Source organism: Phoenix dactylifera, chromosome 1, assembly GCF_051530095.1.
Source record: "Phoenix dactylifera cultivar Ajwa chromosome 1, Ajwa_hap1_PhDact_Kaust_v1.1, whole genome shotgun sequence".
Lineage (NCBI taxonomy): Eukaryota > Viridiplantae > Streptophyta > Magnoliopsida > Arecales > Arecaceae > Phoenix > Phoenix dactylifera.
Genome location: NC_143190.1, coordinates 52,296,562 through 52,368,650, shown reverse-complemented (window position 1 = coordinate 52,368,650; position 72,089 = coordinate 52,296,562). Strand labels below are relative to the sequence as shown.

General features: G+C 39.1%; 3 protein-coding genes and 1 long non-coding RNA gene across 7 annotated transcripts; 2 read left to right on the top strand and 2 right to left on the bottom strand.

Annotated features, from left to right (window-relative positions):
• Positions 1–2,433: 2,433 nt before the first annotated feature.
• Positions 2,434–3,333, bottom strand: LOC149768742 (uncharacterized). The gene has a single exon (XM_089926604.1). The coding sequence runs from the start codon at positions 3,331–3,333 to the stop codon at positions 2,434–2,436; it is 900 nt and encodes a 299-aa protein (XP_089782730.1).
• A 7,040-nt stretch (positions 3,334–10,373) lies between these two features.
• On the top strand, positions 10,374–11,486 carry LOC149768741 (uncharacterized). The gene is made up of 2 exons (XR_016396471.1): positions 10,374–11,260; positions 11,367–11,486. It is a non-coding gene; the product is annotated as an uncharacterized LOC149768741 (long non-coding RNA).
• Positions 11,487–14,900: 3,414 nt separating this feature from the next.
• LOC103707377 (NOL1/NOP2/sun family protein) lies at positions 14,901–46,123 on the top strand. 4 transcript variants are annotated; one of them, XM_088706051.2, is made up of 14 exons: positions 14,901–15,114; positions 15,206–15,342; positions 17,353–17,767; positions 20,330–20,477; positions 21,494–21,631; positions 26,107–26,169; positions 29,228–29,349; positions 31,600–31,840; positions 35,779–35,990; positions 36,717–36,817; positions 40,354–40,435; positions 40,719–40,783; positions 42,129–42,250; positions 43,674–44,107. In XM_088706051.2, the coding sequence occupies exons 1-13, from the start codon at positions 15,034–15,036 to the stop codon at positions 42,241–42,243; spliced, it is 1,920 nt and encodes a 639-aa protein (XP_088562177.2). In that variant the 5' UTR covers positions 14,901–15,033; the 3' UTR covers positions 42,244–42,250; positions 43,674–44,107. The 4 variants fall into 4 exon arrangements, with proteins under 4 accessions (XP_088562177.2, XP_088562165.2, XP_088562167.2 ...); XM_088706039.2 differs by lacking the exon at positions 43,674–44,107 and adding an exon at positions 45,985–46,123 and having other exon boundaries at positions 14,903–15,114; XM_088706041.2 differs by lacking the exon at positions 26,107–26,169 and having other exon boundaries at positions 14,903–15,114.
• A 1,612-nt stretch (positions 46,124–47,735) lies between these two features.
• LOC103707378 (basic leucine zipper 34-like) lies at positions 47,736–51,082 on the bottom strand. Its single transcript, XM_008791836.5, has 4 exons — positions 50,110–51,082; positions 49,918–50,008; positions 49,613–49,739; positions 47,736–48,351 (listed from the first exon to the last, which is right to left on the bottom strand). The coding sequence occupies exons 1-4, from the start codon at positions 50,652–50,654 to the stop codon at positions 48,224–48,226; spliced, it is 891 nt and encodes a 296-aa protein (XP_008790058.3). The 5' UTR covers positions 50,655–51,082; the 3' UTR covers positions 47,736–48,223.
• Positions 51,083–72,089: the final 21,007 nt, after the last annotated feature.

Genomic DNA, 72,089 nt, shown 5'->3' with positions numbered 1-72,089 from the left:
AGGGAGAAGGTGAGTCTGCCCTTCCGGAAGCCTCGCTTCAGGGCTGAGAGAGCCACCTCCTGGCTCAAATTCCGGACCTCCAGTGTTGCCTTGTTGAAGCGGGTGAGATAATCCCGCAGGCTCTCTCCCTCGTTCTGCCGGACATCGAAGAGGGAGTCGGAGACCAGTCTTCGCCGGCTACTGACGGCGAAATGGCTGATGAAGAGACGGGTGAACTGGTGGAAGGACTGGATGGAATTAGCCTCCAGGCCGGTGAACCACGCCCTTGCCGGGCCGCGGAGGGTCGCCGGGAAGGCCTTGCAGAGGAGAGGATCCGATGCTCCATGGAGGAGCATAAGAGTCCTGAAACTCTCCACGTGGTCCCGTGGGTCCGCCGCCCCGTCGTAGGGTTCGATCGCCGGCATTTTGAACCCCGGCGGGTTTAGGGTTCGCAGGATCCTTGAGGCAAGCGCCGGCTGGGAGGAGATTTCCAAGTCGGCGAAGGGATCTTTGGAGTGGCCCTTCAGGACCTGGAGCTGTCTGTGGAGATCGTCCACCCGCCGGTCTAGGGAGCGCGACCGGTGGGTGGGAGACAAGGAGCGGCGCGAGGGGGACCGACTGGAGTGCGGGCCCCTCGAGGACTGGGGTGTCTGAGAACGCGCCCGGGTCCGCCTCTCGTACCCCGCGCGGCTCCGATGAGAAGGTCCTGGCAGAATGGACCGCACTCGAGAATCCTCCCCGCGCCGGCGCTCCTCTCCATGGGAGAGGAAGGAGCGCGGGTTGTGAGGAAGAGGCGAGTGCTCGGGGAGCAGCGGCTCCTGAGCTCGCTGCGGCACCCGAGAGATCACACCCTGCAGATTCTGCACTGCCTCCGCGAGGGTGCGAACCTGCTGGGCTAGCTGGTCGAACTGAGCAGGTTCGACCGTCTGAATGGGAGGAGAAGCGGTGGAATGCTGCTGAGAGTGTGTTGGGGACGCAGCAGCCTCCCGGCCAGAGGCGCGAGAGGCTCCGCGACCGGAAGCATTGGAAGCTCCGCGACCACCTCGCCGTGCCATTACGATCGTTCTGAGATTCGGCCCTTCCTCTAGCGCCAACTGTTGCTGGTGGTCCAAACCGAGAACGATTGACACGACGGTGTGAACGGGGTTCCGCCTGAGTTGTCTTGGTTGGTGCTGGTTGCGCTCCACCTTCCGCCAAGGAACCTGCAAACAAGCCTTGCACCACCACCAGGGTGGTGATGGCCCTCCGACGGTCAAGTCAGAGGAGATTGGAGGAGGAGAGATGATAATCACAAGTGGGAGAGAGTGCTCTGGGAGGTATTGCTTACCCCCCCCTTCTCCCCCCAGCCGCATATATGCCTGGCTGGGAGGTCTCTCAGGGGGGTTTGTCGTCGTGGGGCACGATAGAATGGCCACTGACATGGCCGTTACGGGGCGTCGTGGAGCAGCGCCGGGTACGGTCATGGCAGGGCGTAGTGGAGCTCCGCTTTGTACGGTCGATACAGGAGATCGTGGGCAGCATCGGGTACAGCCGTTGCAGGGAGTAGTGGAGCAGGAGGCCGCGGCGTGCCTCTGGAGAATAGCCTGTCGTTATCAAAAGATCTCCGATTCGGGGTCGGAATGCTGGATCATAGGGCAGCCGACCCGGGGTCGGGCTGCGGAGCCGAGGAGGTCCGACTCGGGGTCGGAGTGCTGGATCATAGGGCAGCCGACCCGGGGTCGGGCTGCGGAGCCGAGGAGGTCCGACTCGGGGTCGGAGTGCTGGATCATAGGGCAGCTGTAGCTTTCCTGGATACGCGTGCCGATCACGTGGGGCATGGCGGCTCAATTCCCCCATAACAAAATCAATTGCAAATTCAATCTCTCTCTCTGGTGGCAAACCAGGAAGATCTTCTGAAAAAACATCAGGGTGTTCATTCATTACTGGAATATCCTCTAATTTGGTCTCCTTTCAGGTATCCATTACACAGACTAAATAAGTCTTATACTCCTTTTCTAATGCCTTCCTAGCTTTCAAGGCAGAAATTAATGTTATGATGAATTACATTACACGGGTGCATCGCTTTGAAAGAAGAACCCTGGTTCTTCAGGTATCTAGAATATCACTCTTTTACTGTAGCAGTCAATATGAGTGTGGTACTGAGACCTCCAAGCTATTTCCAAAATGATGTCAAAATCTTGCATATCAAGTTATATAAGATTTGTCACTAACTCTCCTACCCCTATTTGAATTATGCAATTCTTGCACTAATGTCAACAATTACTGTTTTCTATAGGGGTGTAGGAACACACAGTGATTCTTCTAGTTCCTCAAGTATGCAGTGTAGTTATCTAGATAAACTAACTGAAATAAAGGAATGCATAGTGCCAGAATCGAACAAAATAGAGGGATCAATCAAGCTGACTGGTAATATACCTGTTACCACCCGGTCATTGGCACTAGCATATTGGTAGGTCAGTGTAAAACTCGAGCATTACTTCTTGGCCTCTGGTCACCAGGTACAGGAGGTCTGAGCTCATTCCTCCTCTTGTATGGGCAATCACGTGCCAGGTGTCCAGTCCGCCCACAACTATAACATGCCCTCGCTCTCCTCATATAGGGCCCACTATGGGATCTGCTAGAGTAAGTGCGGGCTCTGGGATCTGCTATGGTGATATTGATGATTCCACTATGGGATCTGCTAGAGTAATTGCGGACCCTGGGCTTCTCTTGAATTGGAGTGCCCCTGAGATCCCATGGCCTGCCACTCTGACTTCTATCTGATCTGGATCTCATCAGGTCAGCCCTTTCTCTATCAGATCTTTTCAATTCAGCCTCTACTCTCAAGGCTCTGTCCAAAATATCCATATAGCTGGTAATTAACTGTGAAGATGTCCGGGGTCTGATCTCATGTCTAAGCCCTTGTTCGAACCGGTTGGCTCTACTCATATCATCCTCCATGAACTGGGGGCAGAATCGACCCAGCTCATCGAACCTATTGACGTAATCCGAAACAGTCATATGCTCGGACTGAGTCAGCGATAAAAACTCATTCTGCTTCATTTGCCTAACTGAGTCCGAAAAGTACTTAGCATAAAATATTCTCTTAAAATCTCCCCAGGCTGTTCCGTTGACCTCATATGCTGTCTCCATAGCAGTCCACCAAGAGTCAGCACTCCCCCTTAGCATGGAGATAGCTAGTTTGACTTTTACCTCCTCGGGAAATTGAAGTAACTCATACATCTTCTCCACTTCCCGGATCCAGGCCTCAGCTATCATGGGATCGGACCCACCATTAAACATCGGTGGATTCAGCCTACGGAACCTCTCGTAATAGGATTCTATCGGCTGTACAGGTTGGGCAGCTAACTGCATCTGCTGCTATTGCTCAAGCAGTTGTGCTATTAACTGGTACACTCCTGCTAAATCTGCCTGGGTTGCTATGGAGTGTGGAGTAGTTTGTGAAATTGATTGGCTATTAGTGTCCGGAGAAGGTGCCCTTATTTCTCTTTCATCCTCCATGTTGCTTACGGCTACCTAGCAGTCAAGAATTTATGATGAGTTTACATAAATTATCTCTTAACATAGTAAAATAGCAAAAACCATCAAAGAGATCACATAGTCATATCATAATTAATCTGAGAATCTACAATATTCACCTTCTCTTATTAACACAAATCTTCATTATTGAAAAATCTAGTCTCCCATCACAGTTAATATTTTTGACCAATTTAAATTGATTCGATCCACTATACTTTCGCTACACAACTCTGATCCATATCCTCCGAATTTATTAATTGACTTTCTGTCAAAATATAAATCTTGATTGTAAACTGAATGATATACAATTTTGTCTCAAGTAGAGCCAAAAAGAACTCTTAAGTCTCATCCCCAAATATATATACAGAATCGTATATGACTCATAAAATAACATATAGAAAAACCCTATGCTCCATAGTATAATCCTATACTTAATCCTGACTCACCCTATTGCTCTGACAGGACTCTTCTTAACCTTTGCTCTGATACCATTTCTTGTCACGACCCCCGCCCCGTTCCCGGCGGGCCGCCGCGACGGTCCTAGGGTGCGGGTAGGCATAAGGCCACCAGCCACCGCGTAGAACCCTACTACCTATCAATTATCAATAGATCTTGAAAAATTTGGCATGATACATGCACAAAATGATCACTTTTCCTATAGTGACATGTCAGGATTATCTCAATACATACAACACACTACCTGTCAGAGCAGCAATCACATAATCTGTCACATAATAAACCTGGACAATATATAGCAATACATTATCACAGGCACACAACTGATCTGCATACATATATATATACCTGCTTCCCAATCCATCTATGGTCAAACCCATATCCACAACAGGATCTATGACTGTAACTATGCACTATATACAATAGAAGGTTTATAATACACCAAAAGGTATAAACCTCTATCTACATTATACTATACTATACTATGGAGCGGCACAGCTAGCAGGCAATCTCTAACACTGCTCTTCTCTATACAATACCTGCCCTGCAATCAAAAACACCAAACTGGGGAGTGAGTATATAAATACTCAGTGAGTCGAGTAGAGAGTACTATGCACATGAGACAAGATATAATCATGGCTCGAGGTGAAATCTCAAGATCAATAACAAGATGAACATGAACTCAACATAAAGAATATGGAGTAAATCATCAATATCACCACAATCACAATCAACTCATCTGAAGCATATATGGAATAATCGAGTAAACATATATACTACTCATGAATATGCTCAACAGATCATAATGCTGGAACATACAAATCAGGTGTCAATATGCTGAATCGTCAACAAGACAGCTATTGGGAGGTGGGTTTTACGCCCTAGGCGAACCAACAACAACTCCCTACTGTCACATGCATATGCAGGATAAGACACCATACCAATAATATAAATGCTAGATAGCTATCGGGAGGTGGGTTTTACGCCCCAGGCGAACCAGCAACAACTCTCCACTATCACATGCATATGCAGAATAAGACACCATACTGATAATATAAATGCAAGCCAGTATCCAGAACAGAAATCCATCTCACATCTATATATTAAACGGCACCTCGCGGGAATTCTACATCCGCGGAAAGCCATACTGCACCTCGCGGGGTCTTACTATGCCCGGCGGCAAGCAGAATATAAGTCGTAGGACTGGCCAATCCTACGCCTAGGGCCGTGTCCCCCCTAGGAAGGGACTGGGCTCCGCCCACCCAGAAGGCTACTATGTGCACAAAGGCCGATGTTCAACCCCATCGACTATAGGTGTCTTGCAGATACTGCCAAGCCATGCATGAATGCCATAATGCACCCTCCCAATACTCTACTAAAAGGAGCATAATTAAGACTACCACTCACTCGACTCCGACCCAATCATAAACTAACATCAGGGTTGGGAGTGAGGGGTCAAGGGTGTGCAATGCAACTCAATATACCACTGAAATGGGCTCTACAAATCTTTGAAATAGAGAAAATGAAATCAATTTACAAAAGAAGTCATTTCACAATTCAGATCCAATTTAACTACTCATAAAGGAGTATAATCAAGGCTACCACTTACAAGTCTTTGAAATATAGGAAATGAAATCAATTTACAAAAGAAATCATTTCACAATTCAGATCCAATTTAACTACTCATAAAAGAGTATAATCAAGGCTACCACTCACAAGTCTTTGAAATGGAGAAAATGAAATCAATTTACAAAAGAAATCATTTCACAATTCAGATCCAATTTAACTACTCATAAAAGAGTATAATCAAGGCTACCACTCATAAGTCTTTGAAATAGAGGAAATGAAATCAATTTACAAAAGAAATCATTTCACAATTCGGAATCAATTTGATTACTCATCAACCCCTTGTAATTCCTCTCAATGTTCCCTCAAATGCATGTACAGAATAATCAAGCATAGAGAATCAAGATTATAGAGGAATCTACTACAACAATTAATCAATAAGCTCAGGTGTAATCAAGTCACACTTGGCAACATTCATGAAAATGAATAAGGAATGTGCTCATGGTGCAAAGTACAAACTTCCACTCACCTGCCAATCCGGCACGGCCTCGATACGCCTCTAGAATTTTACAGTAGGCAGCAGGGGACTTCTTCCTCTTGTTCCCTAGCTTCTTGCCCAACTGTGACATGCATTTACAATACATTTAGTTTTGTATCAAGGGCTATAATCTACGTGCCAATTATAATATAGAAAACTTTAATTGATTCAACTCCCCCATTCCCTAAATCTTTTCTTTTCTTTCTCTTTTTCTTTTTCTATTAATTAACTCATCATTTATGTGTATTAGAGACTCCCTTGCACGAGTACAAGGTCCCTTTTAGCTTGATCTAGGCTTAATACCCTATTATAGCATGAAATCCCCTATTTTCCACCCGGATGAACAGTAATCCGGACCGACAGCCGGTTACTTCATCCCGGGTTTGATCCACTTTCAGGACTCCAAATTTGATGAAATTTTTACCTAACATTCTACACTCATAGAGTATTCTAAAAGATAACATGCATTTCTATCGGAGGTCGTTTGACCCCCTAAATAATTCGCCGAAGTTGGGACTTCGACATAGTTTTTCCGTAGTGCCGGAAAAATTTGTCAAAATCCGATTCTTCTTCTTTTAACCGCCTCTACAACCCTTATCCGACCCCCTCTAGACTATATTCACCCTTTGTATAGCCTAATGTCATCAAAAGACTAGATAGGAATGGATATTTACCTTTTTCTTTTTGAAAATCGAGGTCCTTGCGTAGAGGGGAAGGAGATCTATGTTTTTTCCTTTAGCTGGAAGTGCAACCGAGATTCCTTTCTCTTTCTTTTTCTTCTTCTTCTTCCTCTTCCTTTCTTCCTTTCCTCTCCTCTTCTTCTTTTTTCTTCCTCTCTGTCGCCTGAGAACCCCTCCCTTTCTTCTCTTGGTTTCATTCCAAAAGCCACAGTAAGCCCCCCTTTAAATCACATCAAAGCACTATTCACCCTTTGTTTAATATTATTAAATTTCCATTTTGCCCTTGCCACTTCGATATATCTGCAATTATACCATTATCTTTTGATTCCTTCCCATTTTGCCCCTAACACTTCAACGCATCTACTATTATGCCATTAACTTTTGATTCCTTCCAATTTTACCCCTTATATCAATTTTAAAGGACTATTCTATCCCTTTTTTATATATATATAAAAAAAAATTGGGGTTATTACATCCTCCCCCCTTATATAAAATTCGTCCTCGAATTTAAAAGGGTAAATTATCTGATTACTCAAAGAGGTGAGGGTATTTGCTCTTCATACTTTGCTCCGACTCCAAAGTGCATTCTTCAATATTGTGCCGGTGCCATTGGACCTTTACCATACATATTTCCTTATTTCTTAGCTTCTTGATCTGAGTATCAAGGATAGCTACAGGAAGCTCTTCATAAGAAAGGTCTCTCTCTACTGTAACTTCCTGCACTGACAGCACATGGGATGGATTTGGCACATATTTCCGGAGCATAGATACATGAAATACTGAATGCACATGACTGAGGTTTGGAGGCAGTGCTAATCTGTAAGATACAGTGCCAACCTTGTCTAATATCTCAAAGGGGCCAATGTATCTAGGACTAAGCTTGCCTCTCTTTCCAAACCTCATTATTCCTTTTATAGGAGAGATCTTTAGGAACACATGATTTCCCGTGCCAAACTGCACATCTCTCCTTCTGACATCTGCGTAGCTCTTCTGCCTACTAAACACTGTCCTCAACCTTTCTTGTATCACTAACACCTTTTCTGATCAGTGCATCTACCACAACATTAGCTTTTCTCGGATGTGAGTAGAGCAGCAATACTACCAGAAGTTTTTCAACTCGGTGTATCTACCTCAACATTAGCTTTTTCCGGAGAGTAGTGTATAGACAAGGCATGATTTTTATCAATTCCAATCATCTTTCCTGTCTCATATTGAGTAGCTTCTAGGTAAGAAGGTATTTTAAACTCTTATGATCAGTATACACCTTACAAGATTCATTAATACAGGGCCGAAGATATTTGTTCTGTATTGTTACCTTGTCCAATCCTTGATAACCAATGCATAACCTCAAACTTCCATCTTCCTTCTTTACAAACAATACTAGAGTTCCCTAAGATGACACACTAAGTCGAATGAAGCCTTTATCAAGCGATTTTTTGCAACTTTCCCTTTAATTCTTTTATTTCAGTTGGAGCCATTCTATAGGGGGTTTTTGAAGATTGGTATGGTATTGGGAATCAAATCAATTGCAAATTCAATCTCTCTCTCTGGTGGCAAACCAGGAAGATCTTCTGAAAAAACATCAGGGTGTTCATTCATTACTGGAATATCCTCTAATTTGGTCTCCTTTCAGGTATCCATTACACAGACTAAATAAGTCTTATACTCTTTTTCTAATGCCTTCCTAGCTTTCAAGGCAGAAATTAATGTTATGATGAATTACATTACACGGGTGCATCGCTTTGAAAGAAGAACCCTGGTTCTTCAGGTATCTAGAATATCACTCTTTTACTGTAGCAGTCAATATGAGTGTGGTACTGAGACCTCCAAGCTATTCCCAAAATGATGTCAAAATCTTGCATATCAAGTTATATAAGATTTGTCACTAACTCTCCTACCCCTATTTGAATTATGCAATTCTTGCACTAATGTCAACAATTACTGTTTTCTATAGGGGTGTAGGAACACACAGTGATTCTTCTAGTTCCTCAAGTATGCAGTGTAGTTATCTAGATAAACTAACTGAAATAAAGGAATGCATAGTGCCAGAATCGAACAAAATAGAGGGATCAATCAAGCTGACTGGTAATATACCTGTTACCACCCGGTCATTGGCACTAGCATCTTGGTAGGTCAGTGTAAAACTCGAGCATTACTTCTTGGCCTCTGGTCACCAGGTACAGGAGGTCTGAGCTCATTCCTCCTCTTGTATGGGCAATCACGTGCCAGGTGTCCAGTCCGCCCACAACTATAACATGCCCTCGCTCTCCTCATATAGGGCCCACTATGGGATCTGCTAGAGTAAGTGCGGGCTCTGGGATCTGCTATGGTGATATTGATGATTCCACTATGGGATCTGCTAGAGTAATTGCGGACCCTGGGCTTCTCTTGAATTGGAGTGCCCCCGAGATCCCATGGCCTGCCACTCTGACTTCTATCTGATCTGGATCTCATCAGGTCAGCCCTTTCTCTATCAGATCTTTTCAATTCAGCCTCTACTCTCAAGGCTCTGTCCAAAATATCCATATAGCTGGTAATTAACTGTGAAGATGTCCGGGGTCTGATCTCATGTCTAAGCCCTTGTTCGAACCGGTTGGCTCTACTCATATCATCCTTCATGAACTGGGGGCAGAATCGACCCAGCTCATCGAACCTATTGACGTAATCCGAAACAGTCATATGCTCGGACTGAGTCAGCGTTAAAAACTCATTCTGCTTCATTTGCCTAACTGAGTCCGAAAAGTACTTAGCATAAAATATTCTCTTAAAATCTCCCCAGGCTGTTCCGTTGACCTCATATGCTGTCTCCATAGCAGTCCACCAAGAGTCAGCACTCCCCCTTAGCATGGAGATAGCTAGTTTGACTTTTACCTCCTCGGGAAATTGAAGTAACTCATACATCTTCTCCAGTTCCCGGATCCAGGCCTCAGCTATCATGGGATCGGACCCACCATTAAACATCGGTGGATTCAGCCTACGGAACCTCTCGTAATAGGATTCTATCGGCTGTACAGGTTGGGCAGCTAACTGCATCTGCTGCTGTTGCTCAAGCAGTTGTGCTATTAACTGGTACACTCCTGCTAAATCTGCCTGGGTTGCTATGGAGTGTGGAGTAGTTTGTGAAATTGATTGGCTATCAGGGTCCGGAGAAGGTGCCCTTATTTCTCTTTCATCCTCCATGTTGCTTACGGCTACCTAGCAGTCAAGAATTTATGATGAGTTTACATAAATTATCTCTTAACATAGTAAAATAGCAAAAACCATCAAAGAGATCACATAGTCATATCATAATTAATCTGAGAATCTACAATATTCACCTTCTCTTATTAACACAAATCTTCATTATTGAAAAATCTAGTCTCCCATCACAGTTAATATTTTTGACCAATTTAAATTGATTCGATCCACTATACTTTCGCTACACAACTCTGATCCATATCCTCCGAATTTATTAATTGACTTTCTGTCAAAATATAAATCTTGATTGTAAACTGAATGATATACAATTTTGTCTCAAGTAGAGCCAAAAAGAACTCTTAAGTCTCATCCCCAAATATATTTTACAGAATCGTATATGACTCATAAAATAACATATAGAAAAACCCTATGCTCCATAGTATAATCCTATACTTAATCCTGACTCACCCTATTGCTCTGACAGGACTCTTCTTAACTTTTGCTCTGATACCATTTCTTGTCACGACCCCCGCCCCGTTCCCGGCGGGCCGCCGCGACGGTCTTAGGGTGCGGGTAGGCATAAGGCCACCAGCCACCGCGTAGAACCCTACTACCTATCAATTATCAATAGATCTTGAAAAATTTGGCATGATACATGCACAAAATGATCACTTTTCCTATAGTGACATATCAGGATTATCTCAATACATACAACACACTACCTGTCAGAGCAGCAATCACATAATTTGTCACATAATAAACCTGGACAATATATAGCAATACATTATCACAGGTACACAACTGATCTGCACACATATATATATACCTGCTTCCCAATCCATCTATGGTCAAACCCATATCCACAACAGGATCTATGACTGTAACTATGCACTATATACAATAGAAGGTTTATAATACACCAAAAGGTATAAACCTCTATCTACATTATACTATACTATACTATGGAGCGGCACAGCTAGCAGGCAATCTCTTACCCTGCTCTTCTCTATACAATACCTGCCCTGCAATCAAAAACACCAAACTGGGGAGTGAGTATATAAATACTCAGTGAGTGGAGTGGAGAGTACTATGCACATGAGACAAGATATAATCATGGCTCGAGGTGAAATCTCAAGATCAATAACAAGATGAATATGAACTCAACATAAAGAATATGGAGTAAATCATCAATATCACCACAATCACAATCAACTCATCTGAAGCATATATGGAATAATCGAGTAAACATATATACTACTCATGAATATGCTCAACAGATCATAATGCTGGAACATACAAATCAGGTGTCAATATGCTGAATCATCAACAAGACAGCTATTGGGAGGTGGGTTTTACGCCCTAGGCGAACCAGCAATAACTCCCTACTGTCACATGTATATGCAGGATAAGACACCATACCAATAATATAAATGCTAGATAGCTATCGGGAGGTGGGTTTTACGCCCCAGGCGAACCAGCAACAACTCCCCACTATCACATGCATATGCAGAATAAGACACCATACTGATAATATAAATGCAAGCCAGTATCCAGAACAGAAATCCATCTCACATCTATATACTAAACGGCACCTCACGGGAATTCTACATCTGCGGAAAGCCATACTGCACCTCGCGGGGTCTTACTATGCCCGGCGGCAAGCAGAATATAAGTCGTAGGACTGGCCAATCCTACGCCTAGGGCCGTGTCCCCCCTAGGAAGGGACTGGGCTCCGCCCACCCAGAAGGCTACTATGTGCACAAAGGCCGATGTTCAACCCTATCGACTATAGGTGTCCTGCAGATACTGCCAAACCATGCATGAATGCCATAATGCACCCTCCCAATACTCTACTAAAAGGAGCATAATTAAGACTACCACTCACTCGACTCCGACCCAATCATAAACTAACATCAGGGTTGGGAGTGAGGGGTCAAGGGTGTGCAATGCAACTCAATATACAACTGAAATGGGCTCTACAAATCTTTGAAATAGAGGAAATGAAATCAATTTATAAAAGAAGTCATTTCACAATTCAGATCCAATTTAATTACTCATAAAGGAGTATAATCAAGGCTACCACTTACAAGTCTTTGAAATATAGGAAATGAAATCAATTTACAAAAGAAATCATTTCACAATTCAAATCCAATTTAACTACTCATAAAAGAGTATAATCAAGGCTACCACTCACAAGTCTTTGAAATGGAGGAAATAAAATCAATTTACAAAAGAAATCATTTCACAATTCAGATCCAATTTAACTACTCATAAAAGAGTATAATCAAGGCTACCACTCATAAGTCTTTGAAATAGAGAAAATGAAATCAATTTACAAAAGAAATCATTTCATAATTCGGAATCAATTTGATTACTCATCAATCCCTCGTAATTCCTCTCAATATTCTCTCAAATGCATGTACAGAATAATCAAGCATAGAGAATCAAGATTATAGAGGAATCTACTACAACAATTAATCAATAAGCTCAGGTGGAATCAAGTCACACTTGGCAACATTCATGAAAATGAATAAAGAATGTGCTCATGGTGCAAAGTACAAACTCCCACTCACCTGCCAATCCGGCACGGCCTCGATACGCCTCTAGAATTTTACAGTAGGCAGCAGGGGACTTGTTCCTCTTGTTCCCTAGCTTCTTGCCCAACTGTGACATGCATTTACAATACATTTAGTTTTGTATCAAGGGCTATAATCTACGTGCCAATTATAATATAGGAAACTTTAATTGATTCAACTCCCCCGTTCCCTAAATCTTTTCTTTTCTTTCTCTTTTTCTTTTTCTATTAATTAACTCATCATTTATGTGTATTAGGGACTCCCTTGCACGAGTACAAGGTCCCTTTTAGCTTGATCTAGGCTTAATACCCTATTATAGCATGAAATCCCCTATTTTCCACCCGGATGAACAGTAATCTGGACCGACAGCCGGTTACTTCATCCCGGGTTTGATCCACTTTCAGGACTCCAAATTTGATGAAATTTTTACCTAACATTCTACACTCATAGGGGATTCTAAAGAGGTAACATGCATTTCTATCGGAGGTCGTTTGACCCCCTAAATAATTCGCCGAAGTTGGGACTTCGACACAGTTTTTCCGTAGAGCCGGAAAAAATTGTCAAAATCCGATTCTTCTTCTTTTAACCGCCTCTACAACTCTTATCCGACCCCCTCTAGACTATATTCACCCTTTGTATAGCCTAATGTCATCAAAAGACTAGATAGGGATGGATATTTACCTTTTTCTTTTTGAAAATCGAGGTCCTTGCGTAGAGGGGAAGGAGATCTATGTTTTTCCCTTCAGCTGGAAGTGCAACCGAGATTCCTTTCCCTTTCTTTTTCTTCTTCTTCTTCTTCTTCTTCCTCTTCCTTTCTTCCTTTCCTCTCCTCTTCTTCTTTTTTCTTCCTCTCTGTCGCCTGAGAACCCCTCCCTTTCTTCTCTCGGTTTCATTCCAAAAGCCACAGTAAGCCTCCCTTTAAATCACATCAAAGCACTATTCACCCTTTGTTTAATATTATTAAATTTCCATTTTGCCCTTGCCACTTCGATATATCTGCAATTATACCATTATCTTTTGATTCCTTCCCATTTTGCCCCTAACACTTCAACGCATCTACTATTATGCCATTAACTTTTGATTCCTTCCAATTTTACCCCTTATATCAATTTTAAAGGACTATTCTATCCCTTTTTTATATATATATGTAAAAAAATTGGGGTTATTACACACTCCCTACAAAAGGCACTAGAATTTTACCAAACCAAAAGTCCTCCTTCTCATCATCTCAGAAGGAGAGCAGAGTGTCCAAGACAGGCTTACTCTATTTAATATATGGAAGACCTAGCATATGCCCAAAAGGTGTGCCGGTGACCCCAACTTTCTGTTTATGAGATATAGACAGGACTAGGGTAATGATAAAATTGACAAAGTGACTGAAGTAACATCTTCCATTGACCATATTTTTAGGGCCAACAACAGATGCTTTGCGTCTACTCTAAATTGAAGCCATCTAAGATGTCTGCATCACAAATATATGCAAACAATAATTTTGAATAAAAATCAACTCAAATATAGAAACATATAATTAAGTAAAACATAGACGGGATAATGAATGATCTTAAAAACTATAACAAAGAACAGAAATAGAACCAAATAGTCAAGCTTTTTTCAAGACAAAAATCTCAAATGTGCTATCACAACGTCTTTGTCTATTAATTTGTCAAATCCTAAGCATTTCGACAATTTTAAAAAAAATGCCCTACAATGCTATATAATAGTTTATTATTAGAAAAAAAAATTCAAGAAATTATGCTGCAGGGGTTGACAAACTTATCGAAGGACCATAGAGACACCTCAGAAAAAGGTTTGGAAAGTAATATTGAGCGAAGCGCCGGTTACCAACTAACAGGGCGAAGTCGAGAGCATCACAAATAGCTTCTGGAATGGGACTCGATGGAATGCCGTCGACCCCCAACTTGCAGTTGGAGACCAGGTGGAAAATAGAGTCGAGAGAGGAACAGATTAATAGGAGAAGAGAGCAAGAGCAATTTGCCAGTGGGATAGAGTTTACGGTCTTAGGGTTTGAAACATGAGACTAAAAATCAAGCGAAATTGGTTGAGAGAAAGATGGCTATTTTCATGGGAAGAGAGGATTACAAAAAGGGGAAGAGATAAAGCCGAAACAGTGAGAGGAAGAGGGCTATTTTCGTCTCAAAATGAAACGCAGATTCGCGATGGACCGATTGTTACAAAAATGATCAACATGGACTAAAACTTATAGTCCGGTCCAATGCTGGACCGGCCATTAATTACCCCTATATAATTTAGATAATAATCTTTTGAGGATCCTTAAATTTTTAGAAAACAAACTTCTAAATAATTCTTCCTCCATTTTTTCCACATTAGTAAAACTTTTTTTGATTTTTTTTTTTGTTTTATAAAACACATAAGATGGCCACTGGATCTGAGCATTTGCTGGGCCTAATTGCCGTTTCTAGGGCAAAACCCAAACCAGAAAACAAAAGCCGTAGTGAAACGTTACAAACTTCCTCGCGTCTCCTGCCTCCAAGAAAGCCGTCCGTATCGTTCTCCCTTTTGAATGAAGAGAGCGGGGGACTTCCTGCTCCGAAACCCTCGCCGCCGCAGCTCCACCACCACTGCTTCCACCCTCAGAGTAGCAGTAAAATACTCTACTCGTTCTTCTTCGCTTCCTCTTCTTTAGGTCTCTTTGATCCCAACTCCTGTAAAACTCTCTCTCTTCATCTCTCAAGATGGACTCTTCTTGTTCGTCGTCGTCGACGGAGCGATACAGCTACAACCCTGCCCTTCGTTGGAATCCACAGGTAGAGGAGTATTTCATCAAAGCCTACGGAGCCGAACACTTCGCCCGGATTTCCAAAGCCCTAGCGTACGTTTCCTCTTTTTTTTCCCTCTCTCTCTCTCTCTCTCTCCACTTGTTCCAGTGTTTTGGATTTAGGTCTTAGTTTGGAAATTGGAATTATTTTCTTGTCTTTGAATTGGTTAAGCTCTTCTCTGGATAGATTTGAGATTTCTATATCTTTTTGTACTCAGAAGCCGATGATATAGAGCCAAACCCTAGCTTTCCACTTCAAGATTAGCAATAAATCAATTTGAGTGGGGAATGCTGTTGTTCATCTTTTGGTCTCTGATTTCTTGACTCGTTAAACTTGCAATCTTTTTATTTTTTCTTTTTTTTTAAAAGAAAAATCTTGGACACATAAAATTTTATACTCTTAGAGTACAAGATTTTTCTTGAGGGGATGAATCGTTTAAGCCCAAAAATAATTGGCGTAACCAGTGATATCTCAAAAGTCACAAATGGCCCAGACAGCTTTTCTCAGATGTAGATATAATGGGGCTATAAAACATTCACATGAATTGAACTGATCAAATCTTGAAATAATCCTCCCACCTATGGAGTATGGACATGGATATGAGATATGAATATAAAATGATATGGATATGAAAAATCTTGAAAAGTAAGATATGATTCGGCTAGGATGTGACAACTGATAAATATGTATCTTTTTGCACATATGTAAAAGAACATCCATAAATCATTTTGGGCTGTCAGAAATCACATAATTTATACTTTATACAATTAGCATCAATACTTGAAAATTCCATCATTTAGTCATCTAACAAATCCATAGACCACAATATTATAACTTATATAATGATATCAACATCACAAACTCCAAAATTAAGTGATGAGAAAGAACAAAAATAGAACCTTCCTCCTCATAGTCGGAGATATTGGTGAAGCATCTTGGATGTAGTTAAGAAACATCAGGGATCTTTTTTTTTTAATTTTGTAAAATAGACTGCTCAAAATAAGTATATGATTTATATCCTAGAAGTATCAGACAAGTATTGATATTTGATAGGTATTTGATATGGAGATGATATGCATTCTAAAGTATCTATGCTTCCTGACCTCCTACGAGACAAAAGCTAGGGGTGCCAGTAAGCCGGGCTTGAGCGAGCTCATTTAATTTTGACGCAAACTCAAGCTGCTGACGGACATCTTGTCTAAGATATTAGGTGAGAGTTTTAAGGCCCCTGAAGACCTTAATATATGTACTTTATTCTAGTTGTATCTCAATCTTGCCATTGAAGCCATGGATTAAGGCATCATATCATATTGGTCCTTATTGGACATACCATACTGGTAAGGTACTGAAATTGAGACTTTAAACAACTGGTTGATACATTTTTTTTACATAAGTTATGCTAATCTATAACAAATAAATGGATTTTTATATAAAAAATAAATACTATAATACTATATTATGCATAGAAATTATTTAATTATTTTGTATTTCAAATTGAATTGAGTCGAGCTCAAGTGAGCCAAACATACCTCTAGTTCTACTAACTGAGCAAACCACTATTGAGCCAACATGAGCCATTCACAAAAGGGCTTCCTCCTTTGATTGCCTAATCACAGAAACCTGATACAGTAATACAGTCATATGACAAATTTCATAGTTTTCTGATCTTTGTATCCTTTCTACCACAGATTTTTGTCTTTGCATTCTTTCTAGCACCCAGTTCAGAGATGTGGCAGAAAATCCTCAAAAATAGATTATGGTCTTCAGTATTGAATGAACAAGTCTTTTTCAAGTACAGAATAGGTTGCTTGTTAAACTAATCCTTTTTTTGTCTCTAGAAAGAACAATGTACGTTACTAGGTGCTATATGAAGTTACTGGTTGTTGTAATGGCTTTAGACATATTAGAAGCACCTTATTTCTTAGAGTCCAACTTGCTTGCATGGCATTCACATATACTTTCATACTAGGTGCTTGTGGAGGTGTTTTCTACTTCCATACTGTTTCTTTCTACTCAAAGTATCTGGCAGGAAGTATGAGGTATTGATTGTTTATTTTGTCTAGGCATCCATCTTGCTACTCTTGTATTCGTGTGAATACTCTCAGATCTTCAAGTGATGCTGTTATCAAGAAGTTAGCAACCATTCTAGATGATAAAAAGCTTGCTGGTGATATTGATGGCATGACAATTAGCAAACAGAGTGCTGCAGCTGAAGTTGATCAAGTAATGAAACCAGATAGCTTCTGTGAAACTTTAAATCCTGATCATAGGCTTGCCACAGGAACAGATGGAGATACTTCTGTGGAGAGAGTACGAAGCCCATGCATTTGCAAGTGTCCCTATCCTGGTCTAGACAATGTTGTGTTTGTCAAGGGTTCAGGACCACACACATTTCAGTATGACGGACAAACTGGCCAACCTGTGAAGGAAGTAATTGTGAGTCGAAAATGTGCTGAGGCAGTTCTTCGAGGAGCCCAGGTACATCTTTGCAGTATTTAGATGGTTGCATTAATAACTTTCCCACTTCAGGTTGCTTGAATATGGCATATCCCTCAAAAAAATGACTGCTTGCTTTTTGCTGCTCCAAATTAATTTTCTAGCCCTATGATTGGCAAACTATTAGTATCTGCCATGGAATATCCTATCCATTTGGTTTTATTTTGTATTTCTACCTTGCTAATTCTGCCTTATCTAAGGCAACAATTATCATCATAACGTGCTTCTTCAAATTTTTTATAACTGGTACTGTTAAATTCTTTTTTAGGACTCACCCTGCCCTTTTCGAGTATTTGTAATTCTTTGAGCCATTGGCCTTGTTGCATTCCAGCAATATTTTCTTTCCCATCTCAACTTTCACCTTAACTGATAAGCTTGTTCAACCAGGGTCAACTTTATAGACCATGGCAGATTTATTAATTATGTGAGTATTTTATGAGCTGTTCTCAACGTGATATTATTTGTTTGGTGTTGACTTCCTGTCTGAGACAAGATTTGGTGTGGAACTTGCCATGAAACCTAAAACCTTATTGGTCCAAGAATACTAATTGATTACATGACTTATGCTCATGTTGTTAGGGTTGCAACCTAAATGGTTATTCCAGACTTGAAAGGGCATAGACAATGATCTTTGAGGATATACAAAATCTATTAAGTCTCTCATTGTTTGTTACTTTCTATTCTATGTGATTATACATAGGGAACTTCTAGGAGCAGGACCCCATGGAGGAACTTGTTAATGATTTGTAAGCTACATAGCAAGATTTTGCATTCTTGATTATGTTAATGCAAACTTAAGCCTATATTAAAAGTTATACCTATGCACAGCTACCTTTGGGCAGTCATGCATGGTTAAACATGCCAATTTACTGCTCCTGAAGTTTCATTTACAAATTGCTACGGCTTTATTGGATACATTATCGGACTTTTCTATCATTAGGCAGTTTGCGGGCGTGAAGCTGCTTGACCCCAAAATGTGCATGGATCATCTTTCATAGATAATCCACACCATGCATCACAATTCTTGAAGAATAAAAGAAATGACATTTATCATATATATGTACACACATAGACTAATTATAGATATTATAACCATTATACAATATTCTTTCAAACATATTCACAAGTTCTACGACATCCAAAAACAATTTGTGAAAGATGTGGAAAGGATTTCTAAGACTTGGAAAAAATAACTTCAAGTTAATCAATGTACGTATATATATATGTGTGTTTTCATGAGGAAACAAGCATGGGATAGACAAGAAAATTTAACAACATGATGAGTCGTATCGACCTGTACCCCCTATACTGGGTATGTACTGTGCCTTATCAGTAAGGTAGTGATACAATATCGAGGTTTGATACGATGTAGGGGCAAGCTGGTTTGTACCAGGTGGAACCGACCGAGTTCACCTGATTTTGTGTTGTATCAATCCATACCGCCCAATTATGAGTGGTACCATGTTTGGGGCATGAGAAAATGATCTCCCGACCCTCTGTTGGTACTGGGAGTGTACTGTAATGTATCAGGCATATTGCATCGATCGAGTACCGGTGTGATGCTGAGTACTGATACAATGAACCTGACACCACCATTGCTAGCTACATATAGCATCTTCTGTTTGTAACTGATACATGTTTCCTTGATTAGTCATGAACAACAATGAATATCGAATAGTTCTTGACTAATTTGATTACCAAGATTAATTTGACGAATCATCTGTCCAATTAAAACCTAAAAATAATTTAAGATCATGTCAATACATTAGATAATATTGTTACTTGCTTTCAAACATTTTCTATCTATGTGTGCATAATCTGTTTTTTTTTTGGTGTAAATTTTTTTCTTTTTTCTGAAATCTTTGATCTGCAAGATACTTCCTAGCTTTCACCAACTAATCATCAAGCTTTGTCCAAAGTGTTGAGGGTTTTCCATTGGGCAAATTCTGGAGTCATTTTTTTCTTTGAAATATGTCTCTCACTCTGTTAGCTTGATATCTGTATTTTAGGCAAGCTCTGAGCTCCGAAACCCTTCTCTAAACTTTTGATTTATACTTGATAGGCTAAAACCAACAAATTATGCTACTCGCTGTTTTACTGTTAAAAACGTGCTGTTGGATGATGTGTGTTTGGAGCAAGGATTTAAATCTCGTAGGCTGTCCTAGTTGTTATGCGGACGGTGAAATGCTGTGTCCCGAAACTTCAGACTGTGGATATCCCGTCCTCTCTTGTCCTGGTCCCATCCCAAGACTCAGGACAGTGCCCTGTCTCGACGTTGTGGTTGCTAAGACGCCATGCCGTCCCACTGGGACGAAAATCCTCGGTTTGGAGGGTGATTTTTTTCTGCTTATAATATATTTTTTACTACTTCACAATCTTATTTTTTGATGTATTGTTCTTTTAACATATACATGCCTTCTCTATCTGAAATGGTCTGATTTATATTTCACATGGACTTAGATTTCTGTAACATGTTAATGATCTGAGGTTACTTTCTAACTGGCACGATTATCATTTTATCGCAAAGTTACACTTGATCTGCAGGTATATGTTCCTGGTGTACTGGCTTGCAGTTCGCATGTTGAAAAGGGGGATATGGTTGCAGTTTCAGTTGCTGTGGAACAACCTCTTAATGACAATGGTTGGGGTGTTGGTATAACACGTGGAACAGTTCTCCAGGGGTTGCTGTCAGGCAAGCAATATCTATGACTTCTTTCCAAGAATTTCAAATATTCATGTAACTCAATCAATTCATTTTCCATATATTTGCTGCTCCGGCTTTGTTAATATATCATGGTCTAGAATAGATGATTATTTTTTCTGTCTAATATTTTGGCTTCTTAAAACAACAATACTCAGCAAATAGGTGCGTCTTGTTGAAATTCAACAAAATGACTGCTGCCAGTTTATTTCTTCTGTAATTTGGGGAACATGGCACCTAGGTGTCTATTGTTCTGGGACCTAGTCTTTTTGGTCAGTGAGAACCTATTTCTTAACAAAAAATTGTGATGATGAATGTGGAACTTGCCTTACTGCTGGTCATTTGAGTATGGAAACTCATGGACAAATTTGGATTGGACTTAGTGCAAGCATTACATTTATAGGTTTGTGTGCATGTGTTCATGAATATATTTGTGCATATGCGTGGGCATGTGCATGTTTAATAGATTTAAATGGCTATTCATAATAACATGGAATTTCCAGTCTAATCCCTCAACTTAGGTTAAACTCTTAAAAAAAAGGCAATAAAACTTTATGTTGGCACATGGATTATATAGATTTGTCTTTTCAAATTAGCTTTTAAAAGAACAAGTCAAAATATTCAAAAGCTGAAGATTGTTAGCTAAGTCGAGGAAGTTCAGGAACTACTTAGAAACAAAAGCTTCTAAAAATGATGATACTTTTTCTTTGGGCATGTTGAACATTTCTGTGACAAAAAAACCTGGGAAAGGTGCTGGGAAGGGCCAAGGAAAGGTGCTGTGAAAATAATGAGTTGTATAAATCTCTTTCAGCAGATTGGAATTTGATTTCTAAATAAACTGGAGGAATTGATTGGATAATAATTTTTAGTTAACTTGATCTTGGTTCTGTCAATTTTCTCTTTTATTTGGTTCTAGGTAGCTACATTTAATTATATAGCTAATCCTTCAAGATGCCATTTTGCACATGATATGTGATCTTATTTGATGCAAACAATAATATTGACAGATCCTCAATATCATGGAAGAAATGGCATGTACATTGGGCAAGGAAAAACTTTGATGTCAAGGGCTGGAATCTTTCGTGTTCCTGAAGGGATTGCTGTGGAAATGACAAATAGAGTATACAAGCTTCCATCTTTTCATGGTATATTTTTTCTTGTTTTAAAAGCCCTCCTGCAATATCCTAAGAGAAGGGATATTTCTGATCCACTTATTTAGCAGTATAATGCATCATGGACCTATATTATGTAAACTAATTGCTTGTGATTTTACTAAGTCGCTGTTTTGATACACTAGTGCATCTAATCTAATGTACTGACTGTGATTGCACCATATTTTTAATTTTAGACACATATAAGTTGACTGCTTGATTATTTGGAATTGAGGGTGTATTGGGTATATTTGGTTGCACTGGTACTGCTATTGATTTTAATAATTTATGCAGGGTACTGGTATTTTTACTGCAGTAGCTGGTTATATTATATTGTGCGACCATACTGTTCTCTTCCAAGCTTTCTCTCCCGCCTTCCATTACATTCTTGTCTCCACCATCATTTCACAGCCACCTGTTTCAAATTTTGAAGTTTTGACTTGCTAAAAGAGCTTATGCTGTAGGGTTTTCTGCAGACATTGCTGCTTATGCTAACCTGATGTCAACAGAAAAGCCTACTAACATTGGTCATGGTTATTTGACAGAAATTTCATATTCCCATGGTGTTTTTCTTCTTTCGCTTGAAGTACTTTAAGAAAACTTTCATTTCTCAAAACTGGATCTAGTTCATCCAATGAATAAAATTTTGTTGGAATGGGACAATGTCACTGACACCGTATTGTTGATGGAAACCAACTTTGATATCACCCTTAGGAAATTGGAACTGATTGAATGGTACATAACGATTGTACTGGTTTGTTCCGACAGTCCATACTGATACTGCACCAGTCTGTATTGGTTATTTTTCACTTTTATTGATTTTGAGAGTCTTGGTGCATACCTGGGACAAAAACAGTATTTAAAACCTTGATTTCATCTCAATGTATATTTTTTTCTTCAATTGAATACATGCTTGTATTTCTTTGGCATTTTAGATCTAACAGAAGTTTCTTTTACATCACATTGAAAATGAAAAAGGTGTGTATTTATTTGAGAAAAAAAATTCTCCATTCGATATCTCTGAGTATTTATATAGCCGCTCTATCAGAAATGCTCACTAAAGAAGTCGTTATAATCCATATATATGCATTCTAACAAAGTTGGAGGTTACGATCTGTCAGTTAATGTTTATGCTAGGCTTTTGCTCTGACTGTCATTCACAACATATATTGCATTCAGTCCAAGCTCACTGCTCAAGTTTGCTTGGGGTCAAAGCAAGGGGCTATGTTGGATTCTCGTCACCAACATCAGATTTGTAACAAGTGTAATTACAAATCGACTATTGGTCTCTGTTAAATTGAGTCATCTCCTCTTTGTGCTTGTATTTTTATTTTTATTCTATTTGCTTGGAGTTTCCCCCTGGAGGAATTTCAGAATTCAATGAATTGTTTATGCTTGCTATTTTGAAAGTTCAGGACTTCTACAACATATTTTTTGGTTTGGCTTTCTAAAAGGAGTCCTGACAGAAAATTAAATGTCTTTGAGAGAGAGAAAAATTGATCACTAAGAGAAACAACCAGAGTCCGCTCTCCCCTACCAGGATTAAGGGTTATTAGTGAATTCAAACTGTTTGATTTAGGTATTGGTGAATAGTGACCTAAATTGTTAATTTGTTTTCCTTCTTATTATTACTGCCATGATAATACTTGAACATCTGGTGTTGTTTTGTCTATAATTGATGTAGTCTCAGGGCTCCATCTTGGACATAGTTTATATTTTTTTTTGTTATTTCTGTGTTTTCCATCCAAAGCCATATTTAGACTTGGATTTTCAGGCAAGTCATGTACTAGGACTGCCAAGTAAAAAGAGTTCACCTAGGTGTGATAAGAAGCCTAACCTAACTCCAAACCACCACACTTAATCGCTTGAACCTTGGTCTTTCTTCAATGCCCACGGCCATCACTCATCTCTAGGAACGGAGGAGGATGGATGATAGTCTTGGAGATAGAATTGTGCATGTTGAATGTATGGAAGGAGGAAAGAAAGTTAAAAAAGAAAAAAAAGAAAGAAAAGAAAAAAAAGAAGAAAAAAAAGAAAAGAAAAAAAAGTAAATACTGTTCACGTGAACAGTAATCCGGGAACAGTAACCCAACCCAGAATAGTAAACCGACCCGGAACAATAACCCGACCCGGTTATAGTTCACGAAACAGTAACCCGGCCTATAAAAAGAGAGAACAACATCCAAAAAAAAGAGAAAGAAGAAGAAACCCTAGAAAGGTGAGTGCCACTATGGCCGAAGCCCTGAGAGACCCTTTTTCTTCCACTTTCATCCTGCTTCTTGATCTATTTCTTCTTGGAGCCACCTTCTTGACCTCATCATCCTTCATTTTGATACCTTGGTGGAGCGCGGCCGGAAGATTCTTATTGGATTGGAGGGACCAAACTTGCAAATGTAATTATCCGACAAGTTTTATTACCATCTTTTACCCAGCCCACGTTTCTTCGTCCATCAATCATTATCTCCACCCATCATCATTACCATTGTTGCCATCTATCACATCCTCGAAATCCGAGATTACTGGCAATATTTTTTTAATTATTCTGTTGTGGTTATTTTTAGTTTACTGCACTAGTTATATTTCATTGATTAGGCTTCATTAATAAGATATCTATCATGTTCTGTTTTGCGTTCACATTACCTCTGTAGTAATCGATTATAGGTTGTACCAATAATCATTTTCAATAGGCCCACAACCTTACATCAAGCCTCGGTGAGTTTTTATGCACCATTTAGGTGTCATACAGTATCCAAGTTGCATCAATTAGGACTTTTAGCTTGAGAATCACTAGTTTTTACACCAATCTTCGAAAGGAGTTGTTATTAATCATGCACAGGTCTTGGGCTAGCTTGAAACTCACCCTTCAAGACAAAGCCTTAGTTTAGGCTAATGACAGGCTTCACCTACCAAGCCCAAGGTGGCTTGGATAGTTAAAAAATAGTGCACGACTGGCCAAAAACTGTCTTATTTGATTGGAATTTTAATTGAGAAGATGCTGTGAACTTGCAATTTCTGGTGGTCATGTTTGTTGATCCTTTCTAATACTTGGAAACATCCAAGGTCTTAAAACAATGGCTTGAGATAAGATTCCAGAAGCCTTAAAGTCCAGTTGCTTTATGTTTCGATTTGATCGACGAGGTTATGCTTCGAAGATCAACATGCAAATAGAAGAAAACTGGATTGAAGAATCTTTCACTAGGTGAAGAAATTCTTTCAAAAAGAATTTTATTAATGTCTCAAAAGTTGTCCTTACAAACTTATAGTGTATTATGCGCATATTTATAGGACATGATACCTTAACCCTAATTCGGGCATTAAATCCTATACAGAATCATGCTTAAAATAGGACTTGATAATAAGAAAACATACCAAAATTATTCTGTTACTAATATGGAAACCTAGCTAAAATTTGATACGGTCCTTAATAGAACTTTTATAAAAACATCCACCGAGAAATTAAATATTTGCTTACTGCAGTCTTGGCCCGCGGATCCATTGGCTCCTCCGATGCTTGCATAGTCTAGTTGGTCATAGTATCTGTTGTTTGCATCTTGTGCTACATCAATATTACAATATTCCTTTGAAAAATTATTTGTTGCTAAAATAGGCCTGGTTGCCCGATTGTCCTTGTATCTTGTTTGTTTTATTCACTTCAAGTGTCAAGGGAGCTCTAAAATGAGCAAACTGAACCTACTTTATTGTTGCTAAAAACATCCTAATGGCCAATAAGAATCCTTATACATATAAATATGCAGGTCTTGATAATCATATTGGGACTTTAAAGGAGATAAAAACTCCAGGCATTTACAATCTGAAACACGTGGAGAAGGAATTTCTGCAATTATGATCTTGGCCATTTTGGTTGTCTCACGACTCATCTCCATCCAATGGACCAAATATAAGGGGGTTGGCTAGGTGCAATGTTTGCCGTATCGGTACCAGACCCCGTACTGGTGTCACGCTAGGATAGTATCGGTACGACACGATATGAAATTTTTTTGGCATACTGAGGGTCAGTATGCCACCGGTACCGATACTGAACTGGTATGGTATGCTCGGTATCGTCCGGGTTGGTATGGTACGGCATACCATGACCAGATGTCATTTTATTAGTCCTTGCTAACTGCCTGAGGTAGATAATAACTCAATTTGGAATCGTTGGTTTTAATGAAAAAACATGAAGAAAAAGTTTTAATGATTTTGTAAGATATGATGACTATGAGTTTGTATAATAATTTTCTATCTTCAGGATAATTGGTTTGGTTTTTTTATTTGATGAAAAAGGATAATTGGTTTCATCTGCCATTTTTTTACAATGTCTACTAATCGTCTCACGTGATTAAATTCTATGAAAATCTATGACTTGCTCAGCTGAACCCTGCGATTCTATTTGTAAACTCTTTGCTTAAAGCCCATGTATGAAGCACATACATTGTTCAGTAACTTGATTTTTGCCCTTTTTTATCTAGATGTGCTTGAAGGAGAAATATTTCTTCAAAATTTGCCCAGCGTCATCACTGCTCATGTCTTAGGTATGGTTGCAGAATGAGGATTTGTTCATGCCTCCAATGCACTTTATTTTGTTGGATGCATTTTGTTATTATTTCTGTAGAACCTGAACAGCTGCCAGTTAGGATCCTTATTTTCAATATTAGTTTTCTGTGCTGTCAATTTTCCCCATCTTTTGATAGCTCAAATATTTATTGTATAACTCAGTCCTTATTCTCTGGGATGGTATGCTGTTCTTTTTTCGTACATACATCTTGTTGCTGTTAATATAGCAAGCAAAAGGAAGGGATAGTTATTAACTGAATACTCATTGGTGGCAGGCTCAGAAACATGCATCTACTTATCAATGAACCTTGCACATGCATATAGGCATGTGCAAGCTTTACCCATGTACTGTGGATATATATGTCTGGAGATTTTCTTTTTTAATGGAAAATAATGAGTTTGATGTAGTCCACAGAAGATTTAGAAAAAGTGCTTTTCATGTGAAGTCCTATGGAGACATTTGATGCCTGTGCATGGTGAGAGCCTCATTTCACAAGTGACTTCAGCAACTGAATTGAAAGACTCGAAGATTTGTTTAAGCTTAGCAGTGCTTAGGAGCTGGTGCTGGAGCAGATTTGGGTACAGTAATGGGGAACCACATCTAATTAGAATAGAAACACATAGGAAGCGCACATGGGAGAGGGTTTCTTGAGATTCCGAAGCAGGTTCTACATTCTATGTAGAAGTTTCATGCTAGTAAGATATTCTCAAGCCTGCTATTTTGTGAAAAGGAAAGAATTTTGTTATTATTAAAACATGCTAAAATGTAGAAAAAGGTGAAAGCAGATTTCTTTTAGGCAATTAGGTGAAAGCAGATTAGGAGAACTACAGGGGATGTTCGTCAAAATTGATGGTAAAATTGGTGAGTTTCAAGGATTTAGTTTCAGAATTGCCTAGTGGGTTGTTTTGTATTGAACAGACATCCAATAATGTATCTATGGTGAATGAATTAATGAACTAGAGATGCTAGATCTTTCTCCCTTATCATCAAATTTTGATCAAGTGAGATGATGAAGCCTTTTCCATCGTTGCCACAGTGACATGTAATCATGAATATGATTCCTACAAATCAAGCAATGAATAGAAAAACATTGGCCTATGCATGACATATTGCCATGGTTAACAATAAGGCACTAAATATATCATTCTTTAATAAGAGGTTTTCTAGAGTTGCCATCATGGTTCGCCGTACCGGCCTAAATCGGATGGTACGGGGCATACCGTATAGATTCAGTACTGGTATCCGGTATGGCAGACGTACCGATCCTCGATACGCTGAAAAGATCCTGTACTGAACCGATATAGTGCTAGTGTGGCACCGGTATGGGTTCAGTACTGAGACGGCGAACCTTGGTTGCCACTTTAAACTCAGATGAAAGTTCCTACGAAAATTTCTTATAAAATCATAACCTTGTGCTTAGACCTTTCTTAAGGTTCCTGATCAGCTTTATATCGAGTCAGATACATCGGTGTTGGGTATTCTCAATTAAGTGATCGGGTAACTGTAAGAAAAAAGTCATGAATTTTTAAGAAAGTTTGGATTCGATGAATTATGAGTTTTTGGTGAATACTTCTTGAGTTTCAATCAAGGTGAAGCTCCATCTTTCGAGATGATTGATACAAGAGCAATTTTTAAGCCTCAAAGAATAAGAATGGAGCATGTAGGTCATCAAAGTTTGCTAATAAAACAATATGGTTTCTCTCAATGGGATGATTTTAGGTGCGGCGTATTCCCTTTGGCTATATGATCGTGTGGTTTCTGAAAATTTAAAACCCAATTTCCTCCATAAATTCTCTGATCCAAATGGCAGGGAAGTTTCCATATTTGTACCTTAACATATTGAGTTTACTGAATCTAGATTTGGCACAATCAAAATTCCTTTAAAGATCTGCTAATATTTTTGCGGTGTAGGAAAATAGCCAATAAGTAGTTTCAAGTCGTGGCCAGATTTAATGTAAGCATTAAGTCCATCTTGGACTAGGATCCATATTTTTATTTGAAAGTTGTTAAAAGATTTCTTTGGAATATGTCAAATAATATAAGACAAGTATAATTCTATTAGGTTTACAAAGAATTCACTTATCTTCTTATATTTCTTCTTTTTCTCTGTTTACAATTCTCAACACATATCATGGTCTGGATCAAATCATATTGGCCTCGAAAATAGCTTCTAGCGGTTTCCCCCTACTTTGTTTGTGGTGATGTACTTGAACTTTAACCTTGACCACAATGAGATTTTGCTATTAATGAAGATTAGGGTGGACATATACTTAATGGTGACTTATCTGCAATGGTGGTCCTATTCTTGATAATGATGATATCATGGTGGTGTTTATGTTCAATAACTGTACCGATCCATGATTGTCTGGTTTATAAAAATGATATTTTTTGGCTTTAAAGGATTTTTTTTTTAAATAATCGGTCTCCATATATGAAATGATCTCATCTAGTAATTATGCAATGCTTCTAGCTTTTATGTATCCTAAGAGGTGGTACATAGTATTAGTGCAGTGCCATACACTGCTGCTTCAACATTCTCTTGCTTATAAAATGCTACGCACTAGTTCAAAAGGGCATTTTGGTTCTTGTACATGTAGTTTGGTGGTACAAATGCTTATTGTAGCAAAAACAAAAAAAGCGCCTTTATCAAAGCTAATAGTTAATACCATGCAACTTCTTTAAAAATTTTGATGCATCTTTCCCTTACCATATTGCATGCATTCAACCAAACTGATATTGACTTATACTTTCCTAAAACAATTCCATTAAAAGAGAAAATTTGACGAAATACCAATTATTAATATATCAGCTACTTTGTTATCGCTGTTTTACTTGCTATGTAAATGGATGATAAAGGTTTTAAGGTGCAACTTTAGTATGGAGAACCTGTCTTTGATCTTCTTTCAATCTGTTGAATTCTAAGTTTCATGCTATTTCTTTATGAAGGATTTAGTGGAACATATAATTTATTTTATGCTGTAATGCTTTCTTGGTTCATCAAGTTATTCATGTTCCTCATTTAATTTTGTTCTTAGATCCCCAACAAGGAGAACGGATTTTGGACATGTGTGCTGCTCCAGGAGGGAAAACGACTGCAATTGCTATCCTTCTGAAGGACAGAGGAGAAGTTGTTGCCATTGATAGATCTCACAATAAGGTAAAACCTTCATATTTCGTTATTTGACTATACTTATTCGACTTAATTTTGCTAAGAGATTAAGTTTGCTGTGTTGTGGCATATGAAGTGGGATTTTAAATGCTCTTATTTCTCCAGTATCGCTATTTCTTGATTAGCAAGTGCATATCGCGGCCGAACTAATTGGTGGCCTATGGTGTCATGTCACATGGAGATTCTGTTGACAAAATCCTTACATATATTTGATTTCAAAACCAAGGTTTTACGTACTGAGCCATATTGGTCCATGCCGGCATATTGTACCGTACCGGTAGAGTACAATATAGTAACTTGATAAGGTACTGTACCGACACATGGTATGAGTGTTTTGCTGCCTTAGCACCTTTACCATGTGTTGGTATGATGCCAATTCCAACTGGTAACATATTGGTATGGGTACCAGCACCAAGATGTAAATCCTTGTTAAAGATATAAACCTGACCCTTTAGAGCCTTTTATATAAGAAGAATCTAAGTAGTTGGCCAACAACTGTGACATCCTTGCTTTTTCAATTAAAAATTTAACATGTTGATATGCTCAAATAGGTTTTAAGTTTGTAAAAGGATTTATAAGATTGGCTAGGCTTTTCATCAGATCTGTAGGTGTTTTAGCTTTGGAAAATATATGCCCCTTATTTTTTTAATGCTTGATTAGTCTCCTTTCATGTAGACACAAATTAAGGGCATTTTCTGAAAAGAATTTTGTTATCATCACCTTCCCTTTGACATGTGATCACCTAAGAGATTGTCTTGAAAGGGCAGCATGAGATTTTTATTTGAATATTGCAACAGTGCCTTGTTATAATAGAGGTGGCAGATGCAAACCTGTCAGGTAATGTGGCTCACCTGACCTTTCTTTTAGCCAAGATTAGTCATCCAAGTTAGAACTTGTATAGGTTTTGAGTTGGGGATCTTGCCTTCTGTCTTGATGCGTCACGATGAAGTTAGTGCCTTCATCTGCTCTAGATTATTGCTGCAGATATCAACTTGGCTTGGTAGAGTCTGGTCATTGTGGATAGGGTTGGGTCTATCATATCACACATGTAGCCAGGTTTAGTTGCTTGAGGAGGTTATCATGGCCACTGAGATTGATCAAAAGATCTCCTCTCTCACCCTAACAACCCATCTCTTATTTCTGGCATCTCCAATAACTGTACATTTAGTTCATAACTCATGTGAGCTAAAGAATGGAACCAAACGTTAGTCAGACTTGAAATTGAGGTTTAAAGGTTGCCGTTGGTAGAAGGATTTTATTTTTCTTTCTTTTCTCTCTTTGATATTACTGGATCAAGGTTCAGAGCTAGATTTTAGGAAGAAAGCCCCGCCAAGGTGAAAGTGGCTTAAGTGGGCTTGGTCAGGTCAAGATGCAAGAGGTCCAACTGTTGCTTACGTCAGGCAATCCTCATGTTGAAGAGGTCTAACTGCAGAAGAACCCTCGTGTTAGCCGGTTGAGTTGGTTTTGGGTTGAGCCATGAATTTAGGTTACTGATTTGACATTTAGAGCTGATCGAAGACTTCAATAGTGCCGATATCCCCTAATAATATGTCTACATATCCCCTCCAAAACAATGATGTACCATTCTGATGGAAAAAGGCTGTTAATTACCTAGTTAAAATTAAGCCTTTGACTTGACTCTTTTGAATATAAAATAATGGTTGTTATAGCAGCTGCTGTTAGCCATTATATCGGGAATGGGCGGAGAATTTGGAGAAATAAAGGCCTTATTTTATAATCTCACTGATCACAGAACAAAATATTACCTTAAAGCTGACATCAAAATTTAAAGAGAAAATAGTATTTTATTTGAATCAGTTTAACTATGAGATAACAGCCATTGTCCCCATGAAATAATAGTTATAATAATGGAATAACTTCTGATGTTGTAATGGAATTTATTTTGAACTAAGGATTTAAGTGCCTATGGTACAGCGCATGGTGGCCAGTGGCTGCACCATGTATGTCCTGCCATCCTCGTTACCCACGGCCCTCCCCCCCCATCCCCCCTCCCTCCCCCCTCTCCATATCTCCCTTCCCCTCTCCATTCCAAGTCCTATCCTCCGATGCTAAACTAGCATAAGTTGATGCCTTGTGATATGCAGGGCAATGCAGCACGTGTATGCCCCATGTTAGCACCGGCTTGTATCATGGTATGATACAGACGGGCACTTAAAACCTTGTTCTGAACATTTATCTTATTTGACTTTTCAATTATAACATGTATATTGCTTTCAGGTGATGGAAATTATGAAGTTGGCTGCAGAGATGGACTTGACTTGTATAAATGCATATAAGCTTGATGCTCTTAAATCTGTACGTCGAACTAATGAGGGAGAAAATACTGATGTAACAGATCATATCATTAGAGAATTAGATATGACTGTTAAAGATTCAAAATCATTTAGAGTTACAAATGGTGACGTTGTTAGCAGTAATACAGAAACATCCGGCATTGATGTGACATCCATGCAAACTGGTAAGAGAAGTATGTCAGCTTTTGTTTTTTTTTTTTAAAAAATTCTTATTTTCTTTTTCCTTGTCAACTGCACAAGTTATCAAGTATACGAATGGTTATGTGTTCGCCATCATACATTTGTTTGGTTTGGAGGAAGAAATTTGTGACCTTTGAACTATATTGTTACGAACTATGCTACGTAAGAAAGTCCTCTGGACAATCCATAAAATTACTAGTAGTCTATTGGAATTACTCAAGTTTTTTCCCTTTTCTTTTTTTCTTTTCTTTTGTTTTCTTTGTATTTTTTACAAGTGGTTGCTAATATATATTTGAGTGGTTGAATCAGCTATATTCTTCATCACTTGGTAATGTATATGTTGTTATAAAGTAGGTACCAGTCCCCATACCAGTAACTTACTGGTATGGTTCAGGTTGGTATGGTACACCCCTATATTAACATGTGGTATGCTGCTGGAGTCGGCACAACAGCTGTGCCATGTGCTGGCACGTCCTTGTACTGGAGCCCTTGTGTTGTACCTTACCACATGTTTGTACTAAGTACATTATCATTCTTATCATCGCCATACAGTTTTCTGCTAGTTGCCTCAGAATATTAACATCATACATTGCGATGGTTGGAGTGGATTCGACTTGTTTATCCTGTGCGAGCATATTATATTGACAATTTGAGATCACTTGATTGATACTTTCCCATTTTCTGCTGGAAAGATGTTCTAATTAAGGCTCCAAGTTGTTGAATTCTTCTGGTTCAATAATTTGCTTTTCTAACACCATTTTCTATCCCCTTTTTGATTATGAATTTGAAAGGAGGGGGGGGGGGGGGGGGGGTTGATCAGCTACATGCTAATCCTTTGCACAACATTTGACAAGCTTGTTTTCTTTTATTTTACAATTCCAGGATATTCTGGGCATATATGTTTTGATGTTGCTCTATTGGAGGGTCAGATTACATAAGAGAAACATCATGAAAATGTTTATATAGATTGTGGTAAATTTTGTATAACAAGTTTCAGATAACATGCATTGGAGGAATTATGAGAATTGTGCTAGTTGTAGATTAAGTCATGGGGAAAGGAAAGATGTTCTAATTAAGTCTACAAGTTGTTGAATTCTTCAGGATCAATATTGCCTCTCCCTTTATCAACCATGATTTCGAAGGAAAGGTTTAATCGGCTACATTCTAATTCCTTTGCATTAGATTTATGAATATGGGAAAGGCTTGCTTTCTTTAATTTATTAGATATTCTCGACATGCATGATTTGATGTTGCTCTATTGGAGGGTCTGATTACATAAGAGAAACATCATTAGAAATGAGGTTGTTTAAATAGATTGTGGTAAATTTTGTAATAACAAGTATGGATAACATGCGCATTGGAGGAAATATTAGAATTGCACCAGTTGTAGATTAAGTCACAAGGAACTGGTTACGATGGTAAAGTTATTAGGAAGGATTTGTGAAGCTTGCTTCCAGAGATTTCTCTTTCAGGAAATGGATAATCAATAAGGATTCACAGATCCAGCTCCAATGGTTGTGATAAATCTTGTTGGGCGATTAAAGTTTTGGATGCTGATGAGATTTAAAGATTGATTTTGATAATCACAAAATCTTGAAGTATAATTACTAATGTTTGTGTTGCAAGAAGAAAGATAATTTGTTTTGCAAGGAACATAGCAAGTTGGAAAAATACAAGAAGGTCTCAAAAGCTCTTAAGAAAAGTTGGAAGAAAGCTACACTTCATTGGCCTAAGTTTCAAGTTCAAAGGATTCAAGTTGGAGGGATAATTCTAAAGAAAAACTCAAAAGAACTGTTCTCGAGTCGACTCCTGGAAGTTCAGAGTCGACTCTGGCACTCTAGAGTTTCAAGGAACAGTGCTCGAGTCGACTCCGGGACTCTGCGAGTCGACTCCGACTGAGAACAGACGAAAAGACAGAGAGTTGATTTTCAGCGCTACAGTGCTCGAGTCGACTCCTACTTCAGCACTACAGTGCTCTAGTCGACTCCCAGCTACAGTGCCGGTAGACTACTATTCACAAGTCGACTCCTGTTCCAGCCGAGTCGACTCGAGCATGCTGGGAGGTATAACGGCTAGTTTTTTCTCAACTCCAACGGCTTTATTTTTGTCTCTAACGGCTAGATCTTTGTTCCAAAGCCATCCAAAGCTATAAAATCAAAGAAAGAGCTAGGGAAGAAGGTAGGAAAATGGGAGAGAACATATAGAGAAGAGATTTCAAGAGAAAATCTTTCAAAAGCACCAAAGGGCCGTTCAAAGCAAAAGTGAGAGAAGAAGAGCATCCGAGTGAATCCCAAGGCTTCCTCTCCAACTATGTGCTGCCTCGGTGATCCTTTACCTCGTGCGAAATCAGAAGAGGGTTAAGTAAAGAAGAAGCCGAGTTCTTTCATCTACAAAACTTGTTTGAGAGCTTCTCTTTACTCTATTTTGTTTATATTGCTATATCTGCTTGTTTAAGAAGCTTGTATTTGCTTCAAATTCTTGTTCTAATATCTTGTAACTTGATTCAATCAACAGATTGAATCAAGGGGTTAAGGTTTGTTGGTGAGCCAAAGGAAAAACCAACGGTGTAAGGTTGTGGTTGGTGAACCAGAAAAAACCAACTGGGTTTGATTGTGAACCCGGAAAAACAATCGGGTGGTTCTAGTCGGTGAGCCTGTGAAAACCGACCGAGTTCGTTGTAATCTCGCGAAAACAACAAGTTGGGTTGTGAGCTTGTAAAACAACCGGCTGTAATCGGAGGGATTATAGTGAAATTCCCAAGAGGTCTTGGAGAGTGGATGTAGGTGCTGGGGTGGACCGAACCACTATACATCTTTGTGTTTGTGATGCTTTCTTTCATTGTTTAATTTCCTCACTTACATAGTTAAATATCTAATTGAATTGCTTGCTTAACTCTTATCCTCGCATCCTTTAGTTGCAAGCATAATCAAATTGTTTAACCAAGTTTCATTTAATAAACTGCATTAAGATTCATTGTATTGAAATGCTTGCTTGGGAAAATCTAGACTAATTGTTTATTGAGTCCGCTGCTTAATAGTTTTAAACTTGATCAGATTAGAATCAAACTGTTGCTAAGTTTAAATTCCACTGTAAATCTGTTCAACTTAGCTTAATTAATTGAAAAGTCTAGAAGTTATTGAAAAGTTTTAAATTACCCAATTCATCCCCCCTCTTGGGTTGTATCTACTGGGCAACAGATGCTGGTCCCTGGCAATAGCATATTACAGTGTCATGCTGTGCAGTGTGCCTAGGACTGGCACACAACTAGCACCATGTCAATGCCACATGGTACATGTCAATAAGGCATTGATGTGGGACGTGCCGGTCCATGCTGCTTGGCATGGAGAACACCTTAATCCATGGTTCAGAAAGGTTTATGCTGTCTATTCAGGTAAATTGTTCATTATAGAGCTCATTATAGCTTTTACATCTTTATCAGGGTTCTCATCTCCAAGAAACCAAGTGGAAAAATGTATAGTTTCATTGTCATGAGACTAATTGTGTGTTTATTTCGCCACTGCCTGTAATATGTGGCTATTCAGATTTGCACCTCTTCACTACTTTATCTTCTAGAAAAAGTGCTGTTTAGATTGCAAAAGAATATGTTCAATAGTGATTTTCCACATGAGGTATCATAATTTGGTGGGGCCACTTATGCCACTTTTACCATCTGAGTTCATGTTATTTAATTTCAAAACATGTTTTAGCACTCTGTGAAACTGTAACTCATGATTAATCTTCACAACCAGTTTTAATTCGCCGTTCACATAAAGGCTAAAACATTGCTTATTGTCGGCAAGCTTTTCTGTCATAACATAATTAACAAATAAATATATTTCTTGGTTCATATTTTGAAGACTTTATGATGATCTTCATCATCATCATCTAAAGTCGTTTAAATTCTAACAAAGTCATTGTACAGTCAACAATGGAAAAGCAGATTTAAGAAGGTATGTCAGCAAAGCTGACCTAAGGAAGAATGCTCGACGAATGAGAAATGGACCAGGAAGAAATCATTGCATGGGTGCTAGGGTTGAAAATTCAAAAGGCTTTCTACCTAATAGTTTTGATCGTGTTCTTCTTGATGCTCCATGTTCCGCTCTTGGCTTGAGACCTCGACTATTTGCTGGGCAGGTATGATTTAATCTACCTGACATACTTTGGTAACAAAAAAGTGTTGGTTATATGTATACAAAATCTTATCTTGATAGACAAGCCTCTTATCCAAGTCTATTTGGTTCGATCTATGGGTTGCAATTTGATCCATGAAAGTTTTGGGAACTTTTTACAGTTGGATCTCGACCTGGTTCCTATTGTCTTTAGATTGGTGCCAATCCTTTTTAAGGCAACTTACAGCAAGAGAGTGTCCTGAGTTTATCTTCATTGATGATAGTTGTATCTTGTGTACTGATTTGTCTTTTTTCGTCATAAAACATGCAATGAGCACGGTTCATTTCAGGATGCATTTGGTCATAACTACCAACTTTGAGTCACATCTTTTCAGCCATAAAAATGAAGAGTCCAAGGAAGTAATATTCTAGATCGACCAATGAACGATGCATGTGTTATACAGTGGTTTCTTGGTTTTGATGATCTCAATGGCCTTTTTTCTGTGCATAGTTCACATACAAATTTGAATTGGTATATTGGCCTTAATTTATTTTCACATTATAGTGTAATATTCTTTCTTCATAATATTAATTATGTAAAAAAGGGAAAAAATAAGGATATCAGCAATGTTTAAATTATGGATACACAATTTCTCTAATACTTTATGTTCTCATTTTGTAAGATGTTACATTGGTTTCCACTTCTATTAATTTCATTTCTTTATAGGTTTTGATATTTCTGACAATGTAGGAAACTGTAGAATCCTTGAGAAATCATGCAAAGTATCAAAGAAGGATGTTTGACCAAGCTGTTCAGCTAGTCCGTCCAGGAGGAGTTATTGTGTACTCAACGTAAGTATATATCTTGGATGATTTGTTAATTGTTAAATACCATGATTGTTCATTGTAACTATGAAAAGTTCACTCAACATGTAGGTAGTTTAATAGTGCATTTTGATATTTTTCAATAACACCAAATAAGAAAAGCCAACATATTCCATCTATAAGATAGTATTTTATCATTGAGATACTAGAGTTTGTATACTCAATGATGTGTGAGTTTTGATGAATGGTTATCTGGTTTGGAGATGTGAATCTAGTGTAATTGATATATTTTAGATTTTCATTTATTTCATCATAAATTGTTTTCAATGTAGTTTGCATGTCTCTATTTGTGATTGATGCTTGATTTTTCGATCATAGTGTGACATTTGATTTACCCTAGCTTTTATATTTGAAGAACAGTTGCCTTGTCTACAGCTTGCTGCCTCGTCAATCTTTGGATCATTATTTGCATCATTTGTTTCCATTTTTTACTTGAATTCGCTTGATCTGTGTTCATCTTTTTTAATTACTATTGTGCACTCTTCATCTTGCCTTTATATCGTTGATGGTTAGTATTTACAACATGCCTCAACCATTGATGCTACACAGAGATCCAGAAATTTGAGGGTCCTGGTTTCTTTTTTTCTCCAAACTCGGTCAACAATACAATTTGTGTATACATCTTGATCTTCTTGGAACTTCTAACTTTTCAGCTAGTGCACCTTCCCCCTGCCCCCACCTCTCTTCTTTCTTTTCTGTTCTCAGAGCTTTTAGGTCATTTTAAATTCAGCTTACTCTTGATGGGCCTTCCTAAGCTCAAGACACATTAGTTTTTAACTTCTTTTCAAGTTCATGAAATTCAATATAGTTTTTAACAACATAATTGCAAGGTGGCCTGATTCTCATGGAATGAACAGCCAAACAATTTATGCTATGTTTTTTCATCATCAATAAAACAGATATTACCAAAGAACATGCCTTGCAATGAGCTAATACCCTCGATCTCCAGATTTTTTTTTTTTAAAATAACTATGTGGAACAGTTCACATGCACCCTCAGAAATGCTATAGATTTAACCTTGAGGAATCTGTTACAGATCATAGCTTGTACACATTCATGAACATGATTCTCCAAGTACTACCCAAAGGTTTTGTTTATAGACATTTTTTTTATATGACCTTAAATGAATCAAAGCCTAGAACAGTATTTCAAAGGATTATTAACAAAAGACCCTAATTGTGCATTCAAGATTAACCAATTAAACCATTAGGTCAAAGGACGAGAAGAACTAAAACAAAAAAGAGCATATAAACAAAAAGAGTAGAAACAAAGAGGACAGAAATTTGCAGAAAACATATGGAAATAAGAGCAAAGGTTAAAATACAAGGTAAAGAAGACAAAAATAGAGGGGGAAATGATGAAAAGGAGAAGAAAGGGGAAACCAAGAAGAGGAGAGTAGAAATGGAAGAATCTTTCACAATAGAAATGGGAGAAGAAGAGGATGGAGAAAAGAATAATGGGAGGATCTTCTAGAAGAGAAGGGGAAGAAGAAGTTAGAAAATAGAGGAAAAGAGGAAGAGATGAGGATAAAAGAGGAATGGAAGAAACGGGCATCGAGGGAAAACACAAAGCATGTTTTTTGGGGGCCTTGTGTGGTTAGATGGCATGAGATTGAGCCTTGGTGCAATGTAAGGTTGCTCCATTTTGATCTGAAGGTTACGAGAACCCGGAAATAGCCTCTTTGCACGTGGAGTAAGGTTGTGTACATCTAACTCTTCCAAGACCCTGCAATGTGGGAGCCTTGTGCACGAGGCCACCTTTTTTTTTGGTTGGATGTCTGCCAGCAGTTAGATGAGCTGATGGAAACCCTATGCTTGGTTTGGTGGCCTGGTGGATGGTTGAACAGCTACTAGTGGAAGGCTGCCACTTGCCCTAGCGCTGGTGAGGTGAGGGAGGCAACAGGGCCCATGGATGAGATAAGGCATTCTGAGATGAAGCAATGATATAGTTTTTTTTTTGGCTAAATAAATATCACCATGCGATAGAAGATTGAAGTACTTTGACAAACCTATGCATCAAGGATTTAATAATTAGCTTCTAGTCTGTACCAACTATACCGATAGTGTACTGATATTCCCCTCAGCATCGATCTGTATCAACATATGGTACGTCACATCATTAGTGTTGTGCCATCATGAAGACACACTGTAATTTGTACAGTACCAGTATGGTACCAATGCCATGACCATATTTCATCGTCATTGACAACTGTACTTCAAAACAAAAGAATATTTCTGAATTTCAGCTACCTGCTTTGCTTAATTCTTGATAGTCTTTTGCTTAATATTTGCATGTTGTTACAGTGGGGAACATTTTTTGTTCTGTCATGTAATGCCCATGATACTTAAGTTAATGTCTAAGGTTTCATTATCACAGTGCGGATATTTTCTTTTTGCTGACAAGTAATGACCCCGATACTTTAGTTCCTGAGTAACTGTACATAATCATTGCTCAAGGCCTGTTTGGCTAGATCTGGTAGGATAGTCCTGGATTGGATTGCCGGGTGAAGGAGCAGGAGAGGAGGAAGGGAGAACATAGGGATGGTACGGCCCACTCCCATGTGGGATATCCCACAGGATCAGGCCCCATGACCCCATGGTTCTTCCTCTTCTGCTCTCCCACTCGCTTCCTCCCTCTTATCGATCTCCAACCAATCCTGCCAGATCTGGATGGAAATTCCCAAACAGGCCCTTACAGGTATTATCAGCTTTGAATGTCCACTGGGCTTCTCAATCAAGTGACAATTGTCATCTTTCATGGTGTAATTGTAAATCCATCTCCATACCTCAAGCATAAGATTTCACCATAAATGTCCTTAAATAGTAAAGGGACAACCAACTTAAAACTTTCCCTTAATACACTTTCATAGGTATTATCAGAATTACAGTTATTAAGTGGTCTAGAGTAGTCACAGTACTTGCAAACATCTCGCAGATCCTGCGTTACTTTCACTTAGTCTCATTACTTTATAACATGTTTTCCATAGCATGGAGTAGCATTTTACGTTATTCATGAGGTATTCTTTATATTGTGTATTTGTACACCAACCAATACAGGGCATGGACTGCTTTAAGTATTTGATGCATTTCTCGAACCAAAAAACCATTATACTTCATTTTAGAACATCTCATCATTTCAGTAGTCTTCCTCTCCCAAGTCCTATATGACAGCCACAAGTTTTAAATGTACTCCTAGATGTTGTTGAAGAATGAGGAAAGATTATACATGTCATTGTAGGGAAAGGGGAGAAATTTGTTACTGGTGGTTTTGCTAATAGAAGTAATATCAACTCAGAAATACCCTATTCATTCTTCATGGTTATTAAGGTTGATATAAAAGATGGACTTCAATTTTTTAAGACTAGTTCTTTAAGCATATGTACTTATGTGTTCCTATGTGTCTTTTCTGTTTTGCTCTTTTTACACTCTAAATTTAGTTGCTGTACATCTATTGTATTCAATAAACAAGTGAAGGAGTGCCACTATTGATGTTTGTTCTTTTAGATGTACGATAAACCCAGGAGAGAATGAGGCCTTAGTTCGGTATGCTTTGGATACATACAAATTCCTGTCATTGGCATCGCAGGTAAATTTACTTAAGCAGCTCAGTTCCATAATGGGAAAATTGCGTACTTTCTATCTCTAGCTTTAGCATTTAATAAGTTTCTTGGTGGCATACTCAGACTTAGTTATGTATTTGCAGTACATGAGTTGGTAACATGTAATGACCATGAAGTTTTTTTACATGTATAGCATGAAGCTTCTTGAATGTCAGAACATTTATGATTTACGTCATACCTACACTTTTGAGTTTCTAACTACATACAATTTCTTCTTCTCATTCTATTCATATGGTTGTAAAATCTCAGCACCCCAAAATTGGAGGACCTGGTATAACTGGCCGTTGCGAGCTGTTTGGTGGGGAATATGTGGAGTAAGTCGCTTTCATTTTTCTTTTGCAATGGGAGCGCATTTTAATGCCCCAATACATGCAGATTTTGAGGCATTAGGGTTATTGTAATATGTGTTCTGTGCACCACACTCTGTCTGGTTTGCATTGCAGCACAAACTCTATCAGCTACTTCCACCGTGCTCTGATTGGAAGATGATTTTAAATAAGTTAATTCTGTTAATATATGCTTAAGCTGAAAAACATCATCAGACCTCCCCGTGTAGATATGCTTCTCTTTTTACTCATCACCTCTGCCGCTATCTTCATTTACATCAAAGCTGAAGTGAGTTTTGTATAACATCTTGTCCTAGTCTCTTGTTACCTGAAACTGTAGGACTTAACTGATGATGATTAATGCAGAAAAAAGAAAAGAATGTTAAACTGAGTCATTGAATAGATGCATGGATCAACCATAAAAACATTCCAGATTACACTGATTTATCCAGAACATCAACCTTTCTTGTTACATATTACTATTAGATAGCCATAATAAGGTTTCTTACTATCATTGCCGCCGCCGCCACCACCATCATCACTGTCGATGATAAAAGTGTGCTGTAAACTCATTTGGAGGAATCAATTGTAGTTAAATTTTTCAAAAATGAAAACTTAGCATCAATATTGGAACAATTTCAGGGTCAAAGTAAAGGACATTATGAAAAAGCTGTTTATTTCTGAGTAGTATGTTCCTCGTAATTAGTAAGCTTGTTTTATAGCTAAAGTATAAATTTAAGAAACAAAGTGGTCATCCTTTGTGAAAACATGTTATGCTGATGTAGATTGATAGACATATTATTGGCGAAGCAAATTGAAAACAAGGTGGTGAAGGCAGTTAGACATTTATTAGAAACAAAATAACCATAGTTTGCAAAATTGAAATTGATGTGCCTTATATGTGAAATCCAAGTTTTTTAAATTATTTCTGCATGAATGAAGCATGCTTTATTGCTGCCTCCTTGTTGGAAAATAATTAGAGCATAAGCATGCAGATGGTTGAAACAGGAAAGGTTTTTTACTTGACCTAACCCGACCTGTTGCCATCCCTCATCCACGGTCAGTGTTAGTTCTCCTCCATGTTACATTATTTTGGCTGTTTTTTCCTTATTAGCTGTGATGAGATTAATGATTGCCATTGTCAATTTTGAAAATTATATGATGTCGGGGAAAGCTTATAAACAACTTTTTTGTAATATTGTCTCTCTGTTGCACCCAACTCTGGAATGAAAAGATACAGTTTGAAGAGTTTCCACTGATATATACTAAGAATGTTCTGCTTCCATCTTGCAACTATTAACTAGTATTGCCTTTTGTTATTTTGCTCTGCTAGGGAATGGCTAACCCAAAGTGAAGCAGAACTTGTTCAAAGGTTTGACCCATCATCTTCGCTCGATACGATTGGTTTCTTCATTTCAAAGTTCAACGTTGGTCAGAAAGATTTATGAGTGCAAGGTGACATTTTCATATTTCATGCACACTTTTTAGGAACAATGTTTCTTTTACTCTGTTGTTTAATTTACGTGAACATTATTTATTATTTGCCATAAGTGCTGTCTTTATTACAGAAAACAACCACCTATTTTAAAAGAGATCAAAGATACAGATTGTCTGTCCAATTTTTGAAAGAAAGCTAGATTCAATTGCTTGACGACAAAGAGTCCATCTTTTATTTATAATGCTACAAATTCTCTTGGTAAACGAATTACTAGTTGTGAAAGGACTTTCTGATATGCGATAGGAGACCTCCATGTTCATGTTACTTGCCGATGATACATTTTTAGTTGATGAATTAGCTGTGTACATCAAACTGGAAGGTAGCAGCACAGGATAAAGGATTGAAAATTAACTTGGATAAAACAAAGTACATGGAATTTCAACTATAGTAGAAATTTAGATAGTGATTTTAGTATATACAGTTCAATATATATATATATATATATATATATAGACATGCCCTGAACAAATCTGTTGCATTTTTTTCTTCCATTATACACAGTGATGAAGAAATAGCAACCATGTCTTAAAACAGGGTGATTCATCCACCAGGATGCTATGCGACTTGCAAGGGTCATTCAGACACAGGGCAATATCTTAAGATTACTTAAATCAGCTGCATCTTTCAGTTAAGATAGCTCAGGAGTGTAAAATGAGCATTGCAAGGATGAGGATTTTGAGATTGACATATGGTTAACAAGAAACAGTTTTAGGAAAAAAAAATATCAGAGGAATGTCAAGAATAAATGAGCAATAAGTTTGAGATGGCTTGGACATTTTTAGCTGCAGCATAGCCCAGTGTTAGCCTTGGCAAGGAGGGGTTCTAATTGTAAGTGGGTCCATAAGCAGGTTGGAACTCCAAAGTATTTGGATCAAAGTCTGCAAAACTGGTGCAGGGAATGAGTATGTTATCAATTTGGTACGGTATAGTCGGAATGTATGGTATGCATCCCTTACCGAGATAGGTTTCCAACATTTTCTTCTTACTCCAGCCATGGTACCTCCTGAAACTAGGTGGGACAGGTTGGTACCGGGCAACATGGGAGGGGAGGGGGGGAGTTTCGCTTGGTTTGGATTGGTACGAACCGGTTTAGTTCTTATACTGAACCGAACCTTGGTACTATATCAGTGCCGTACCGGTACGATACAATATAGGTTGGTATGGACTAGATATGTAATTTCCAATCCTAGAGGACCTAATTAGAAATCATTGGTAAATATGGGAATCTATGTAGCTTTCTATAAAGTAATGGGAAAAAAATTGTTTGTCTATGTATTTTACATTTACTTCTTCAGCATGAAATATGTAAGTTGATAGCTGATACTGATTTCATGCTGAGTTTGTTCTATTCCCTAAGATTATTTTATTCTTGTCTTGTAGCATTGAACTTACTGGTAACAGCTAAAACCATGGTCCATCTGAGCAAGTTCCATTAGTCCTTGTTCAGATTGCCATCCTAACTGAACTGGATGGAAAGCAGCATGCAATCGATCCAGCATGTTTTGGGTACCTTGAGACAACTCGTATTTACTTAAAAAGAGGCTCCAAAACTCGTACGAGACGATCAGGTCTATGCAGAGAAACGGAGTCTGGCCCCACATTACTGCAGCATCAGTGTAACTTTTAGTTTTAAAATCTGTCTATCATGGTAACTGATCATAACAAGTAAATTGAACATGATCCTGATGTTAAGAGGCACTTCCATTTTTCTCGTTAGCTCAATTCATACGTTCTGACAAGCCTTTTTTTTTAACTAAATGTTCTGTAAAAATATATTGTTAATAATATATTCATTGGAGCTGAATTTAAATTGAGATGGTACACATTCCTTTTATGATTGATGTTTCTATTTTTTGCCGTTTCATTGAAAAGAAGACCAACTTGTTAACTTGACAAATCGAGTATTTCATTGATTTGTGCTAAGAATACAGGAACTATACCCAACTTGTTGAAAAGAAGACCATACCTTGCTTCTGATAATTTTGCAGTCATTGTATGAGAAAGAACTTGTTTTTGATAAGCTTCTACCCGTTGTTGTCGAACCCAGCACTTGTTACGAGTGCAAAGCAGCCTAGTGTGTACCAGGCTGCTCCGGCTTATTTCAAATGAAAGGGGTATATGAGCTGAGCTAGCCAAATATCAAAAAACTATTCAAGCTTGGCTTATTAACTAAAGGAGCCTATTACCATGCCAAGTTCAGGCTTCTAGTTATTTTAGGCAAGCAGGTGTTCGGGCATGGCTCATGATGTTTAAGGTTTCCTCCTCTCCAGCGAACAAGCTTGATGAATCCTGTTGCATGGCTCATGATGTTTATGGTTTCCTCCTCTCCAGGGAATAAGCTTGATGAATCCTGTCACGGATCCGAGCCCAAATTATTCATTTACTAGTTTTCATCTAATATTGGACGGACAAGCAAGGAAAGGTTTGCTATGGAGCATTGGCAGAATCAATACCAAACTTACGAATTGTGACCCTCCTTACTTCAATTCTCTCCCACCTCATGGCTGTCGAGCAAGGGCTAAAAGCCTAAAAATCATTCATGTACCCAATAATCGCTATCGAATCCTTCAGGAAGAAACTTTCAGTTCCAATAGGCACCATCTGCCGTTCGATTTATTAATCGGCCCCATTTCCTTAGCATATGGTCTAGTACGCGTGAACAGTGGAGGGGACGGTTCGAATTATGCTTGCTTCCAACAGGAGAGACCCAGCAACAGCACACGTGCCAACAGATGCATGCATGCTAAAAGGCTGAATATGATGGCAATGCAACGGATGGGCCATAAATCCCAATACCACATGGTTAGTGGGAAAAAAAGAAGCCTTCTTGTGTTCGAGGCATGCCCTCCACCAAGTGTGCTGCATGATAGCTGGTCCCACTCGCATCACGATTTCCTCCCTCACACGAGGACCCATGCACGTGTAGCGCAGCTATGCACCTCTAGGACCATACATGCATGCACTTGGGCCACTCCATTAAAAGGTCTTTGGCTATTAAGGCGACGACTTCCACTTCTCTGTCATATTTATAAGAATTTCCATGAGGGAGGAAGGGGAGGGGAAGAAGGTGAGAAGGCGAGGAAAGGAATAATTGTGGCGTAGTTTATTATTATTATTATTATTATTATTATAATTGTGGCTCACACAACACGAACAGTTGAGCTGAACTAAAAAGGCAAGGCTGCGTGCCGAGGTATCAAATCTCCAAATTTTTAAACTTATTGCATGCTTGAGGATCCCAGCATTGGCGGATTCGCCTGTTTGCTTGTTTTATCTACTCTTTTTGGACCAAGAAGGATGGATGGATTAAAGAAGAAATTCTATGTACCGTGCCTCTCAAGTGCAGCCAGCTAAGGAGATCCATCCATGTTGCTTTATACGGAAGCACATGCTGTGCACGTGGTGGAGGTAATATTATACTTGCAATTTGCGATATTATTTTGTGGGGACACGGAACGGGAAGGGGGGTGTTATGAGTATATGGAACCTGCCAAAGGCATCGAGCTTGCAGTTTAATAGGATGGGTGTGGGGGATAATAAAATAAGGATCTTTTTATCTACTACCTTGCACTTTGGTTAATTATGGTTGGCGCCTGGTTTTTTATTGCTTTCAAGTGGCAGTTTTCATTTTTCATCTTTTTGTTACGGCAATTTCCTCTCTAATATTAACATCTGTGGTGAAACTAAGCAGGTGCTGATGACTACTATATCCAGCTCTTCTTTTGAGGCTAGGAAATTCGCCCTTGGTTTTATGAGATGCTGGTCATTTTCTCTATCAAGAGAGAACCGTAAAGTATGTAGTTGGTTTAGGAAGGCGAACAGCATAGCAGACTGGGTTGCTTCATTTGTTGCTCGGCATTCTGAAAAGATCATTTGGATATCTGTAGGAGAGATACCTTCTACTATGTACTCTTTACTTTCTTTCGATATGACTGGATGTACTCACGTTAAAACTATATGAAATGCCATCTTTACCAAAAAAAAAAAAAAAGGTACATAGTTGAATTCAATAAGAAGAAGGTGTTTATAATTCTCGTGATACAATTATAAAAGGCACTATAATTCAGTCTACACCATCCATGCACGCATCTGCATGTGCCTGAATCTTTTTTTTAAAAAATTTTTATGGTTGGCCTAATCGAACGAGGAATAAGGTAAGCTACCTGACCCAAAATGGCAGATATGCCACGCTTGATTGGTTTGAGGAAGTTATAGAACTAGCTCGAACTATCTAGTTGGAGCTGAGTGAAAAATGCTATACATAACTCTTCTCAGTGAAACCTAGCAGTTATGGAGATATAACTGCTGCTCTCTTTTTTTTGTTTTTCTAATGCACTTTTGATGAGGAAGTTCTTTTCATGATCATTTAATTGGTTATGGAGAAAGTAATAAGGATCCGGCATACAATACAAATAACCGGACTCAGAATCTTTCATTGCTAGGCCAAGAGGTGCTGCTACAAAGGAAACCCGGTTCTTGTATCCTCAATATTCATACAATCTGAAAACAATCATCAATGTTACACCCAAAAATATAAGTGTAGCAATTGGAAACAGAGCAAGCAGATGCTTGTATGGTGGACATGAAAGAGGGCTCGTTACAATCTTCTAAAATCAAATTTCTAGAAAATTGCAGAATTGTTTAAAACAAATTCAAGCTAGAATGTTTTATCCAGTATTTTCCTAGTCATAAACTATCGTTAAAAGTTATACGACGTAAAGAAAGTAAAAAATATCAAAAAAAGAGAGGAAAAAATGCCATGATTTTAGGACAATCCAGATACGTGGTAATTAAGTTAGGAGATACTAGGATGTCCAATCATATATCTTTGGAATTATTCGTACATATACAGGAGATGGACTTGGAATACTTTGTTGAATGTCATTGTTGCAAATTAATTCCTGTAAGGAGAGCCTTTAACAGAAACATCCATATAGAGCATATAATAATTTATCTAAAGACTGGCATTCCATTTTATTTTTGCATTTTTTTACTTCCGTATTCAGATGGACTATGGGTTGCAAGTTATATGTTTTCATTAGGGGATGTTTGGATGCCAGAAAATCTTATGTCTTCCAGGCGAGAACTCTTCGAAATTTACTTGGGATGCAAAAGAGTTTAAAGAGATGTTAGAGCCAGCAAACACAGCTAATCCCTATCTCCTAGAGAGCATTCATTCCATTTCTAAAATATGTTATCCTTGGAAAATGGAAACAATCTTTGCTTGTCGGTTGTCCTGTTTCCTTAAATCTCTCCACCTCTCATGGAGTAAACCTAGATTCCTGATTGATGAGATCCTCCGGTATCCAGAACACCCTCTTAATGTATATATATGTATATATATAATATCTTAGGATAGGATACTGTCACTTGTTGAAGGAAATGGCACAGAAAGTAAAAAATTCAGGAGGGTATAAATATTATAAACTGCTCATATTCTTCTCTTTCTCCTTTATATGTCAGGAATGGGAACTTTATCAAAGAAGTGAAAACACAAATAAATACATACATAAATATATCAATAAATTAGCTAATTCTGCAACTTGTTCGAAACCCACTGAAGAAGGGAAAATTTTGATTAGGAATTGAATGGTGTAAACAATAGATGATTTGAGAAACCGCAATCCCCCATTTCGAGAGAAAAAAAAAATGCATGGAATATTTGCGTTAAAATGGAAAAACACGCATCAAAATAATACACAATGCCCTGTGACAGTCGCCTTCATGTTACTAGACCTTGGACTGTGACGGTTAATATTTTTTTTTTTTTAAAAAGAGAAAAGTGATAGATGAAATGGAAATACACAAAGAATACAATAATACATTTACCACCATCACCGCAAGCTCAATTCTCCTGCTTGATGAACACCATCACCTCAACCCCTAATCAACGAATTACTGTCACCTCTGCAGCATTTTGTTTCTGAGCGTCAGCTGACCAGCTCTTTTTCTGTGCGCATGGCGGGTTCAGAGGTGGGAGCAGACATTTTCTTTATATTCTGCTGGTGGTAGACTTGCCTTAGCCTCTCGATCTCCTTCTTTAATGCTTCTTGGTGGGCTGCAATTTTGCACGGAACCACCACCCAATCCATTACAAGGAACTCCATGCATGATAGTAATTATGAAGCCATCATCAGCTTCAGAAAATGCACGTCTCAACTGCTAACTGAGATTTTTAGTGGATCTATTTGTGTTACAAGAAGCATGTTTCTTGCTATTGCCCATCCATTTTTTAATCCATTCATGAGTAATGCATGAGAATGGCCTATGGTTCAATTGAAAATATTCCACATAATGTCCATGGGAAGCAAAACATGTTGGACCATAGTTTAAACTTTTTTTGTTATCTACTTTTAACCATGAATTATGTTTGCGCAAATTATGTACTGTGGTTTAACTTCTTTTTTTTTTTTTTTAATTCATAGGTAGTTCTGATGTTATATACTATTGTGAATGGTTTGGATCTGAGACTTAGATTATACATAATACATTTCGACATAAAGGTGCCTTCTTCTTCTTTTATTTCTTGAGCAAGAGAAGAGCATAATATTATATGAAGAGGCACAATATTATTAAGATACTTATATTTCAAATGGCAGTGTGGGGGTGCGATTAAGCATATAGTATATTGTTAAGTGTTGACATTCAAAACTAGTTCAGTAAACAAAGATATATGAGACTTTTTTTTTTTTTGGGTGGGGGCCGGGAGCGGGGGTTAAGAATTTGCTAGCTAACTAAAGAAGTTTTATGGAACTAAAGAGTATTATTATCGTCTATGCAAGATTGCACTCACGAAAAAGAACGTCAATTATTTAGAAAAATAATTATCTCATACATTAATCATGTAAATGTATTATGGACTATCAAATAATTTTTTTTAAGTCGTAAAAAATTTCAAAAATCATTTGGCCGATGAAATAATGATGAACATCCAGAGAATTTTGATTAGTGAATTGGAGAATATCGGGCAACTCCAATGTAACTCATTTACCGAACACATGTAAAAAAATTGGAGCAAAAAAATTATTTACACGCAGCGTCGTTTATGCTCTACCTATCATGTTGCTGTGGCTACGTCGCTTGGCCCTCTTACATTTATTTCATTTGTTCATAAAAGAAGACAACGAATACATGAAAGGTCGGGCTGCGCGAAAGAAATATTCCGGACTTAAGAATTATATGCAACGGGAAATGCTGCATCATCAAGCAAAAATTCCGGGAAAAATCCGAAAATAGCCGGTGTTTGTTTTAAAAATACTTGGAAATTAGTTAAGCCAAATTATAGCTAGTGCCTAGTGATATCACTCTAAGAAACTCACCATCTTTAAAGATTTTGTCCTGGGCCAAAGCTGCAATCCGCTGCTTCAGATGGCTGTTCCCCATTGTGAGAATCGAGCGCTGGTGATCGAGGAATGCAACCCGAGGCGACAACGCCGACACCTCGGTCTTCATCCAAAAGACAGACATAACCAACCAAACCATTAGAGAATGTTGGCCAACTTATGAAATCTCTACATGTTTACACTGTTACGTTGTCCCACGGAAGCTAATTTTTCCTATTAGAAATCAATTTAAACGTTTCCATCATGGTATCCAAAATTCCACAGCATATATATATGACTACCTGCAACGTGGTGACGGTGCGCTCGAGCTCCGATATGTACTGGAGCTTCCTCACTCGCGACCTCTGCGCCGACTGCCGGTTGGCTAATATCCTGCTCGAGTCCGCAACTTGATTAGAAGATGGTCGCGGTTGAGGCCAATGCCGGAGCTAAAGCGAGCTACATTGTCGCAAAATGGCGGAAATCAGCCTCACCTCTTAACTCTCTTGGGGTCGACGATGGGCTCCGGTTCAGCTTGCGTGGCAGCAGCCGGCGCCTGCGGCTCGGCCTTGCAAGCGCTCTGCGCCTCCGCAGCCAACTCATTGCTCGGTGCAGTCTGGCGGTCGGACGATGCGGCAGGCTTTAAGTCGTCGTTGACGCTGTTGTGGTCGGACGGCGTGGACGGGTTGGAAGACGTGACGGGGAGCGCAGCACCGGCGGAGGAGGATGACGGGAGCGGGACGTCGTCGGAGAACATGGACTCTATGAGCCGGTCCTCGTCAAGGCGGTCGTATTCACGGGCAGCAGCGGCGTCGTCCGCCGGCGGGGCCTCAAGGAAGGCGATGGAGTCGCTGACGGAGCGGCGGTGGGAGCCGCGCTTGGCGGAGGAGAAGTCGAGGAATTCGTCGACCCATGAGGGCTGGGAGCTGGGTGCCGGCTGCGTGGGGGTGGGGATCGAGGAGGAGGGGAGACGGTGGTGGCCGAAGTTGGGCCAGGTGGGGGGCATGCTGGTGGGGATCTTAGGAGGGAGCTGAGCCATCGCTCTCTCTCTCTCTCTCTCCAAAAGCTTGGTCTTAGACCGGCGGCCAGGCAATGGTAGCCGAGAGCTGAAACCTGATGGATATAAGGATTAGAGGCCTTTCAATTCGAATTCGAATAGCAATCGCTTGTTTGTGCTTCTCTCCCTCTCTCTCTCTCTCTCTCTCGTTATTATGGTTGACGCGGTAGGGGTGGCAGTTGAATTTTCTTTTGCTGTAGGGGCAGGAGAAGAGGGGTTCACATGACAAGGGAAGAGGGAGACAGCTAGCAACAGCTGGAGAAAGAGATAGAGAGAGAGGTGCGAGGAAGGAAGGAAGGGGGGGTGTCGAGGCTTCAACGGTATTACAGGCCGAAAGCCGTAGCTTAAGTTTAATGAAGCGAAGGAATCGGCCACCACATGCTCATGTGACCGTGCCTTTTGGTTTGGCTTCCAAGATGCATATACTAGAAGAGAGAGATTGTTGCTAGTGTCCTTCGTTGATTCGGAAGAGCACATATGCATGCCGTTGGGTTTAATTTGGATGCAAACTCCAAACATGATTCCACTACTAGAATGAGCTTGAGGTTGCTACGTACCAAAGCAATCTCATGAAACAAAATATGTTAACAACTGATGCGGTGCTGGCCCTTCTCATCATCGTCGCGAGTTTGGAAGATTTGAAGAAAATAATTAACATTAACGCACGGGATGCGCAGAAAATTATTTATGCAAATGAGTTATATAGGATGTCTAGAGTGTTGCTCGTTCTTAATATTGTTGCTGTTGAAAATATGGTTATATGATTTGAGCTGAGTGGTTGTCATCAAGGCATAACTAAGAGAGCTTAGGTTGATTTTGGTGTCTCAGCTCAGTTCAAGTTTAGTTTTAATATTTATGCCAAATATAGTTATCGTTCATATATATAATGAGCGAGACATTTGTTTTTTTAAAGATATGGTCTTTGGCTTAATTAAGATCTTGTTTTCTTTCTAATAAGTGGGTACTACTAATAAAGTGAAACACAATCAGAGTCCAACATAATTGGCAGCATGATCATACTAGATGAACTTGTACATGCGGCACTGATGCTTCTTGAATAACATATCTTATCATAAAAAAAAATATGGTCATTTTTATACATCATTTTAATTAGATATTGTCTCACTAGCTATCATAATATTTGTTAATTTACTCTAAAGCTAAGTATAATCATGTAGATCGAGACACCAAGAGATGAGGGAAAAAAGAAAAAAAGAAAAATCAAAACTTGATACTCTAATATTGTTGTGGCCTTACAAGAGCTAAGCCAAAGTTGTAACTTGTCTCATCAGCTACCCAGTACGTGGCTGCATATATCGACATCCATGGGCAATAAAAGCTACATGTGAAGGCAATATATTGATAGATGTAAGGATACCCATTGTGAGAACCCATGCGGGCGTGTGTTTAGTCCCACATCGGTTATTTGCTAGTAGATCTTGGGTACTTATACAAAATTAAGGAACCCAAATAATAACTTCCGGCTAGCCATTTTGGGTGAGGTCCTAGGTTGTTACAAATGATATCAGAGCGGACCCGGCCCATAACCTATGTGGACTAGGCATGGATCCATTGGGGTTGACCACGGGTCAATCGTAGTGTTTGTGATTAGATTTGAATAGATATGAACCCTTAGCCTAACGAGGATGTCGGGGCTTGAACGGGGGAAGTATGTGAGAACCCATGCGGGCGTGTGTTTAGTCCCACATCGGTTATTTGTTAGATAGATCTTGGGTACTTATACAGGATCAAAGAACCCAAATAATACCTTCCAGCTAGCCATTTTGGATGAGGTCTTGAGTTGTTACACCCATGGAATAGATATATCCTTTTGCTGTAATTCTTCTGTAGGTCGATGGAAATCATGAGATGGATAGAGATGTGTGATGGGAATTTTAAGAATGGGGAACGGCAGGAGATGCTTAAGAATGGGATGAATCATTCCATCCCATGTGCACTGTTGGCACGCCCCCTCCTTGCTTTGTCGCCAAATAAACTATGCCCTCTCACATGCACACCTTGTGCCTCTTCTTTTCCTTGTCCTATTTCCTTTTCTAATATATATTCCTCTTCTTTTCTACCAATAATCTTCCTACGTACCTCGTCTTTGAGGTTTCTTGACAGTTCCAGACCATCTCGCTGGCCATGAGAAGTCATGTTTAGCTCTACAAGTGGAAGAGTCATGGCCTGCAACTTGCTAGTTTAATAGAATCTTGGGGGGTGGTAGGAACGTGGGAGGCATTAAAGTGTGAAGAGAATTCGGAGCACTATTTAATTGGAAGATAAAAATAGAATTAGATCTTTGTAAAAAAAAATTTCTTTTTTTTTTGCTGCAACGGGCATTTCATACATCATGGGTACGAATACATCAAAAAAAAATCATTTATTTATATATCTCCTTTGTACATATATTGTTGCTTGCTTACATGACCGTTATGGCAAAGTTTGGGAAAGAAAGATACAGAGAAACGAGGCTCTTCTTCAGACTTAAATTGCAAAAACTTATGCCGATCAGACTTAGGTCAGCTGATTGCTATATATCCCTCTTCATTTGGAAGAGCCAAGTTTCAAACACTAACGATGCCATCTCCATTCTCCACCATATTTTTCAAAATATAAAAAAATAATGCATGGACATCCCATGTTCTTTTTCTAATCTCTCATAGAAAATTACACATTCTGTTGATGCGGAATCATGCTTAAGCATCAAACGATAACACTACACACATAGGCATGAAGAAGTATTTGGCAAAGACTAACCTTGTACAGGTTCAGCTTCATGCAGATTCCATTATCCATTAACGAAGAAATATTTGTATTTTATAATAGTGGGAAATGATAACCATCGGTTAATCCTTCTTTCATGAAATAATGTTTCTTGTAAGGGACCCTCACTAGTTTAACATTTTTCCAAATCACTCTCTTCCCTAATTTTACTATTTTATGACGACAAATTAACATGTAAATAACCTTATTAGTGACTTTTTGTCCGGCCACCTCTATATCTTTAGATTTCAATGGCTCTTAAAGGTAAATTCTTTCACAACACTCAAATGTTGGAAAAAAAAAGAAAACTTGTGCCCCCACATCGTGGTCATCTCTTTTCAAACCCATGAAGTGCCAGAATATATAGTCCCCACTTTTTAATCCACCATTCTCTGTTGGATGGGATCAGAATATTCATTAAATATTTTCTCCTCGCATACATGGATATATATGTGCATTAGACATGTTGCAGCCATATATATTTAATGTAAATTTTGCCTTCAGCTAGCGACCACGAATTTTATTATATTTTTACTTGTTACCAGCCAACTCCCCCACCCATACATATATACATGCATACATAAACAAATACATAGCGCGTATGCATGTACGTACGTATTCCTCACCATCAAAAAACAAAAGAAAGATAGTGGCCATCGATTGTACTACAACGGATCGAGAACATGGCGATGATTTAATATTTGGATCTTAAGCAAGGTGACAACATGAGACCAACAAAATGTCTCAAGATGCCTCGACCCCATCCCACCCCACGCCAAAAGAGCTAATGGAGGACGTGGAAATTTCCCATACGATTCTTTAGTTCGTACCACCACCATGCATTCAAAACCAAGTGAATTGAGAAAAGGAGGGACGTCCCAGTGCAAAGCATGTGACATGTGGGGATAGCTCCAGCAAAAGGACACGCATGTCATGTGGCCATCACAAGAAGCCAAGGGGAGACGAGACATGTACATGAGATGCCTAGCCCACACTCACTGCATGCGCTTGAACCATCCCCATCGATAGCCCATTCATTGTACTGCCAAGTCTCTTCTCATATTGGAGGAATATGCTAAGAAATTACCACCCTTTATTTTATTGGATGTGAAGTTATTTACAAGATGGGTTCATGATCATTGAGTGCGGAGAGAAAAAAAGAAGCAGAAGAGGGGAACCGAATGTCGTCTGCTATTAGTTTGGAGTTCAAACCATAATATGATCAGCTGCTACGGCGTATTTTGTGTGTCTTGCTTTCCATCTCAGTGCTTATTAAGTGACTCTTCTTCCTTCCCACTCTCATCTGCTCAGCGCTTTATTGTCCTGCATTTATGTATATCTCCAGTTACATGTTGTTGCAGACTTCCTTTATGTCGTTTCCAATGCCTCGATCAGTAACTGACGTCCAGTCTTGAAGTAGGAGTAAAATCTTCTGCATGACGAACCCGGTGGACGTAGCTTCAAACTCGAATATCCTTAGATTTCTTTCTATCCATAGACACCAGCAGGTTATTGCGCAATCCCATGTCAGCAGCCTTCCTTTCCCTTTGATCTGCAGTTCTCCTACTTGTCCACCTTTCCTTCCTCGTAAGTGGCAGAGGGGACATGGAATTTTTCATGCTGAACTTCTGCCAAATTGAATTTGCATACCTGCAGTTTAGAAATAGGTGGCTGATGGGTTCTTCTTCTGTTCCGCACAATGGGCATGTAGCCGGTGCAGTCCAATTTCTCTTTTGGAGATTCTCTGCCGTCAAAATGTTGTTGTGGTAACTTAGCCAGTAGAATGTTGTGGGAGTTTCCAGTTGATTTTTGCAAAATGGGAAGAAATCCCACCATGTATGAGAAACTGATAACATCTTCGAACTGTGAAGATTCCGTCAGCATTCCATTTCCATTCAGCTTTGTCTTCCTCATAAGAGGGTGTTCCTCTCTTCCTCGTCCATTTGTCGTTGGCGACATTGAGTTCCAAACATCAGACTGTCGTAGGTATGAGGCCACCGAGACGTCTGGTTTTCTAGTCAAAGCAAACGTGATAGGGAAGACCACCTTCAATGGTTCTCTCGTTAACCAAGGATCGTGCCAGAAAGCTATCTGATTACCGTTTCCTAGTGATAAGAAGATGCTTGCGAAGAACCACGATTGAGTGTTCACCACACTTTTCCATACTGGGGATGCCTTCCTGATTGAGGTTTTAGATGCTTGGCTAGGAGTTTTGTGGGTGAAATATAAACGGTTGATGAGCTTCCTCCAAGGTCGTTCTGTTTCAGTATAAAATCTCCACCACCATTTTGTGAGCACGCAGTGCTTCATTAGTCGTAGGTTAAGTACTCCAAGTCCTCTCAGTCTTTTCTGCCGGCAGATATTATCCCATTCTGCCAAAGAGTGTCCTCCGCCGCATGTGCTGTCCCTCCTCCAAAGGGAGCTTCTTCTTTTTCTATCAATTCTATCTATAACGCCTGCGGGCAGCTGCAACGATGTCATCAAGTAGATCGGGATGGTGAAGTTGAGCAATTTTTCTTTCCATGATGATAATCTCTTTTCAATTTTTTCCTCAAGGAATGGCCCATCTCTTCTCCTAGGCTTTCTAAAGTGTAGGAGAAATTATGAGAACCTGTACAAACGTATATTTAGTCTCTCATCAGTTATTCATCGAGGAGATCTTGTGTACTTATATAGGACTAAGGAACTCAAAAAATATACCTTCCGGCCAGCTATTTTGGTTGAGGTCTTGGATTGTTATAAATAGTATCAGAGCAAACTTGACACATAGCTTATGTGGACTAGGGGACACTATGGCACAAGTTCATGGAGTCTGACCACAGGTCGATCGTGGTGCTTCTGATTAGATTTGAATAGATTTGAACCTTTAACTTGACGAGGGAGTATGTGAGGATCTGTGCAACCATGTGTTTAGTCCCACATCAATTATTCGCCAAGGAGATCTTTGGTATTTATATAGAACTAAGAAACTCAAAAAATATACTTTCTGGCTAGCCATTTTGAGTGAGGTTCTAAGTTGTTATGAAATTTCAAATATCTAATTGGTAGGTTCGTGTTGTTGCAGCCTGGTAATATTGCAAAGTATTGACTTGTGCTATCATCTAGACCGATTCCAATAAGAGACCTTTTTTCGAAATTCACCTTGAGTCCGGTTAAGAGCTCGTATGAGTAAATGGTGAACTTCAGGTTGCTTACATGCTGTGTTGATGCATTGCTAGAGATTAATGTGTCGCCTGCAAACTGCAGACAAAGGGACTCCCCAGTGATGTCTGATTGACCTATCCCTTTTACAACATTGTTGCTTGAGGTGATTTCCAGAATCCGGTTGAGAACATCGGAGGCTAGGATGAAGAGAAGTGGGGACATTGGATCTCCTTGTTTAAGTCCCCTTTTCGTTGTGATCCACCTTGCTGGTTCACCGTTGATAAGTGGTGGTAACTTGTTGGAGTTGAGCAAACTTTCGATCCAAGAGCACCATTTATTGCTAAGTAGTCCTCTTCCCTTAGCAACGACAGCAGAAATTTCCAGCTAACATGGTCGAAAGCTTTTTCAAAGTCCAATTTTACCATCATCCCATGACGATTGGACTTTTTGCAAGGAGCAAGAATTTCTGATGCCATCAGGAAGCTGTCATTAATCTGTCTGCCCTTTATGAAAGCCATTTGTGATTGTGATATCAGTTGATCCATTTGCCTTGATAATCTGTTGAATAGTGTTTTCGAGATGATCTTAACAATTTCATAATCAAACAAATCGGTCTATAGTCACTTACTTTCATACTCTCTTGTTTTATAGGTATAAGAGTCATGAATGCATAGTTAATCCCTGAAATATCTGTTGTATGGTTGTAGAAGGTTTCAAAAAGCTTGTGAATGTCAAATGTCAAAGAATGCAGTTCGTTCCTTACGTCTGAGTCTACGGCTATCTCATCCCCAAAATGTGACAACCTAGCTCAGTTCTATCATTCTCTAATGAACACTATCACTAGGAGGTTTGACCCGAATGACTTCCGTCGACCGCTTAGAAAAGAAAGAAAAAAAAATAGGAACTCGGAAAACAAGTACTTAAAAAAAATGCTGTATCTCAATTTCGAAAGCAGTGCACCATGAGAGATAGAGTATCACAAGAAAAGGGAGCGGATATGATGTGTTCGGATATATCCGAGAGCGTTGGACTCGGAGTTTTTTTTATAGACTCTATCCGAGTGACCGAGGAGACACAATGGTTCAAAAAATATGGTGTTTCGGAAATACCATATCTTCAGAAAGAAGCATAAGCTAAAAGTGTTATAAAATTTAGGAGATAGGGTTAGTTTATTTTTCTTATAAAATATATTTTTTTCAAATTAAAACTCTAACATCTCATGCCACATTAAAATCAAACTCAGTTGGCAAAACTAAGTTTGCTCTAAAATAACGGCCCTTATAACATAGTGCTCCGGTTACTGTTATATATGCATAACGGGCATTAAAGGACCGCTATTATTTGATTTTATCACCGCTTACATAATGAAGTATTCTAGTTAAAGAGATAATATTATAACCTATGAACACTGTTCTCATTTCAAACAGCATGACTATTTGTCAGTTTTACTATATCCTTTTTCCTGTTATAATGGCTTTCATTCCTAGAGTTCAATCGGTCAAAAGCTGTACTCGGCAAATAACAGCTAAAAAATTCATCAAACTGCTACTAACCCAGGGGTCTGTCGTAGCAGCATGATGATCTTGGTCGCATTCCAACTTCCAAGCACCACGAACATGATAGTGTCAGACGCACCATTGCGATCCCCCGCGCCATTCACTTCCATTTCACCCAATGGTACAGTAGACTGTAAATCACATAATTTTCTTTGATCTAATCTCCGCTGGAATGGAGCCAATTACCAGGCTCTCCGTAATATTTCACATGCATGGGTACATGCATACCTCCCCATCACCACCACCAGGCTGAAAAGAGGAGAAAGGGAGAAAACAGTGAGAAATCTCGATAAATACAAGGAGAGCGACAGGAGGATATGGAAGGCCGATGCTGAAACCTGTGCAAGTTCCAGACGTTAACAGATTATTTTACAAACGATCTATATCCATGGTATTAATTTTAATGTGCATGAGGCTTAACTCAGAACCATATAGGAAACCACATTGACTTACCATTCCATGGAATATCCTGCAGCTATCACAGTTCAGCATCTAATCCCCTGCTAAAATGCATCATTTGATAATATGACATGCCTTTTCTGTCAACGATATGGGTTCACAATTCGTATCATCTTTAGGTAAGACATTCTCTCTGTAAGATATCCGACAAGGACAGCAGCTTCCACGGATCGGGTGCAAAATAAACATAGATTTACTGCAACTCACACAAATGTCATATTATAAATGCTGTGCTTAATTAACAAAGGGTGAAAGAGGCAGTCAGCGCCGACAACACCAGTGACAGCTTGCAAAGTTAGGACGCGGGTTCTGGGTTTCAGCTGCAAATGCTACGGATTGTCGCCACTCCAGCTGTTCACAGAAGTCTAAAATTTCACGAGGGTACGGTGCTCTGAAGCAGGTCGGCTCAGATCTGTGTGTCTTGCTAAGTTCATAGCATGTGACGAGGCATCGTTGAGTATGCCGTTTACTTTACATATTATAGTGAACAAAGTCAGGCTAGGAGACTTCTAAACACATCTCCAAGTGGCAGCCAAAAGGATGTGTGCACATGGTTATTGAAAGCCATGCGAAAGAGAAGTAATGGACAACCAAAGATAAAAGTTTCCATATGACAGCAATGGAGCCTACAGCATATCAGACATTTCTCAACAGGAAATGCAAATTTTTTGAGCCAAAAACAAGATGCTTGTATGCTGATATTCTTGGGTTTAGAGATGTCGCACTACCTTGTTGTCTTCCTACAGGACCTGTAACTTCAGCCAGAGGCTGCATAGAAAGCCAAGCTTGGCATAACCCTTAATTTGCATTCAGTACTGACCTCTTTTGAATCTTCACAAGTGTATGTACAATGTAGTATCTACATATCTTCTGTTTTACTTGTTCCTTGCTTCTCACCCTCTCCAATTCTCTGATAAGCACTCACACTAACCAATGGGTATAAGCTGAAGATGCAGCCACATCACTGGAGGAGCAAGAAAGAGAGCCAAGCATTAGAGCCCTAGTCCCAAACTAAGCAAAACTTCAAATGAAGACAGGAAATAAATCATCGATTGAAGAACATGTGAGGCGCTTTGGAGTTTTTACCTCAAACAAACAGACTATTCAAAAGCATTATAATTTGATTATCCTGTTAAAAGAAAACAATGTATCATCATAGAGCAGGACGAGGAGCTTCTTGCACTAAGGTTTCTTAGAAGCAAACTAGTAGAATCTAATTAGTGACAATTTTCTCACTATAAATTAAAATACTATTGACATCAGTCTGAACCAATATCTGAATATGGATGCTTGTTTTATGAGACAAGTGAAATTGGCATATTTCAAGGACAACAGAAATCGTGACAAAGGAACTTGACATGGAGGCTACTAATAAGGTTCGATCAGAGAGAGATAGAGAGAACTCGGGATAATGGAAGAACTATTTATGTGAATACACATTATTTCGAGAGATAGCCATTTTCATGTCCAGGAGGTACAGCAATTTATTGGGTGTCTTCAATGAGAGAGAGCGTGCGGCAAATTTGGAAAAATATTGCAGTTCCATGTCCATAGACAGGAAGATAGCATTCAATAGGACATCAGAGAATAGGAAAGGAACTATCTAATTGATTGCACAAACAATTTATCTGAAACTGACCCAACAGAGTTGGTTAGGAAAAAGATGTCCCTCAAAATCATATAACAAGGTAAATGAACTGAAACTAAGTTGCATAATTCAGTTCACTGTAAATCCAGGAATACTAGAAATCCTTTTTTTTTTTTTTTTGATAAAGCCACCCGGCAGGATACTAGAATTCAAGCTAAGAGGATGTTTAATATGCTTTACAGTATTCGTAAACAATGATGCAGTGGAGAAACTCAATTCATCAGGTCCATATATATGCACAAATATAGGTTGGCCGATCACTCTCAAAAGTGATGTTAATCCTTATATTAGGTGCCAAACTCATGAACAATACCATGTTGAACATGGAAATGCTCGCCAAGAAGCTTAAAATGCAGTTGGCGAGTATGAAGACATATAAGGGTCATCCAGTTCACTTTGTGAAACAAGGCAGCAACAATCCAGGCCCATTAAAGTTGAGACAAAAGGTAACAGCGAAAAATAACTGCATTCATCTGAAGGCAACATTAAAGGCCAAAAAGCTGAACCGAAGCACCAGCCCTATATGTTATTGGATAATAAACTTGATTTCTATAGTGATATGGCATCCAACTAGCATTCTAGGTGGAGAGTCAAAGTGAAGTCAATGTTAAGAAGGTGAAATGCCATGGGTCACAAGAATCATCATGAGTTATAGAAAGTTAAGAGTCATAAGTTGTTGTATGTGAAAAGTCATGAGTTATATGAGATTTAAGAGTCATGGGCCGTGAATATATCAAGTCATGAGTTAGAAATATTAAAGGTCAAGAGTCATGAGTTATATGTAGGAATTTCTAGAGGCACATGAAGTCTATATAAAGGGTTGTAAGTATCCATTTGTATGGTGTGAGTTGAATGAAAATTATCCTTCTACCAAACTTTGTTTTTGAGAGTTTCTACCACCTTCTTCTTGAGTGTTCTTTCTCATTTTTTCTAACAAAGTGGTATCAGAGCTAGACTGATCCAATAGCCAACAATACGATGGCATTTTTGGCTCCTCAACTCACCAAAGAGAACTACGATAATTGGTGCATCTAAATGAAGGCACTGCTCGGCTCGCAAGATGCATGGAAAATAGTTGAAAAAAGCTATGTGGAGCCTATAGATGAGGCGACTTTGACGGAGAATCAAAGACAATCGCTAAGAAAGTCAAGGAAGAAAGACAAGAAAACTCTTTTCTTGATTTATCAAGGGTTGGATGAAACCATCTTTGAGATTGTTGCAGTTGCTACAACGTCAAGACAAGCTTGGGAATTTCTTCAAAAAGCATACAAGGGTATTGATAAGGTAAAGAAGATTTGTCTTCAAAGCCTTATAAGTGATTTTGAGTCTTTACAAATGAAAGTTTCATAATCTATTGCTGATTATTTTATCAGAGTTATGGTGATTGTTAATCAATTAAGGAGGAATGGTAAAACTCTAACCAATATTTGAGTGGTGGAAAAGGTGTTGCGATCTTTGGACCCGAAATTTGATTTTGTTGTTACAACCATAGAAGAATCTAAAGATTTGGAGGAAGTGACAATTGAAGAAATCATAGGCTCTTTGCAAGTTCATGAGAAAAAGCTTAACAAAAGAAAGGAAGAAAAGCCATTGGAGCAAGTTCTACAAATGAAGCTTACTACAAAAGAAGATCATGGGAGAACTCAAGAAAGAGCTCGAGGACGAGCTCGAGGCCGTGGTAGAGAACGAGGAAGAGGAAGCATCAATCGTGGCCGATCAAGCAATAAAGAGAAGAAGCAAGTTTCAAATCCTATAAGAGGAAAAGAACGTGGTAGAGGAAGGCCATATAAAAGAAGGTGATATGATAGATCTAATATTCAATATTATAATTGCAAGAAGTTTGGGTACTACTCCTCAAATTGTTGGAGTGGTACTAATCAAATTGATAAGAAGGTTAATTATGGTGAAAAGAAAAATGAAGAAAAAGAGCCATTTCTATTATTAGCATATAAAGGAGAACAAGGCAACAAAGAGGAAGAATGGTATCTTGATACTGGAGTGAGCAATCATATGTGTGGCAAAAGGAGTATGTTTGCGGAGTTTGATGAATCGGTTGGTGGTCAACTTAGTTTTGGAGATTCTTATAAAATTTTGATAAGGGGCAAAGGCGCTATTTTGATTTATTTGAAGAATGGCACTCATACATTTATTTCCAATATTTACTATGTGCCAAATTTGAAGAATAATATTTTGAGCTTGGGACAACTTTTGGAGAAAGGTTATAATATTCAAATGCAAAATCGTACTCTTGCTATAAGAAATTTAAGAAATAGATTGATTGCAAATGTTAAAATGACAGAATCGAATGTTTCTTCTAAACATTCAAAGTGAAGTTGCTATGTGTTTGAAGGCTTGTTTTAAAGATTCATCATGGCTTTAGCATTTGGAATATGACCGTCTTAACTTTGGCGCTTTAAAGTTTTTATCTAAGCATGATTTGGTGAACGGATTGCCATTCATTGAAGATCCATAGCAGCTTTGTGAAAGTTATCTTCTCGGCAAACATCGCAGAAAGAGCTTTTTAATGAAGCAACATATCGAGCACGAGAGCTACTAAAATTTGGGCACACAGATGTTTGTGGCCAATTGTTCCTACTTCTTTCGGTGAGCACAGATATTTTTTCACTTTTACTGATGATTTTAGTAGAAAGATATGGATTTATTTTTCAAGAAATAAATCCGAAGCTTTTAGTACTTTCAAAAGATTCAAGATATATGTTGAGAAAGAAAGTGGTTATACTATTAAATCCTTGAGATCCGATAGAGGTAAAAAATTTACTTCTAAAGAATTTGAAGCTTATTGTGAAGAGAATGAAATTTGTAGATCTTTGACGGTTCCATACTCTCCACAACAAAATAAAATTGTAAAGAGAAGAAATAGAACTATTCTATGATGAGATGCATGTTAAAAAGCAAAGATATGCCAAAGCAATTTTGAGCCGAAGCAGTAAATTGTGCCATCTACATCTTGAATTGATGCCTCACAAAAGGCTCGTGGAATGTCACACCACAAGAAGCATGGTCCGGTAAGAAGTACTAAATATATTTTCATTGGTTATGATGCTTGCTCAAAGGGGTATAAATTATATAATCCATGTAATGGAAAAATTGTTGTTAGTAGAGATGTTGAATTTGATGAAGAAGGCACATGGGATTGAAGTTCTCAAGAAGAGAAAAAGCAATCCGACATATTTATTAAAGAAGAGCAACCAAGGAATGAAGAGTTACAAGCACTTGCACCATCTTCATCTTTATCTTCATTCTTAGCAGAACCAAGTTCAAGGCGAAGAAAAATGAGAAGGCTAAATGAAATATAGGAGGTAACAGAGAATCAAAATAATCTAACTCTTGTTTATCTTCTTGTCAATTGTGTGCCTATAGATTTTGAAGAAGCCAAAAACCTCATCTATCATGAAAGAAGCAAGCACATTGATACTTTATATCATTTTATAAGAGAGCATGTGAAGGACAAGAAGATCGAGCTTGTACATATCAAATCTCAAGATCAAGTGGCGGATATATTCACCAAGCCTCTAAAAGTTGACACCTTCTAGAGATTAAAATTCATGCTTGGAATAATTGATAGAGGAGAAGAATCAAGTTTAAATAGGTGTGTTGGATAATAAACTTGATTCCTATGGTGATGTGGCATCTAACTAGCATCCTAGTTGGAGAGTCAAAGTCAAGTCAAGGTTAAGAAGGTGAAAGGTCCAGGGTCACAAGAGTCATTACGAGTTATAGAAGGTTAAGAGTCATAAGTTGTAGAATGTGAAGGGTCATGAGTTATATGAGATTTAAGAGTCATGGATCATAGGTATATCAAGTCATGAGTTAAGAATATTAAAGGTCAAGAGTTATAAGTTATATGTAGGAATTTTTAGAATCACATAAAATCTATATAAAAAATTGTAAGCATTCATTTGTATAGTGTGAGTTAAATAGAAATTATTTTTCTTTCAAATTTTGTTTTTGAGAATTTTTATCATCCTCTTTTTCCTGAGTGTTTTTCTTAAGATGATATTTAGTACTTTTTCATGTACAGATAAGTAACATAAGAATTATATATATAATGGGCCTAGCCTGCGCCTGACTTGAAAAGATTCATATATATCAAACAAACACATTCTTAAATGCAACCTGACAGTACGTGCATTCCTCCAATGCTCTGTCCCAAGCTTCATAATTGCTAGACTTCCTGGAACTAAACTTATCAAAATCTTTATGAATCAGTCAACAATCTTTCATATTAAGTTAAAGAGCAACCGTCTTGCACAATTAAAAAGGAACATAATAGTCATTTCTATTAATAACAGCAGTCATGTCTCCACATATCGCAGCATAATATTCTCTGTAAAAATGCATAAAAACATGGTTATTTCCAGAATTTTCTGTACCAATATCAGGTACAATATCAGTACGTCACTAGTATCGTAGGATAAGATATGCATGACATGGTACAACTGTTAAAACAAGATATGCTGTTGGAGGTGCAACAGCAGATGTATCATCTATCAACACAATACCAAATCCAAGATTGGTCCAATTTTTAGGCGATTGAGACGGCCGTCTAAGGCCCCGATCCAAAAAAGACCCACCACAAGAAAGACGTCAAAGACAAAATCGAAAGAAAAAAAATCTTCTTGTGAGTTTATCTTAGGCTGATTCACTGCAGGGAAGGCCTCAAAGACAGAACAGCCTTAAGACAGAACAGCCTTAAGCTCCCAAATACATTGAACTGCTCTTGGCCATATTGAATCCTAATATTGTACCGATACTGTACTTTACTGGTATAGTTCAGTATCTCCATTACCCAGTGGTATGGGTCAATGCAGCAAACCATAATTAGCATCGCATGTTAAATACAGGATCTCCTAAGAATATACGCACAACATGATATTCAAGAAGTAAAAATTTTTGCATGCCTCATAAACAACAATCTTGTTCATATCTGTGAAAAATTTATACAACAGCTGAGGCCCAAACCATATAACGTTGTCATACGTTGAAGCATGAAAATATTCTTTCTTAGCATCAAACTGTTGCGACACCGCTTAAATTTCCATCTAATTATCAGGATGAGGAAAATAAGGGTCCTATATATGTGCTAGTCAAGTGTGCAAGCATCTTAAAGACTTGCTGAGGCCTAGTTTCCAAATCCTTGGTTGATCTTAGTTTCTCCATCAAGATTTACCAACTCTGTGGCCAACTTTGTAGCCCACTTACCATATCCACTAAAGCTTACACACCAATTTTTCTGAAAATCATTGATCATCTTTGTTGCCATATGACGCATTTACTCCTCTTTCTTCATACGTACTCTGCATCTCCTGCTCCCTTGTACTCACAATAACACATCCAGTTCTGCCAGCATCCCTCTAATGAGGCTTGTGACCCTTTGGAAACTGTTTTCCATACTCAGCAAAAGCACTGTTTTTCTCCTTCAAAGCCTTCTTACCATCATGAACTAAACGGCCAACAACTCTGAGCTCATATTCAAACTGGGAAGCCTCCAAGTTCCTCTTCCTTAACTCTTCTACCCGCTTCTTCTCGAATGACCGGATGATCCGGTCCTTCTGATGCAGCATCTGATTCAAATTAACGCTGCACCTCCAATTGGACCTTCATGTACTCCTGCTTCTTATCTAAATACATCACCTCAGTCTTAGCCATCCAATTCTACACTTCTTCCATGGAAGTAGCATCAACAGCTGATTTTGTATGTTTACCGAGACTAATTACTATGCATCCTTTCTGCTTAACCATACAACCAAAGACAAACACCATCATCACCGACATCATTATCATAATTACTCTCTCCAGTGTTAGCATAATTTTAGGAATTACGTAACAGTATACATCACCCATAATATATTTTTTTACTAATCCGATTCTATATCAGCCTATATTATTTTTCTTATATGAACTCTGTATATGAATATATATAACTCGTAAAATATGCCGAATATAATGAAATAGAAAAATAACATTATTATTTTTTGTTTTTCTTTTCTTGTGGAAATATTTTCACATTCAGCTATTCTCCTACAGTCATTTCCAAAGAAGAAAACCCTCTTGGTCCATCATCTAAGATCACTTTCTTACGTAGACCAACGGTCCTCATAGCTAAGAATTCTCCTCCAACTTGTCAAATTTTCACGCTCGATGCCCACATCATCGTCGCTCACATCCTTCCCTACCGAATTCAAAGGCTCCTCTCTGATACCAACCCCAGCATCCACGTCCTTGCCGGGCCGCAAACTCGAGGAGAGACCACAATTCTCCGAACCCAACTCCCGATCGCCATTGCCAGCATCATCTTCATCGTCAATTGATGGCTCCGACTCCGTGCTTATCTCCGGCTCGCACTCCTCTTCGTAAAGCGGGGCCGCTGACGCTTCATCGAACACTGAAGGTGCGAGGGAGGGTAGCACCGGCCGGTCCTCGACACCTCCAAGATCTCCCTTTCCACTATGATCCACACCCACCCAGCCTAGTCCACCTTATGCGGCCGCCCCTCCTTGACCGGCCGAGCCGCCGCGACGACCTCCTCCGGCGGGACGCAAGCATCATCATAGAAACACCATCCAGTTGATCAAGAAATCCATGACGGCCGCAACGGCTGGAGAAGATATCGGCATTGAACTCTGTTTCTCTCACTAAATGGAGAACCAGGGCGCGGACGAGCGCGACGCGGGCGTTAAGGGCGAGGCTGCGGCGGGTGAGGGGCGTCGTATTGGGCCATGAGGACGGCCAGGATGGCGCGGTGAGGGGGAGTGGACGGCGAGGTATTTGGTGGAGGACAAGGAGACGGGGCGGAGGTCGCGGGGCTTTGTGGGACGAAGGTAGGATCATTCTTGCGCATATTGGCGAGGGTTTTTGCGAAGGGAGGGGAATGTAAGGAGGGGAAAAGGAGTCCATGGGGGTTTGGGTTCTTCTTTTTTCTTGCTGTTGTTCTAGTGGTGGTGGTTCTTTTCTTGGGCATGGGAAGTGAAGGCGTTTAATGGAGGAAGGGCGGGCGGGCGAAGAAGGGGAGAAACCCGCTCTGTTCCCATTTGAAATGCCTCTGACCGTGCTTCATATTCGGCATCATCCTGACATTTGTTAGGGTGTTGAAGATTCTATCGCTCGTACTATTTTGACTTGCATGATGACCGCACAGGTTTAAAAGCCGGCTCCTTTCTCTTGCCCATGCGACCGTTATTTTCTTATTTTTATTAAAAAAGATAAAACATTGAAGAGAGAACTTTTAGGAACAACAGAGTCACAAGATTTGGCTGGCATGGAATTAGCGTAATTTTCAGAATATTCATTGCAGTTCTAGATTTATTTTGATAAAAAGTGCGTCTCTAGTGTAGAAATTTTTTTGCACAACTATTTTTTTTAAAAAAATAATAAGAAGAAACCCTAATTTTTCTGCTTATCATTTTTTTTATTTGAAAGCCATCACCTCCTATTTTCTCAGGATCAATTTCGATGGTACTATATTAAATAAAGGTGATTGCGGAGGAACTAATTTTGTTATTAAGAATTCAAGCATTGTAGTCGTGGCAGCAGGTGAAATTAAACATTTTGACATAATAGTATCTATGGCAAAATTGGATGTTGCTTTGGAAGTGCGGATATATGCGATGAGGCATGTTAAGACATTTCATATTATATTCCTCAAGGGATTCGTTGATAATGATTAGGTGGTCATCAAATTCACTAAATTCTGAAACTTTCCATCTATATATGACTATTGGAGAATGGATTTTACTCTACTTGCTTATGAGGTTGTAACAACTCAGGACCTCACCCAAAATGGCTAGCCGGAAGTTATTATTTGGGTTCCTTGATCCTGTATAAGTACCCAAGATCTACCCAGCGAATAACCGATGTGGGACTAAACACACGCCCACACGGGTCCTCACATACTCTCCCCGTTCATGCCCTGACATCCTCGTCAGGCTAAAAGTTCAAATCTAATTACAAACATCACGATTGGCCCGTGGTCAGCCCCAATGGATCCGTGCTGCAGTGTCCCCTAGTCCACATAGGTTATAGGCCGGGTCCGCTCTAATACCATTTGTAACAACCCAGAATCTCACCCAAAATGGCTAGCCGGAAGTTATTATTTGGATTCCTTGATCTTATATAAGTATCCAAGATTTACCCAGCGAATAATCGATGTGGGACTAAACACACGCCCACACGGGTCCTCACATACTCCCTCCGTTCAAGCCCTGACGTCCTCGTCAAGCTAAAGGTTCAAATCTAATCACAAACATCATGATTGGCCCATGGTCAGTCCCAATGGATCTGTGCTGCAGTGTCCCCTAGTCCACATAGGTTATAGGTCGGGTCCGCTCTAATACCATTTGTAACAACCCAGGACCTCACCCAAAATGGCTAGCCGAAAGTTATTATTTGGGTTCCTTGATCCTGTATAAGTACCCAAGATCTACCCAGTGAATAACTGATGTGGGACTAAACACACGCCCGCACGGGTTCTCACAGAGGTAGTGTATATTTTTCCAAAAGCTAATAACGCTGGTGATTGCACGGTAATATATGTGGCTAATTATATCCGAACTACATTGTGGACAGCTATGATTTTTACGTATTTTATTTTCTTATTGTGCATCCTCTAGTTGACTCCTGGATGCACTAAAGTTGCTGTTTAAGGTACTGCTTAAGAAAAGAAACCAAGCATCCAACCTAACCATATGCAAAACTTCCACGCATGATTGTAGAAAATTAATACAATCATAATATGTGGCAAAATTTTATGGTATTTTAAAATAATATTGTAAATTTTTATTGACTGTGCAACATGTATCATATCTGATGTATGTAATAACAACTAACAAAGCTGGTTAGTTTTAAACAAAAAAAATATTCAGTTGGGCCAATTAGAATTAAAAGAAACTCTACCGATATTAGGATTTGGTTAGCACAGATCACTGCTTGACAAGTTGACATATAAGATGATCTCATGTTACAAGGCGCGTTGATGTTTGGAATCATATAAGCAGGTTGTTCATGTTTAGATTAAAACTGAGGTGAGCTTAAACATGTGGTTAAAGCTCAAACTTCGTTTTTGTGGCTACTTAAACAAGTTACTTCTCAAAGAGACCTCGAGTTGCTACATAATTATGTGAGCCAACTGCAGTTTAGGCCTACCTTATTTGTGAATCGAGCCCTCACCCCAGTCATATACTACCATATAGGATCATTACACTAACGAGAAGCTTGACCTTCAGCATTTTCTTTGGTGTGATAATTAAAATCAGAAAACATAAATTGCATAGGTGTTAACTAGTTTATTACTAATGACTCGAGCTGATTATGGGCCGGGTCTTAAGCCTGAACTTGATTCAATTTTAATTGGGCTTAAGGCTGTGCCTATTAAAATGGGGTAATTAATCACCGGTACATTTATTGACCGGTCTCTAACGTTTAATTCCTGTTGACTGGTTGTTTAATAATCAGTCCAGCCATATTTCAATACTTTATTATGAGACGAAAACGCCCCCTAAAAATATTAAAATGCCCCTGCCCCTTTTGATCTCCCATTCCCAGAAGAAGAAGAAGAAAAAGGGGCAGCCGCCACCGACCACCGCCCGACCCCGCCCGAGCTCCCTCCTGCGGCCGCCACCGGCCCCATCTCGCTCCCTCCCGAGCCCCGTCCCGCGGCCCGCCCCCTCCCGTGCCCCTTCCCCTCCTAATCTCCCGTTCTTAGAAGAAAAAGAAGAAGAAAAAGTCCCGGCCGCCGCCGACCACAGCTCGCCCCCGCCCGAGCTCCCTCCCGCGGCCGCCGCCGGCCCCTGCTCGGCCCCTCCCGCGGCCTCGCCCTCTCCCGAGCCTCCTCCCACGGCCCGCCCCCACCCGAGCTCCCTCCCGCGGCCGCCGCAGGCCTCGGCTCGCCGCCTCCCGAGCCCCCTCCCACGATCGCGCAGCCAGGAATGCCCCCACCCCTGATCCAGCCCCTTCACAAGCCCCCTCCTGCGGCCGTCGCCGGCCAAGGCCCACCCTCCTCCCGCATCTGCTGCGGCCTAGCCTCTTTCTGGAACCGCCGGCCTCGCGGGAGGAGAGGTGTTCTCCGCCGCCACCGACGGCGGCCCCACCCCCTCCCGCGGCCCCCTCCAACAGCCGCCACGGCCCGGCCCCCCTCCGGCGCCGCCGGCTCGTGGGAGGAGAAGAAAGAAGAAAGAAGAAGAAGGGAAGAAGAGAAGAAAAAGAAAAGAAAAAAAAAGAAAAGGAAAGAAAAAGAAGAAAAGAAAAGAAAAAGAAGAAAGAAAAGAAAAATAAATGCATAAATAAATAAATAAATAAATAATATATTCTAATAAAATAAAATAATTATAAATAAATAAATAAATCTGCCACGGCCGGGCCCTCTCCTGCGGCCCCCTTGGCGGCCGGGCCCTCTCCCCCGGCCTCCTTCTGGCGCTGTCGGCTCGCGGGAGGAGAAGAAAGAAGAAGAAAAGAAGAAGAGAAAAAAAAAAGAAAAAGAAGAGAAAAAAGGAAAGAGAAAGAAGAGAGGGAAAGAAAAAGAAGAAAAGAAAAGAAAAAGGAAGAAAAGGAAAGAAGAAAAAGAAAAAGAAGAAAAGGAAAAAAAACAAAAAAAAGAAAAGAAAAGGGAAGAAAAGGAAAGAAAGAGAAGAAAAGGAAAGAAAAGGAAAAAAGAAAAGAAAAAAAGAAGAAGAAAAAGGCAAGAAAAAGAAGAGAAGGAAAGAAAAAGAAAAAAAAGAAAAAAGAAGAAAAGGAAAGAAAAATAGAAAAGAAAAGAAGAAAAAAAGAGAAAAGAAAAGAAAAAAAACAGAAGAAAAGAAAAGAAAAAGAAGATTTAAGTATGTGCAGAGAAGACATAATTGTGTACAGAGAATACTTAACTGTGTGATGCACACAGTTAAGTGTTCTCTGTATACAATTACGTCTTCTCTGCAGACATTTAACTGTGTGATGCATAGAACACTTAACTGTATGCAGAGAAAATTTAAATGTGTGCATATAAGACTTAATTGTGTATAGAGAATATTTAACTTAACTGTGTGATGTATAGAATACTTTACTGTGTTGAGAGAATATTTAAGTGTGTGCAGAGAAGACTTAAAAGAAAAAGGAAGAAAAAGAAAGAAAAAGAAGAAAAAGAAAACAGTGAGTGGCAGTTAGGTTAGTAAGCTTGGTACACATGTAATATAGTATGGCACATATTTAATTAGGTTAGGAAAGAAAAAGAAAAAAAAGAAAAAAGGAAAGAAAAAGAAGAAACGAAAAGAAGAAAAAAAGGAAAATAATGAGTAAGTGGCAGTTAGGTTAGTAAGCTTGGTACACATGTAATATAGTATGGCACATATTTAATTAGGTTAGGAAAGAAAAAGAAAAAAAAGAAAAAAGGAAAGAAAAAGAAGAAACGAAAAGAAGAAAAAAAGGAAAATAATGAGTAAGTGGCAGTTAGGTTAATAGGCTTGGTACACAAGTAATATAGTATAGCACACATTTAAGTAAGCTTGGCACATAATTAATCAATGTTTTAACACTTAATATAGCCTGGCACAGTTTTCTGTTTTGTGCACACAGTTTACTGTTCCCTGCACATAGATATAGTTTTTGTACACAGTTTAGTTAAGCTATTTGATTTTGGTAGAATATTTCGAATCAGTTACAACGATGTGGTAGACACTTAGGCCCTATTTGGGGGAGCTTTTGGAGGGCCAGAAAGCACTTTCTGGCCCTCCAAAAGTACTTTTAGATGAAAAACTGTGTTTGGTAAATTTTTCAAAAAGCTGTTTCAGCTTTTGCGGGAAGCTGAAAACAGCTTTTGGAAGAAAGCTTCAATTTGGAGCTTTTGGGAGGAAGCTG

Excerpts from the sequence above, each read along its gene's own strand:
- LOC149768742 (XM_089926604.1), bottom strand. The coding sequence starts at position 3,333 with ATGCAGTTAGCTGCCCAACCTGTACAGCCGATAGAATCCTATTACGAG.
- LOC103707377 (XM_088706039.2), top strand. The coding sequence starts at position 15,034 with ATGAAGAGAGCGGGGGACTTCCTGCTCCGAAACCCTCGCCGCCGCAGC. Across the intron at positions 26,170-29,227 it reads CATCACTGCTCATGTCTTAG|ATCCCCAACAAGGAGAACGG; the intron begins GTATGGTTGCAG and ends TTTTGTTCTTAG. Across the intron at positions 36,818-40,353 it reads GGAGTTATTGTGTACTCAAC|ATGTACGATAAACCCAGGAG; the intron begins GTAAGTATATAT and ends TTGTTCTTTTAG.
- LOC103707378 (XM_008791836.5), bottom strand. The coding sequence starts at position 50,654 with ATGGCTCAGCTCCCTCCTAAGATCCCCACCAGCATGCCCCCCACCTGG. Across the intron at positions 50,009-50,109 it reads GACCCCAAGAGAGTTAAGAG|GATATTAGCCAACCGGCAGT; the intron begins GTGAGGCTGATT and ends GGACTCGAGCAG. Across the intron at positions 48,352-49,612 it reads GGACAAAATCTTTAAAGATG|CCCACCAAGAAGCATTAAAG; the intron begins GTGAGTTTCTTA and ends GCAAAATTGCAG.